Source organism: Culex quinquefasciatus, chromosome 2 (genome assembly GCF_015732765.1).
Source record: "Culex quinquefasciatus strain JHB chromosome 2, VPISU_Cqui_1.0_pri_paternal, whole genome shotgun sequence".
In the NCBI taxonomy this organism is placed as follows: Eukaryota; Metazoa; Arthropoda; class Insecta; order Diptera; family Culicidae; genus Culex; species Culex quinquefasciatus.
Genome location: NC_051862.1, coordinates 8,006,947 through 8,079,035, shown reverse-complemented (window position 1 = coordinate 8,079,035; position 72,089 = coordinate 8,006,947). Strand labels below are relative to the sequence as shown.

At 32.9% G+C, this 72,089-nt stretch overlaps 2 protein-coding genes across 2 annotated transcripts in view; one reads left to right on the top strand and one right to left on the bottom strand.

Moving 5' to 3' along the window:
* Positions 1-4,616, bottom strand: part of LOC6049230 (delta-like protein 1) — a 6,660-nt gene extending 2,044 nt beyond the window's left edge. Inside the window, exon 1 of the mRNA XM_001865992.2 lies at positions 4,326-4,616. Within this exon, the coding sequence (XP_001866027.2) occupies positions 4,326-4,448 (123 nt within the window). The 5' untranslated portion in view covers positions 4,449-4,616. The remainder of the gene's footprint in view (positions 1-4,325) is intronic.
* A 10,173-nt stretch (positions 4,617-14,789) lies between these two features.
* Positions 14,790-46,092, top strand: LOC6049231 (autophagy protein 5). Its single transcript, XM_038256667.1, has 6 exons — positions 14,790-15,259; positions 15,328-15,433; positions 15,492-15,616; positions 15,678-15,775; positions 20,342-20,447; positions 45,719-46,092. The coding sequence occupies exons 1-6, from the start codon at positions 15,010-15,012 to the stop codon at positions 45,829-45,831; spliced, it is 798 nt and encodes a 265-aa protein (XP_038112595.1). The 5' UTR covers positions 14,790-15,009; the 3' UTR covers positions 45,832-46,092.
* The last annotated feature ends 25,997 nt before the right edge of the window (positions 46,093-72,089 follow it).

The window sequence follows — 72,089 nt, the reverse complement described above, 5'->3', positions numbered from 1 at the left end:
TTGAAAAAGCTTTAAAATTGACTCTGTTTAGCTTCTTTTTAAATCTATTTGGCATTTTATTGAATTCCAAACACAAAGGAGATTTAACAGTCTTGTCTAACCATAAGTATTTCTAAAACTTGAATTTTTTAAACCTTTTGAAAATTTTTCAAAATCTATTCCAAGGACAAAATTCATAGAAGAAGAAATAATGTTTGGTAGAAGGGAAACTGCAACTATACCCTTTGTGATAACTTGAAGTTTTCGATTTATTCGACTAAATCTCTTTTACGTCATATAGGTATTCATATCATCAGTTTCTTGGAAAATGTTGCAACATTTTTGTTTAAATGTTTATTTTCCTTCCAATTCTTCAATAAATTTATTTCACGCTTTTCAATTGGGGACCATCCACAAACCACGTGGACACTTTTTTTGGTAATCTCAACCCCCCACCCTCCCCCCTCGTGGACAATTGTCCATAAAAAAAATTGAAAAATATAAACATTGAGCTAGGTTTTAACATTTGGATGAAAAAAGTGTTTTAAAATGCATTTTACAGGTGCAGAGCTGCTTTCCAATCATTAGTTTTGAAAATATCGAGGTATTGACGGATTTTTTTTCCCAAAAATAAAAAAAAATCGTGGGACTGTAGATTGGTATTTCATGAAAATTTAAAATGTGTTCAAAGGAGTTCAAACATGCTAAATATGATTATAAACACGGGAAATGCATTTTAACTGGGTTTCAGTTGATTAAACTTTAATTTTCATTAAAATATTGAAGTTTTTCGAAAAAATATTTTTTTTGCACCCTGATTATTCAGGCCAACTTTGAAGGGCCCCCCCCTTATTATTATCAATTTAAAAAAGAATGTTGGGATAGAAAAATCTATTTTGTAAAATTTTTTTTATTGGCATTTATCTTGTTTAGTTTCTGTTTGTTTTTGGCTATTTAATAACCAATCATTATCTTTACTATTTTTTATGTTTTTCCTGTAATTTTTTCGATTTTTTATATAAAATATAATCATAAGCTTATAAAAGTCAAAACAAAGCGTGTCACTACATTATGTTGAACATAAAAAAAATACAGAATACTTATTTTGAATTCAAACATTAATAATGTTATTCAAAATACAATCAATGTTTCTCCTGTAAAAATGACACTTTTTATAACATTGGCAAAATAAATCAAATTTCTAAATAATAATAGGGTACGTTATCCATTAGTGGACCCCATTCCTATAGTGGACCCTCTGAAGGGTTTTTGATGAAAATTCAATAAAATCACAATTTCAAGCGCGTTTTTGATTACAAATCTTTTATTTGGCATGTTCAGCATAATTTAAAACAATGTTGACTGAAATCGAATTGTTCTTTTCACCAAAATAAGTGTTTTGAGTTCGACATCTGAAATCAGCCATTGCCACTAGCATTTTCACAACAAAACTGCATTTATATTTTATGATTGAATTACCTATCCAATCATTTTTTGACTGATTATTTAACTTCAGCAAGTCGAAATAATGTAAGTTTAAGGAACTTTACTAAAATAAAGCGAAGAACTGCTCATTTTCGAGCAAAAATTAGAGGGTGTTCAATATAGGACAACGAAAACCCAAACTTTTCCAAAAGTGGACCCCTGTTAATTTAACTTTCAAAAATGAAGAAAACTGTGTATTCAAGCAAAAGTTTCTCTTAAACATACAATTAATGCTTGTTGTTATTAACCTAAACGCACATTTTTTTCAATTATGAATATAAATATAGATGTTATCATGTTAAATGTACCAAAAACGCTGAAGCCGTAAGAATTTATAATTAATCAAAACTATAGTTAATTGTACTTAACTGAAGCATCATAATTGTAGTTTGAAATGATATTTTATAATAATAAATCAATAACAAAACTTTTTTTTATGTAAACATGTGTGGTTTTATCAGCAACTGTAAACAAAACTATTGTTTAGTTTCGGTCAACCATTTATGTAATTAATATGGAAAAAATTGCATCAAAATTACTTTTTTTAATATTTTTATGTTTACAGTGGTATTTGAAACGTTTTCTCTGATCTTTTGCGGAATTAAATGTGTTTAAATGTCTTTTAAGTTTTTTTGTTGTTTAAAGCCAAATTTGTGAACAAAACATATTTGTTTATGATGAAAAGTGAGCAGAATCCATCTTTTATTTATTATATCTATCATTAGACCTACACCATGCATCAAAACATCAAATATCGGTTAAATTTGATATAAAAATAACAGTTTGCCAATAGTGGACCCGGGTCCACAATCGGATTATGAACCCGGGTCCACTATAGGAAAAGGGGGTCCATAACAGGCAAAAAAAACTTTTTTTTTCAAATGGCTATTTTTCTGCTCAAAAACAAATAACTGATGAAACAAATAGTCAAAATTGTTCAAAAGACTTCAGATTTCATTGTTTTGTACAAAGGGTTATGAAAAAGTGCTTAAAATATTGAAAATTTGTGAAAAATATGCTTCGGCTCTACTAGGGGGTCCACTAATGGTTAAAATACCCTAGTTCTCCATTCCAAAGCATTTCAAAACCCAAAATTTGCCAAAAATGATTTTTGGCAAATTTTTAAATCGAACCTCGTCGTTGGGTTGTAAAGCGTTTATTTTGGATGATTTGAATATGCTTCGTTGCAAATGATTCCATTTATTTTTGCAGTTTTTAGCCGATTTAATCTACTTGTTTTAATTTGCTTGGAATGAAAGTTTAATTTGTGAGTAAGAAGTAAGAAGAAAAAACATAAATATCTTAAAATTATTAATCTATAGTCTTGATTAAAACATGATTAGATGTTATTCTACATAAAATCCACTTTATGATAACATGAATCGAAGCTTTGGATAATCTAGGTATCGAAAAATAAAAAAAAATTGAATATTAATATTTAAAAATAAATTGAATTGTAACGTAATAATGTTCTATGTTTTGTTTACATTTTCTTTCAAAATTAATTCTAGAGAATAATTTATTGAATATTATTAATTAAACATAAATAATAAAAATATGCTAAATTTATAACAGAACACTAGGAATCAACTTAATTCCTCAAAGTCAGGCTTGAAAAACAATTCATAACATCGGAAATCCCCAATTACAAACTTCCCCGTCGATTTCGGTCTCGAACAGTCGAAACAAAAATTGAATAATGCTTCATAATGTCAGCCAAACAAATGTTATGAAACAGTTTGTGAAGCAAACACAAAAAAAAATAGTGATAGTGAAATCGCACTCCCAGAATGGGTACGCGGCGGGCGTACGGGAGGGGTGGTAACATAAAATTTATAATTATTCAGCGCACACTACGATGATCGCGATCACGAAAGAAAGCGCGACTGCTGCGTTCGACGGAACGTGCAATTTGATTTTGTTGTTAAGAAAGTTTTGATATAAATATTGTTGTTGCAAAAATATTTGTTGAAGATTAATGTGATGAATGTGATAATTGTTTAAAACAATTAACAACTTTTGTCGAATTTGTACTGTTTACAAATAAGAAAGCAGAAGAACCGGTACGGACAGAGTTCAATAAACGAACGAAGGAGAGACCTAAATGGACATCAGTTAGAGGAGATCTAACAGTACATTTTGTATTTGTTTGCTCTCCATCAGAGTTGGAAGAGATTCTTGTCTCAGATGAGGTCCAATAATTGCACCGTCAGCCCTCATCTATCGTTTCACAGACAAATGTCTTTTTATTATGTTTAAAGTTAACTAATGTTTCATAAGTTCAAAGTGTAAGTCAATCTTTCCATGATATTATCCAAAAGCTGTTGATCTTTCAAAATGCATTAACACGATATTTAGCGCAAATAAAAGTCTGATTGCTGGTCCAGTTTAGTTCAGTTGCCAATGGATAATGAATAACTACATAACGGGTTCGTGCCACTGCTGCTGTTGCTGTTCCAGTTCACGGTTTGAGAGGCATTTAAGTCGTTCGTTTTGTGTCCGTACCTTAAGTTGGTCGGAACGAATCCGTGGTGGACCAAAAACGGGGCTTTTGTGTTCTTGTTGGTTTACCACTTTTTTTGAGACCATCACTTGAATCATAAATATGTCGAATTTTCCAACACAGATCATTGGATTTCAAAATATTCGATGTCACTTGGCAGTGCACAGTTGCTTATCCGTTTGTGAATCAAATTTAAATAAATTTTGCACACAAAGTTTCTCCTCATTTTGGACATCGCAGAAGGCGGCGTCGCTGCATCTAGCTCTAGTTTCCAAAAGGGGGGCATGACACTTGCCAAAGGTGAAAAACCGTTGCAGAAAATTGCACACAACCGCTGCTAAAACTTTCCCATTCCCACCTGTTTCTTCCACTTGGGCACGTAGCGGACGGCATCCGTCGGGGCCGGGTACCAGCTCAGCAGGCCGCATCCGATGCCAACCGTGGCCACCACGATGATCTGATAGTAGCAGTTATTGCTCATGATTGGCACTTTTGGAAATCACAAATCGAGGGAAACTGCCGTTCCCAAACTCCTTGGTAAACACCTCTAGCGGACCACCTTCTTGGAAGATCACCACACCAAGAGGAGAAGACACGTTTGACGCGGACGGAATCTGGAACGAGACTGAACCTAAGATTAGAGGCCGACTCGACCCATCGCGGCAACTCTTCAAATTTCACTTATGACTCTTTTTCCGCGGTTTGCGACGTCGGATGCGTTTCCTTTGGCGCGACGCCGTGCGCCAACCGAACTCGACGGAAGGCGGAGAAAGAGCGTGAGAGATGACCACGTGGCCGTAGAGTGGATTAATATTGAAACCGATCGATTGAAACAATATTTTGTCGAAACAATTAAAAACTAAAAACTAAAAACTAAAAACTAAAAACTAAAAACTAAAAACTAAAAACTAAAAACTAAAAACTAAAAACTAAAAACTAAAAACTAAAAACTAAAAACTAAAAACTAAAAACTAAAAACTAAAAACTAAAAACTAAAAACTAAAAACTAAAAACTAAAAACTAAAAACTAAAAACTAAAAACTAAAAACTAAAAACTAAAAACTAAAAACTAAAAACTAAAAACTAAAAACTAAAAACTAAAAACTAAAAACTAAAAACTAAAAACTAAAAACTAAAAACTAAAAACTAAAAACTAAAAACTAAAAACTAAAAACTAAAAACTAAAAACTAAAAACTAAAAACTAAAAACTAAAAACTAAAAACTAAAAACTAAAAACTAAAAACTAAAAACTAAAAACTAAAAACTAAAAACTAAAAACTAAAAACTAAAAACTAAAAACTAAAAACTAAAAACTAAAAACTAAAAACTAAAAACTAAAAACTAAAAACTAAAAACTAAAAACTAAAAACTAAAAACTAAAAACTAAAAACTAAAAACTAAAAACTAAAAACTAAAAACTAAAAACTAAAAACTAAAAACTAAAAACTAAAAACTAAAAACTAAAAACTAAAAACTAAAAACTAAAAACTAAAAACTAAAAACTAAAAACTAAAAACTAAAAACTAAAAACTAAAAACTAAAAACTAAAAACTAAAAACTAAAAACTAAAAACTAAAAACTAAAAACTAAAAACTAAAAACTAAAAACTAAAAACTAAAAACTAAAAACTAAAAACTAAAAACTAAAAACTAAAAACTAAAAACTAAAAACTAAAAACTAAAAACTAAAAACTAAAAACTAAAAACTAAAAACTAAAAACTAAAAACTAAAAACTAAAAACTAAAAACTAAAAACTAAAAACTAAAAACTAAAAACTAAAAACTAAAAACTAAAAACTAAAAACTAAAAACTAAAAACTAAAAACTAAAAACTAAAAACTAAAAACTAAAAACTAAAAACTAAAAACTAAAAACTAAAAACTAAAAACTAAAAACTAAAAACTAAAAACTAAAAACTAAAAACTAAAAACTAAAAACTAAAAACTAAAAACTAAAAACTAAAAACTAAAAACTAAAAACTAAAAACTAAAAACTAAAAACTAAAAACTAAAAACTAAAAACTAAAAACTAAAAACTAAAAACTAAAAACTAAAAACTAAAAACTAAAAACTAAAAACTAAAAACTAAAAACTAAAAACTAAAAACTAAAAACTAAAAACTAAAAACTAAAAACTAAAAACTAAAAACTAAAAACTAAAAACTAAAAACTAAAAACTAAAAACTAAAAACTATAAACTAAAAACTAAAAACTAAAAACTAAAAACTAAAAACTAAAAACTAAAAACTATAAACTATAAACTATAAACTAAAAACTAAAAACTAAAAACTAAAAACTAAAAACTAAAAACTAAAAACTATAAACTATAAACTATAAACTATAAACTATAAACTATAAACTATAAACTATAAACTATAAACTATAAACTATAAACTATAAACTATAAACTATAAACTATAAACTATAAACTATAAACTATAAACTATAAACTATAAACTATAAACTATAAACTATAAACTATAAACTATAAACTATAAACTATAAACTATAAACTATAAACTATAAACTATAAACTATAAACTATAAACTATAAACTATAAACTATAAACTATAAACTATAAACTATAAACTATAAACTATAAACTATAAACTATAAACTATAAACTATAAACTATAAACTATAAACTATAAACTATAAACTATAAACTATAAACTAAAAACTAAAAATTAAAAATTCAAGATATTCAAGAAATTCAAGAAATTCCAGAAATTCAAGAAATTCAAGAAATTCAGCAAATTCAAGAAATTCAGAAATTCAAGAAATTTAATAAATTCAAGAAATTCAAGAAATTCAAGAAATTCAAGAAATTCAAGAAATTCAAGAAATTCAAGAAATTCAAGAAATTCAAGAAATTCAAGAAATTCAAGAAATTCAAGAAATTCAAGAAATTCAAGAAATTCAAGAAATTCAAGAAATTCAAGAAATTCAAGAAATTCAAGAAATTCAAGAAATTCAAGAAATTCAAGAAATTCAAGAAATTCAAGAAATTCAAGAAATTTAATAAATTCAAGAAATTCAAGAAATTCAAGAAATTCAAGAAATTCAAGAAATTCAAGAAATTCAAGAAATTCAAGAAATTCAAGAAATTCAAGAAATTCAAGAATTTCAAGAAATTCAAGAAATTCAAGAAATTCAAGAAATTCAAGAAATTCAAGAAATTCAAGAAATTCAAGAAATTCAAGAAATTCAAGAAATTCCAGAAATTCAAGAAATTCAAGAAATTCAAGAAATTCAAGAAATTCAAGAAATTCAAGAAATTCAAGAAATTCAAGAAATTCAAGAAATTCAAGAAATTCAAGAAATTCAAGAAATTCAAGAAATTCAAGAAATTCAAGAAATTCAAGAAATTCAAGAAATTCAAGAAATTCAAGAAATTCAAGAAATTCAAGAAATTCAAGAAATTCAAGAAATTCAAGAAATTCAAGAAATTCAAGAAATTCAAGAAATTCAAGAAATTCAAGAAATTCAAGAAATTTAATAAATTCAAGAAATTCAAGAAATTCAAGAAATTCAAGAAATTCAAGAAATTCAAGAAATTCAAGAAATTCAAGAAATTCAAGAAATTCAAGAAATTCAAGAAATTCAAGAAATTCAAGAAATTCAAGAAATTCAAGAAATTCAAGAAATTCAAGAAATTCAAGAAATTCAAGAAATTCAAGAAATTCAAGAAATTCAAGAAATTCAAGAAATTCCAGAAATTCAAGAAATTCAAGAAATTCAAGAAATTCAAGAAATTCAAGAAATTCAAGAAATTCAAGAAATTCAAGAAATTCAAGAAATTCAAGAAATTCAAGAAATTCAAGAAATTCAAGAAATTCAAGAAATTCAAGAAATTCAAGAAATTCCAGAAATTCAAGAAATTCAAGAAATTCAAGAAATTCAAGAAATTCAAGAAATTCAAGAAATTCAAGAAATTCCAGAAATTCAAGAAATTCAAGAAATTCAAGAAATTCAAGAAATTCAAGAAATTCAAGAAATTCAAGAAATTCAAGAAATTCAAGAAATTCAAGAAATTCAAGAAATTCAAGAAATTCAAGAAATTCAAGAAATTCAAGAAATTCAAGAAATTCAAGAAATTCAAGAAATTCAAGAAATTCAAGAAATTCAAGAAATTCAAGAAATTCAAGAAATTCAAGAAATTCAAGAAATTCCAGAAATTCAAGAAATTCAAGAAATTCAAGAAATTCAAGAAATTCAAGAAATTCAAGAAATTCAAGAAATTCAAGAAATTCAAGAAATTCAAGAAATTCAAGAAATTCAAGAAATTCAAGAAATTCCAGAAATTCAAGAAATTCAAGAAATTCAAGAAATTCAAGAAATTCAAGAAATTCAAGAAATTCAAGAAATTCCAGAAATTCAAGAAATTCAAGAAATTCAAGAAATTCAAGAAATTCAAGAAATTCAAGAAATTCAAGAAATTCAAGAAATTCAAGAAATTCAAGAAATTCAAGAAATTCAAGAAATTCAAGAAATTCAAGAAATTCAAGAAATTCAAGAAATTCCAGAAATTCAAGAAATTCAAGAAATTCAAGAAATTCAAGAAATTCAAGAAATTCAAGAAATTCAAGAAATTCCAGAAATTCAAGAAATTCAAGAAATTCAGCAAATTCAAGAAATTCAGAAATTCAAGAAATTTAATAAATTCAAGAAATTCAAGAAATTCAAGAAATTCAAGAAATTCAAGAAATTCAAGAAATTCAAGAAATTCAAGAAATTCAAGAAATTCAAGAAATTCAAGAAATTCAAGAAATTCAAGAAATTCAAGAAATTCAAGAAATTCAAGAAATTCAAGAAATTCAAGAAATTCAAGAAATTCAAGAAATTCAAGAAATTCAAGAAATTCAAGAAATTCAAGAAATTCAAGAAATTCAAGAAATTCAAGAAATTCAAGAAATTCAAGAAATTCAAGAAATTCAAGAAATTCAAGAAATTCAAGAAATTCAAGAAATTCAAGAAATTCAAGAAATTCAAGAAATTCAAGAAATTCAAGAAATTCAAGAAATTCAAGAAATTCAAGAAATTCAAGAAATTCAAGAAATTCAAGAAATTCAAGAAATTCAAGAAATTCAAGAAATTCAAGAAATTCAAGAAATTCAAGAAATTCAAGAAATTCAAGAAATTCAAGAAATTCAAGAAATTCAAGAAATTCAAGAAATTCAAGAAATTCAAAAAATTCAAGAAATTTAAGAAATTCAAGAAATTCAAGAAATTCAAGAAATTCAAGAAATTCAAGAAATTCAAGAAATTCAAGAAATTCAAGAAATTCAGCAAATTCAAGAAATTCAGAAATTCAAGAAATTTAATAAATTCAAGAAATTCAAGAAATTCAAGAAATTCAAGAAATTCAAGAAATTCAAGAAATTCAAGAAATTCAAGAAATTCAAGAAATTCAAGAATTTCAAGAAATTCAAGAAATTCAAGAAATTCAAGAAATTCAAGAAATTCAAGAAATTCAAGAAATTCAAGAAATTCAAGAAATTCAAGAAATTCAAGAAATTCAAGAAATTCAAGAAATTCAAGAAATTCAAGAAATTCAAGAAATTCAAGAAATTCAAGAAATTCAAGAAATTCAAGAAATTCAAGAAATTCAAGAAATTCAAGAAATTCAAGAAATTCAAGAAATTCAAGAAATTCAAGAAATTCAAGAAATTCAAGAAATTCAAGAAATTCAAGAAATTCAAGAAATTCAAGAAATTCAAGAAATTCAAGAAATTCAAGAAATTCAAGAAATTCAAGAAATTCAAGAAATTCAAGAAATTCAAGAAATTCAAGAAATTTAATAAATTCAAGAAATTCAAGAAATTCAAGAAATTCAAGAAATTCAAGAAATTCAAGAAATTCAAGAAATTCAAGAAATTCAAGAAATTCAAGAAATTCAAGAAATTCAAGAAATTCAAGAAATTCAAGAAATTCAAGAAATTCAAGAAATTCAAGAAATTCAAGAAATTCAAGAAATTCAAGAAATTCAAGAAATTCAAGAAATTCAAGAAATTCAAGAAATTCAAGAAATTCAAGAAATTCAAGAATTTCTTGAATTTCTTGAATTTCTTGAATTTCTTGAATTTCTTGAATTTCTTGAATTTCTTGAATTTCTTGAATTTCTTGAATTTCTTGAATTTCTTGAATTTCTTGAATTTCTTGAATTTCTTGAATTTCTTGAATTTCTTGAATTTCTTGAATTTCTTGAATTTCTTGAATTTCTTGAATTTCTTGAATTTCTTGAATTCAAGAAATTCAAGAAATTCAAGAAATTCAAGAAATTCAAGAAATTCAAGAAATTCAAGAAATTCAAGAAATTCAAGAAATTCAAGAAATTCAAGAAATTCAAGAAATTCAAGAAATTCAAGAAATTCAAGAAATTCAAGAAATTCAAGAAATTCAAGAAATTCAAGAAATTCAAGAAATTCAAGAAATTCAAGAAATTCAAGAAATTCAAGAAATTCAAGAAATTCAAGAAATTCAAGAAATTCAAGAAATTCAAGAAATTCAAGAAATTCAAGAAATTCAAGAAATTCAAGAAATTCAAGAAATTCAAGAAATTCAAGAAATTCAAGAAATTCAAGAAATTCAAGAAATTCAAGAAATTCAAGAAATTCAAGAAATTCAAGAAATTCAAGAAATTCAAGAAATTCAAGAAATTCAAGAAATTCAAGAAATTCAAGAAATTCAAGAAATTCAAGAAATTCAAGAAATTCAAGAAATTCAAGAAATTCAAGAAATTCAAGAAATTCAAGAAATTCAAGAAATTCAAGAAATTCAAGAAATTCAAGAAATTCAAGAAATTCAAGAAATTCAAGAAATTCAAGAAATTCAAGAAATTCAAGAAATTCAAGAAATTCAAGAAATTCAAGAAATTCAAGAAATTCAAGAAATTCAAGAAATTCAAGAAATTCAAGAAATTCAAGAAATTCAAGAAATTCAAGAAATTCAAGAAATTCAAGAAATTCAAGAAATTCAAGAAATTCAAGAAATTCAAGAAATTCAAGAAATTCAAGAAATTCAAGAAATTCAAGAAATTCAAGAAATTCAAGAAATTCAAGAAATTCAAGAAATTCAAGAAATTCAAGAAATTCAAGAAATTCAAGAAATTCAAGAAATTCAAGAAATTCAAGAAATTCAAGAAATTCAAGAAATTCAAGAAATTCAAGAAATTCAAGAAATTCAAGAAATTCAAGAAATTCAAGAAATTCAAGAAATTCAAGAAATTCAAGAAATTCAAGAAATTCAAGAAATTCAAGAAATTCAAGAAATTCAAGAAATTCAAGAAATTCAAGAAATTCAAGAAATTCAAGAAATTCAAGAAATTCAAGAAATTCAAGAAATTCAAGAAATTCAAGAAATTCAAGAAATTCAAGAAATTCAAGAAATTCAAGAAATTCAAGAAATTCAAGAAATTCAAGAAATTCAAGAAATTCAAGAAATTCAAGAAATTCAAGAAATTCAAGAAATTCAAGAAATTCAAGAAATTCAAGAAATTCAAGAAATTCAAGAAATTCAAGAAATTCAAGAAATTCAAGAAATTCAAGAAATTCAAGAAATTCAAGAAATTCAAGAAATTCAAGAAATTCAAGAAATTCAAGAAATTCAAGAAATTCAAGAAATTCAAGAAATTCAAGAAATTCAAGAAATTCAAGAAATTCAAGAAATTCAAGAAATTCAAGAAATTCAAGAAATTCAAGAAATTCAAGAAATTCAAGAAATTCAAGAAATTCAAGAAATTCAAGAAATTCAAGAAATTCAAGAAATTCAAGAAATTCAAGAAATTCAAGAAATTCAAGAAATTCAAGAAATTCAAGAAATTCAAGAAATTCAAGAAATTCAAGAAATTCAAGAAATTCAAGAAATTCAAGAAATTCAAGAAATTCAAGAAATTCAAGAAATTCAAGAAATTCAAGAAATTCAAGAAATTCAAGAAATTCAAGAAATTCAAGAAATTCAAGAAATTCAAGAAATTCAAGAAATTCAAGAAATTCAAGAAATTCAAGAAATTCAAGAAATTCAAGAAATTCAAGAAATTCAAGAAATTCAAGAAATTCAAGAAATTCAAGAAATTCAAGAAATTCAAGAAATTTAAGAAATTCAAGAAATTTAAGAAATTCAAGAAATTCAAGAAATTCAAGAAATTCAAGAAATTCAAGAAATTCAAGAAATTCAAGAAATTCAAGAAATTCAAGAAATTCAAGAAATTCAAGAAATTCAAGAAATTCAAGAAATTCAAGAAATTCAAGAAATTCAAGAAATTCAAGAAATTCAAGAAATTCAAGAAATTCAAGAAATTCAAGAAATTCAAGAAATTCAAGAAATTCAAGAAATTCAAGAAATTCAAGAAATTCAAGAAATTCAAGAAATTCAAGAAATTCAAGAAATTCAAGAAATTCAAGAAATTCAAGAAATTCAAGAAATTCAAGAAATTCAAGAAATTCAAGAAATTCAAGAAATTCAAGAAATTCAAGAAATTCAAGAAATTCAAGAAATTCAAGAAATTCAAGAAATTCAAGAAATTCAAGAAATTCAAGAAATTCAAGAAATTCAAGAAATTCAAGAAATTCAAGAAATTCAAGAAATTCAAGAAATTCAAGAAATTCAAGAAATTCAAGAAATTCAAGAAATTCAAGAAATTCAAGAAATTCAAGAAATTCAAGAAATTCAAGAAATTCAAGAAATTCAAGAAATTCAAGAAATTCAAGAAATTCAAGAAATTCAAGAAATTCAAGAAATTCAAGAAATTCAAGAAATTCAAGAAATTCAAGAAATTCAAGAAATTCAAGAAATTCAAGAAATTCAAGAAATTCAAGAAATTCAAGAAATTCAAGAAATTCAAGAAATTCAAGAAATTCAAGAAATTCAAGAAATTCAAGAAATTCAAGAAATTCAAGAAATTCAAGAAATTCAAGAAATTCAAGAAATTCAAGAAATTCAAGAAATTCAAGAAATTCAAGAAATTCAAGAAATTCAAGAAATTCAAGAAATTCAAGAAATTCAAGAAATTCAAGAAATTCAAGAAATTCAAGAAATTCAAGAAATTCAAGAAATTCAAGAAATTCAAGAAATTCAAGAAATTCAAGAAATTCAAGAAATTCAAGAAATTCAAGAAATTCAAGAAATTCAAGAAATTCAAGAAATTCAAGAAATTCAAGAAATTCAAGAAATTCAAGAAATTCAAGAAATTCAAGAAATTCAAGAAATTCAAGAAATTCAAGAAATTCAAGAAATTCAAGAAATTCAAGAAATTCAAGAAATTCAAGAAATTCAAGAAATTCAAGAAATTCAAGAAATTCAAGAAATTCAAGAAATTCAAGAAATTCAAGAAATTCAAGAAATTCAAGAAATTCAAGAAATTCAAGAAATTCAAGAAATTCAAGAAATTCAAGAAATTCAAGAAATTCAAGAAATTCAAGAAATTCAAGAAATTCAAGAAATTCAAGAAATTCAAGAAATTCAAGAAATTCAAGAAATTCAAGAAATTCAAGAAATTCAAGAAATTCAAGAAATTCAAGAAATTCAAGAAATTCAAGAAATTCAAGAAATTCAAGAAATTCAAGAAATTCAAGAAATTCAAGAAATTCAAGAAATTCAAGAAATTCAAGAAATTCAAGAAATTCAAGAAATTCAAGAAATTCAAGAAATTCAAGAAATTCAAGAAATTCAAGAAATTCAAGAAATTCAAGAAATTCAAGAAATTCAAGAAATTCAAGAAATTCAAGAAATTCAAGAAATTCAAGAAATTCAAGAAATTCAAGAAATTCAAGAAATTCAAGAAATTCAAGAAATTCAAGAAATTCAAGAAATTCAAGAAATTCAAGAAATTCAAGAAATTCAAGAAATTCAAGAAATTCAAGAAATTCAAGAAATTCAAGAAATTCAAGAAATTCAAGAAATTCAAGAAATTCAAGAAATTCAAGAAATTCAAGAAATTCAAGAAATTCAAGAAATTCAAGAAATTCAAGAAATTCAAGAAATTCAAGAAATTCAAGAAATTCAAGAAATTCAAGAAATTCAAGAAATTCAAGAAATTCAAGAAATTCAAGAAATTCAAGAAATTCAAGAAATTCAAGAAATTCAAGAAATTCAAGAAATTCAAGAAATTCAAGAAATTCAAGAAATTCAAGAAATTCAAGAAATTCAAGAAATTCAAGAAATTCAAGAAATTCAAGAAATTCAAGAAATTCAAGAAATTCAAGAAATTCAAGAAATTCAAGAAATTCAAGAAATTCAAGAAATTCAAGAAATTCAAGAAATTCAAGAAATTCAAGAAATTCAAGAAATTCAAGAAATTCAAGAAATTCAAGAAATTCAAGAAATTCAAGAAATTCAAGAAATTCAAGAAATTCAAGAAATTCAAGAAATTCAAGAAATTCAAGAAATTCAAGAAATTCAAGAAATTCAAGAAATTCAAGAAATTCAAGAAATTCAAGAAATTCAAGAAATTCAAGAAATTCAAGAAATTCAAGAAATTCAAAAAATTCAAGAAATTTAAGAAATTCAAGAAATTTAAGAAATTCAAAAAGCAAAAGGCAAAAAGGAAAAGTGGAAAAACTTATGAGACGGCCTTAGTGTGTAAAAAATCTTTCTCATTCGATATTTTTTTTGTACAATTTTACTTTTAACTGCTTATTTTATATGTTAAAAATGTAGTGGGAGTGAACATTTCTTCCAAATATATGTTTCGTTTAAAACCTGATTTCTTATAAGAATATCGACTATGTTCCTCCATGTCCACCCCTGCAGCTAGTGACGTCGATACTTTTGACAATTTGCGCACGCATCAGCTTATGAGACAATAACAAAAACAAACTTTATCGCATATGAGTCAAGTTCTCGGTCGGCATTAGAAAATTAACAAGTGTTTTACGATAAAAGTGTCACTAAAAAATAAAATATACAATTAAACATTTGCAATAACCTTCGCGCGTGAATGTAGAACCGCTCTACCTCGCTGCGGTTGTCGTCCGGTAGTGTTCCTTCCCGAATAAACCCTTCAATTTGTCCCCAACATACTTAGAACCCCCCTCCCCACAAACGATGGCCAACGATCGTGAAATTCTGCGCGAAATCTGGGAGGGCAAAATTCCGGTCCACTTCCAGCTGGCGTCGGACGAAACGGACGTCGAGCCGGAGGACTTTTTCCTGCTGATCCCCCGGCTGAGCTACTTCCCGCTGGTGACGGAGAAGGTGCGGCGCCACTTTCTGCGGGTCGTTTCGAACGAGCTCCAGGACGGGGAGATGTGGATGGACAGCAACGGGACGCCACTCAAGTGGCACTATCCAATTGGTGAGGCGATGAGTCATGCCGGCGTGGTTCGATTTATTTTGAGAATTCTTTGTTTTATTTGTTTTCAGGAGTGTTGTTTGATCTTCTAGTCGGAAGTGACGCCTGTTTGCCCTGGCGCATCACGGTGCACTTTTCCAAATTCCCCGAGGAGGTTCTGTTTCGGTGTCCGAACAAGTACTTTTTCAAAATATAGACTAATATAAAAAACACATGTTAAACAAGCTCTTTTTAGGGACATTGTGGAGGCACACTTTATGTCTAGTCTGAAGGAAGCTGACGTGCTGAAGCACCGTGGCCAGGTTGTATCGGCCATGCAGAAGAAGGACCACAATCAGCTTTGGTTAGGCTTAGTAAATGGTAAAGAAACATAGAATCCTCTTGAAAAATTAATTACTAACAATTTAATTCTTAATTTAAGACAAATTTGACCAATTTTGGGCGGTCAACCGGCGCCTGATGGAACCCATTCCGGACCAGGATGGTTTCAAACACATTCCAGTTAGATGTTATGCTGAGGTAAGTTTGGTGAAATAGTTAAAAAAAAATGCAGTGTTAATGCTACAAGGATAACCAATGGTTATTAACCATCATGACGAAGAACTTTAGATACTTGAATAGCACGTCCAGAAATGGGGAAGGGTGTTTCATCTTCAGGCGTTTCATTTCGCTTCGCGAAACTTTTGATTGCTACCCGGTATAGAGTCCTAAGACGAAAGTAGATATTAGTGCAGTCGTTATAGTAAATTTTTCAGCAACTGGAAAGAAAATGGTACTCCAAGTTGCACTTTTAACGATTCGATTGTGAATTCTTTTTAAAAGTTTTCTGCAGCTCATAGTGCAGATTGAGCAAAAGTTAGCTTTTTGGCTCAACGCTACGAGCTTCAAGCCCAATCTTCATAGCAAGCTTCGATTAGATGTAACTGGCTGCATAAATCTAGGCGTTTAACATTTTTCCAGTAAGAATTTTGACTAGCCATCTTTGCCGGGTTGCCAGAATATTATTCTCTTCTTTTTCGTATTTATTTGTTAATTTAAAAGTGCCGTCAGCGTCAGTTGGGTCAATGTGTTTTTTTTTTACGGATTTTGCACTTTCTCAGTTTTTTTTTTTCAAAAGCAAAGCAATCCACTTTAACGTCCCCCGGGTCTTTTGTGGTCTCTGTTGCAAGTTTCTGCTCATTTATAGGCGTCCGAAGGTTATGTGTGGTGAGTCACTCAAAACCTCTTTTACGCTAATGGACCGACGTTCCTAGAAAAACATGTGTAATTTTGGCAAATACAAAAAAATCTTGTTAGATTGATAAGGGTGCCGCACCTAAAAATAAAAAAAATCTCGGTAAAACTAAGATTTTTTTTTAAACAATCGATTGCAAAATTAACTGTATTGTATAAAGTAGAGGTTTGTCATTTTATTTTTTAATTATTTTATTGAATTGTGCAATTGGGAATTTTGTTTCTAGTAATTTTTGGTAAATCATTCGGAATTTGAACTATTCTGAGTCAAGACATCAAATCTAAAATCATTTCACAAAAAATATAGCCTTATTATTTATATCACGGTGTATTTTCGGAGACCTTAACGATAATTAAAAATCGGTATGTCTGATATTTGACACCGTGAAAGAAGGACTCTTTCCCGACATTTTGCATTTTTTTCAATTTTTTTTTAACGGTACACATCAACCAGAGCTTTTGCACTCAGATTTTTGTTACAGACATTTTAGTAACTTCAAAAATACAGGAACTATCGATATGGTTTTTTATTCATCCCTTAAATTACTGACTTCAAAGTTATTTACAACAAAGTTTGAATATTTTTACAATCAGATTCTTGCAGGATTGGGTTCGTAAGTTTGACAAATTTGGAATAAGAAGATAACAACTTCCTTGATTGCTGTGCACCCTTAATTAATATTAATTTCTGAAGCATTCAAAACTGGGAATAGATCTTGTTTATTTGTTGAGCAACAAAAATTACGATATTATGGAATGGAAATAAACTATCATAATTTTGGTAAGCTTTTTAAACGAACATTTTTGTTAAATCATTTGAAAAAAAGTACCTCTTCCGCCAAGATCAAAATTGAGCTTTTTTACGTTTTGTTTGCCATGACAAAATTGGAAGAAAATTGAATTGGTATCATTGAATGTCTCGAAGAGGATATTTGCTAGAAGAAATAAGCTAATTTATTCAAAATTGTTTGAAAAATTACAGTTAAAAGTGGAAAATTTAAAGAGCACTAGAGCTTGTTGACAGGATGAGCAGTGGGCAAGAGTAATGCATTTTCTGTGACGGGTACTTTTTCTGACAGTTGATTGGGTTTGACGCAAGTCGAGAACTGAGCTCACTGTGTGTTTACTCTCGCTAAAGAACAGTCGAAATAAAACTTATTTTCCGTCCTATCTACAACAACCCTGGTTTTTTCACTGTTCCGGCTGTGGTGGCCAAGAGGTTATGGGCCCAGGCGACAGGAAGTTGTAGAAGAAGGAGGATTTAGTGTGGAGCTTGGTGACGAAGGAAATTGCTGGAAGTTTACGAAGGAAGTTGCCGGAAGGATGGATGGTGCGAAATTCGGTTTCACGAGGTTGAGTTACGACAACTATGAAACCTGGAAGCGGCGCGCGAGACAGTTTTTGACGCGGGAGGGACTCTGGAGCTATGTTGTCGGCGATGCGAAGGCAGAGGTGAAGAAATCTCCCGAGTGGGCGGCCAAAGACGATCTGGCACTGCAAACCATCGGCTACCTTTTGGATGATGCGCTGCAGAGGGAGATTGAGGAAGCTGCTACGGCGAAGGAAGCTTGGGAAATGCTGCGGAAGTACTTTGTGAAGGATTCTTCGGTCGGGAAGGTGGCGCTGATCAAACGGCTTTCGAAGATGGAGCTAGCTGAAGGAGGTGACGTTCGGGAGTTTTTGCTGAACATGGAGGAGCTTTTCGAGAAAATGGGTAACGTTGGCATTCGAATGGACGAGGATCTCAAGGCTTGTTTTGTGTTGGCAAATTTGCCCGATTCGTTCGACAGCACCGTCTCGTCGATTCATGGTCGGATGGAAGTTCTTTCGATGAATTTTGTAAAGACGAAGCTTATGGAGGAGTACGACCGCCGGAAGAACAAAGTCGAGACGGAGTCGGAGAAGGCCATGGTAGTTCGAAGTGCTGCGAAGGACAAGCGGTACCCTGGACCGAGCCGGCTGTGTTACGCGTGTAGCAGTCCCGACCACCTGATGCGAGATTGTGACTTGCTGAACTTTCTTCGAGCTGAAGACGAACGATCGAAGTCTGGCGGGAAGCAGAACAGAGCATTGTCTGCTACTGTGGAGGAGGAGAGTGGATCTTTTGGAGGAGAGATATGCTTGGCGGCGATACAGGAGGAGACAACGGAGGATTGGTATCTGGATTCAGGAGCTTCTGTGCATATGACTGGTTGTGGAGATCTTTTGGATCAAGCTAAACTAACACCGATTACAAGCGTGAAGTTTGCGGACGGCCAAGTGTTGCAGTCAGCTGGCAAAGGAGAGGTCAATCTACGCACACGGAATGGCAATGGCTACGCAAGAGGAGTAAAGCTGGTGGATGTGCAGTATGTTCCCGGACTTACGGTGAATCTAGTGTCAGTGTCCGCGATTGTAGCTAAAGGATTTGAAGTTGTTTTCCGAAAGAACGATTGTTGTGTAGTGAAAGATGGTAAAGTGATGTTAGTAGCAGAGAAGGTGGGGAAATTGTACAAGCTCAATTGAGTAAAGCCTTAGAGGTTAGGTTGCTGTACTCTTGTGGAGGAGTGTTGACAGGTAGAGCAGTGGGCAAGAGTAATGCATTTTCTGTGACGGGTACTTTTTCTGACAGTTGATTGGGTTTGACGCAAGTCGAGAACTGAGCTCACTGTGTGTTTACTCTCGCTAAAGAACAGTCGAAATAAAACTTATTTTCCGTCCTATCTACAACAACCCTGGTTTTTTCACTGTTCCGGCTGTGGTGGCCAAGAGAGCTACCAAGGGCGTAAGAGGTTTAAATTTGAAACTACTTTTTTGCTATGAAAATTCTTCTAACCGAAGTCATTTATTAGGCCGCATCATTAAAAAATCATTGAAATACTACTTTGTTTATATAATAGGTTCCTAAAAAATGCTAACATATTTCAAATACTCGCTCCAAACATTTGAAAACTTTGAGTAGTGATTACATAAAAATGGTATTTCAGGTGAATAGCAGATTTTTAAGGTAAATTCAATGCTAATCTATTTATTCATGAGCTCGATCCAGTAAGATTTCTAACATATTTATCATGAAAAACATATTTTTTTTAATAATTTATTTCATTTTAGTTTTTTCCATGAAAAACATAATTGCTGTATGGTTTTTTTTATTTCAACTAAATTATCAATTATCATATTCGCTCAATCTGGTCACAGAGACGATTTATTGTGTTGGAGCATAGATTCATTTTACTCACTTTCCAAACAATGTGATTTAAAAAATAATACCTAGCTACTTCTTATAAAAATAAAATACTATTCATTATTTTTTTTATATTTGAGCGAATTTTCTTGAAATTAGGGTGAATTGGGGTTAATTGGGCCCTAGAAGATTATTGCGGTGTGAGTGGTTATTTTTTATTGGATTTCTGGGACATTTTCACATAAGTTAAGTGTATTTTGGATGGCCTTATAAAGCCTCCTTTTTAAATACAGAGCGATTTTAAAGAAAAAAAAATGGACCCTTCGCCGTTTCGTGCGGTGGATGAAACCATCACCAGCCGATCCTCGGATTGTTTTTTACATAAGAGACAATAGTTTGCATACACGGGACCAGCTGAGATTAATTAAGTCCGATGTTGGGTCCGATTTCGCCCACTGTTCAATATGTTCCGCTCCAATTTGCAGGTCCTCTAATTTGCGTTCCACGAAGGGTCTGGCCAAATTAGAGGAACTACTGGAAAGTCCATGTCACTGTTGATCAAGCTGAATTTCTCGTGTTTTTTTTTAAATATGGCATGGAATGTGTTTAAAAAATTAATGATTTAGTTTTAAAAACGCGTAATAAAAAATTGGAAATCAAATCAATATTTTTTTTAAATATTTTTCCAGGATGGCACCTACCAGCAAAAGCTAGTTGCCCCGGGCACCGAATCGGGCCAGAAACGTACCCTCCAGGATCTGCTGGAGGACTTTTCGACACCTGTGCGGAAGGCAGGTAAGTTTCACGGGAAGAGAGAAAAAAAAGGACATTGCCAAATATTTATTTCCCCGACACCTCTCCGTCGACATCTGTGGGCTTCGATGGGAAAAAGGACCCCGCGGCGGCAAAATGTGTTTGCCCAAATGACCTTGTGTTTACTTTCACCTCGGGTCGTCGTCGTAGTTGCCAAATTTGACGCTTCTTGTCGGTTCACACCTTGCCTACTTTGACTGGGGCAGAACGGAAAGGTCGGTAATGAAAACAACAACGGAAAATTTACCGTGCTGTTTAATTTTCTTGGGAAAACAATCGTGTTGTTTCTATGGCTACGAGAAAGGTGAGATTCTGGGAAACCAGCAGTGGAGTAGGAGAGCACCAGGGTTTGCGTTGCTTGTCTCCTTTGATGTTTCTGGGCGGCCAGGCCAAGGCGATGCGATGGTCCGGTCAGGTGGTCACTTACGCTAGCTCGTCTGGTATGCAAAGTTTGAGCAATTCTGGGAAAATCAGTTGGACATCAAAGAACTGAGTGTATTGTCTTTAGGGGAATTGCAGGACATCAATTGTGAGAAAATGTATTTTGAACTCTGAATAATGTAGATTGAAACTGTCAGTTTAAAGAAATTTTTTAACATAAAATATATCAAGACCTTGATTTTTCCCTGCTTGAATTCCAAAAATGTGAAATAGTTGTCCAATTTTGCCTGAAATTCGGAACGAATTTTTAAAAGATGAACTCTTTTTGGTACCGCAAATTCGGATGACATCGATAGCCCGAGATGATATTGTTAGAACTTATTTAAAACTTTTTATGCGTCACGAATTTTCAATGTACGCAGGCTTTTTAAAAAATCTGTGGGAATAATAAATAAGTATTACCGTTACAAATATGATAATGAGATCGTAAATTAACCACGTTGCCTAAATTTTTCACCTCCTCCCACCGTGGTTTTCCTCCATACAAACTTTTAACTTTTTGTTTGGATCGTGTTTTTTCGCCAGTTTACCCTCTTCCTCAAAAGGCCAAGTGGTTGATCGATTAGCCCATTACAATAATGATACTGTCAAATATTTGCAAAATATAAATGAATTTAATTTTATCCAAAGTTCATGTCTTTTACCAAATTAGCAAAAAGCTTTATTTGTTCTATTTGTTTAAAAATAAAAAAATACCGTTTCATAACTATACTCCATAGTTTACAATTGATTCTTCAAGTTGTCCAATGTCCAATTTTCCAGCTTTTTTAATATTTAATTTTAAAATGAATTCAACGGTTGAAACATTATTTGAAAAAAAAATCAGAAATTTTTATTTTTTATATGGCTTTACGCGCAAACGGTGCCTTTTATCAAAAAATCACAAGTGACTTTTTGTCTCAAAATTAAATTTTATATCCAAAAAATATTTTTTGAAGCTATTTTGGGTTCCCAAAATTCACTATTTAAAAAAATCATCAAATGTCGAAAAAACTAAATGCAGTTTTAGTTCACTAAAACAAAACAAAAGTGGTCAAGTTTGTCAAAATTTAGTATTTGCGATGTCCGTGTACTTTTTTTTTATTGGTCCTAATCATAATCCACAACTTTGTCGAAGACACCGAAACGATCAGAAAATCCCTTATCAAATTTGAAGAAATTCATTATGCAAAATGGTTTTATTGGACCTCAGGAATCGATGGACGAATTTTCATCCAATTTAAAAAATATATAAAAAACTGATTTGTATCGAAACTTTACAGAATTGCTCAAAGGGAAGACACTTTATCGTACCAAAATGTTTGTCATCGAGCTTCGATCTAAGAATTGGACAGTGTTGAATTTGCAAAAAAAAAACTTTTGAATGTTTTGAAAACACTTGTGTTTATGCAACAAGTTGCAAAATGAAGATTTTTTCAGCACGAGTCATACATTTATTTACAAATACGACGAGTGCTGAAAAAATGTAGTTTTACAATAAGTCTCTTACAACATTTTGTGCAATTCAGAAAAATGCTTTTTGAATGGAATTTTATGTCATGCATCCATGTGTTAAGTAAATTCACCGTGCAAAACAAACATATATTGAAAAATGTTACTGGAAAAATGGGTGGCCACTCAAGTCGGGAAAAAGTCGGGAATTCGCCAAAATCCGCCATAAATCGGGAAAAGTCGGGAATTTGTCAAAAAGTCGGGAAAAGTCGGGAAGCCTCAGAATACTTATTAGAAAATTATTTTCAATCTTCAAATTACGACGAAGTTGACTTTATAGCTGTCGGCCACCATTGCTAGTACCAACTACTAGTGTCTTCCTTTTTATCTACAAGGACTTCGCCGCCCTGGGCTCCTAAGTGTATGAAAGTATGGCACGGAGCGACGGCGCCGAATACCCATATTTACACAAAGAATTTTAGAGCGCCCGCCGCGGGATTCGAACCGGCGACCTCTGGATTGTGAGTCCAGTGCGCGGTCCGATTGATCCACACGGGCGGGACAACCTATTATCTTCAAATTAAATCTACTAAATTCTTATTTAGTAACTTACTTTGAATTTAAGGTTCCAATCACTATTACAATCTTTTTGAGAATGAATGGAATATTAAAGACATTAAAGCTCCTCATAAATATTGGATGCATTTGACACAGATTTTCATAATATTTTCATATGAATCAAAAGATTATTATTAATTTTTGTTTATCGAACATATAGCATCTAAAATAAAACAACGATTAACAATTATGGGCAGCGTAGAGTTTTTTTTTTGAAAAGTACCCATAAGCTATTTTCTTTCATATGTTTAGAGGATCTTATAAAAAAAACTTGGATTTGAAAAAAAATCCAACTTGAATTTGGGAATGTTTTTATGTGGTAAATATTTTCAAATTGATTAATAAACTCATTATGCCATTTCAATTATTTTTTTTCCAAATGTTTCCCTTGATTTTTTTTGTGAGTATGTGTAAATCGGAAAAACCTAAATTAAAAAAAAAATGCAGTCGCTGTTCGTTCCGTAAAATAGAAAAAGTTAGTTTAAACCATTTTTGAAGCCATATCATTGATATTTTTCTAAATTTTTCGAAGAATGATAGCAATAATAACAGTAATATACAATTTTAAATTAATTTCCATTCCATTTCCAATTCAAACGAAGTATCAAAAACTATACCAATTTTAAAAATAGGCATTGAAATTGAAGTATTAGGCTTTCGGTTATTTTCAATATGTTTATTTTTCTACTCTGAATCAAAATAATTTGTGCTTCAATTTATTTAGTATTTTTTTTTATTTGAATTTTTTGTTTAGTTTCTGTTTTTACGAGAATTGTCAAAAGTGTGACTTTATAAATTTCATTTATATTTTTTTTTCGATATTGACTTTTTTATTAAATGTTTTTTGGTTGAAATCATTCTTTACATAAAAAATGCCTATTATTTGAGTATCTGGAAAAGTCGGGAATTTGAAAATGGGATTTGAGTGGTCACCCTGTTTTCAGCACTGGTATTGAAAGGTATGAATTTTCCATTCGGTTCTTTTTTAGACAAAAGTAGATCATGACTAAAATTATGAAAAACAGGAAAAATTTGATCAAAATTTCTTCCTGGGTAGAGAAAAATAAATAATTTTAAAAAATATTTGAGCTATAGAGGGTAAAAAATGTTAGATTTGATTTTCTGATTGTACCGAATCTACTTGGTAAAATTCGAATTCGAAGCACATGTTTTTCTAGTTGTTTCAACTTGGCTCTTTTACCTGCACTATTTTTTCACGTTCAGGACTTAATAGCACTTATTTAGTGAGTGTGAAGTAAATTAATACCCCAATAAATGCTCACCAACGGCTTTCAATGAAAAAGCGCGTGAAAATTCCTGCCTACCTTTATGATCTCCACTAAAACTCGAGCTGCTTTCCGATAAGGTCTAAGGACTTGTGCACCAAAACGTAAACGCCCATCCAAGCTCAAAAATTTAAAGCCCCCGAAAAACGTCCGATCGTAAACCGTTCCCACACTGCTGCTGCTGCTGAGAGTGCTGGCTCGAAGAGCACATGTTTCATAATTTATGCAAATATTTTATTATCTCTCTCTCCTCAACCCGAAATGCGGCACCAAATGCGCACTCACGATCGAGCTTCCAAGGGTCAGGTATCGTTCTAAGATCCCCCCGAAAATTAGCATTTTTTATGCATTAATCCATCACACGCACTTGCAGTTTTTCGGTGGTTCAGTGCAACACATCTACAAGGTGCGCCTTTTTCCCCGGAGAACCTGCCTAACCTTAAGACGAAATAAGAAGCAACCAAAAAAAAAGGATCTCAAATAACAATTATAGTCTGGGTACCTCCCCCTGGGATCCCTTCAAATTACACCTCACTGTCATAAAGGCGAACTCTCCGTCCTCGGTGCAACAACGAGAGTCAGCCAAATCCTCTTTTCACAAATTCGACCTATTATTGTTGATGCCTGAGACTCCGTCCTGGGTCGCCCGCCTCGCACAAAACTAAGCAAATGGGACCCTTCTTCGACCTCTTCTCTTGCTCAAAAAGTTTCGTCCCTTTGTTAGGACGGTGCTCATTTTTCGGTTCGGTAATTTATTCATTTATGATGGCAATAAAATATTCACACCTTTTTGAATAAACATCCGAGCAGGCCCGGCCGATGGTGGCAGGGAGAAGAAGCAGGCAACAGCAAACAGGGGGAAAAGGGACATCTTAGCAGGCCAGCCAGCAGGTCTCTAAGCGGCGCAGGTCCTTTTTGCAGGTTGGGAATTTTTGCGCCGGATTGCTGCGCCTGCTATGATTTTGGGTAGGATCGGCAATATTCATAACAATTATGTTAGCTCAGAAAAAAAAAATTAAGACATGATTCTGACGAGTCACAAATAAATTTAGACCTGTTGAAATCGATTGTAATAATGATGTTGACTAATCGTTCAAATTATCTAAAATTCCAAAGCAAACCTCATCAACCTTGCCAGAATCGTAAACAAGGTCGTGTAGATATCGCCGACAAACCCGCAACCGCAAACCAATTCAAAGCTCCAAAGTTCACCCGCAAACTCGTCCCCCTCTCGCAGTGTCACTCTCATCGTGACGCAATTTATTGCTGGACTACGTTCCCGCAAAACTTCATCAAATGTCGAACGTGACTCGAGCCACAGCTAAACGCCACAAACTTTGCGCAAGGTCGCTGCCCAAAGTCCGAATTCCGCACCCGCGCTCAAAACGCACAAAAGGCCACTCAATCATCGCGCACCTTGCTCCGAGCTGTCAACCCTTCGGAATCGTTCTCGTCGCCACCGGGTCTAATTGGATCGAGCACCGGGACCGCCGTCGAGGGCGCGCATGTGGAATTCGTCAGCGTATGAAAAATTGGCACCGACCTTGCCAACGGTCAGGGACGGAACGCGCGCGGCATTAGATCATCAGCGGTTTTGAGGGATTGCATCAACGAACTGAGCGAGCTTAATCCGAGGTCGGAAATAGAACGCCACGGCTTATCGCCGCAGTTTTTTGTTTTCGCACAAAAACAAAGTCATGCTATCAGCACTGTCTTCTGTGGCTTATCGCGTTCGACGCATGACGCATCATCGCATCACCCCAGCGCGAAAAGAGTACTCGATTCAGCGCAGGCTAAGCCGGGGACTTAGGCCAATGGCGGCGCCTCCACATCAATCATCGCTCGCACTTGACACCTTCTTGGCTGTGGCAGCAGAGCGCGAAGCGATGCAGTTGCGGTGCGCGGTGAAGAATTGGTCGCGAGGGTTAAATTTGACGCGCAGCTGAGTTGTTCTCTGGGAAAGTGACAGTACCATAACTAGTATTTTTTTTTGAATTTATTCCTTTTCACCCATTGAGGATAGTGACAGATTTTGCATAAAAAATATGGTAAGATAATTAAGAAACGTGAGCAGTTCTCCACCAAACCCGGGAATAGATTTTACTTATATTTTTTTTATTTGACTCAATCTTTTTGGGGGCCTTTCCTATGCCCAAAGAAGTATTTTTGTGTCATTGGTTCACCCAAAAAAGTCTCCATACAATTTTGGTAGCTGTTCATACAAAAATGATACGTAAATATTAGAAAATCTGCAAGGATTTTTTGATTGATAAGGTGTCTTCGGTAATGTTGAGAGCGAGTTGTGGCGCTATAACCACGGCAAATAGTGTCCAGGGCATTCGTGGAAATACAATGTCCCATCCCAGAGGGTCCCGGAGTACCAAACCTTCTTAGCATGGTGCTCCCAACGAATACAACCAAATCTCGGAGCGTATGGTGGTGTGTCTCCACGCTTCTTCCTCCCCTGTCGATTCAGAATTGTGTTGTTGTTCGAACACTCAGTGCTCAAACTCAACCCAATTACGAGTCATCTCTGCGATACGGCTTTACGCAGTAGGCCTGGCCGCTTTAACGCTTGTGATGTTTCAATGCATTCCGATGCAATGGCGCACTACAAATGTTAATAAATGACAAGAAGAGTGCTAGGCGTCATCTAACCTAAGGCACTCTCCAGGATCCCTTCGAAAGATTGGCTGCGCTTGGGTCTTATTAGAGATTAGATTAGATAAGGTGTCTTCGGTAATGTTGAAGGACTATTCAGAAAAAAGGTACACGGAAAAAATGAGAATTTTTACACAAGAAATCAATTTTCCAAACTTTTAACATTACGCCCTTTTGTAATGTTGCTCTTGATTTTAAAAAATTTCAATATATTGTTTTCGGATAGATCGGAAAATTTCACGACTGTTTCATATTTTAACATTGAAAATGGGACATTAGTTGCTGAGATATCGACATTAGAAAATGGAGTGTTGTTTGGGTGAGACTTAAAAAATCATTTTTTCTGTTTCTTTTTCTTTTATCCGCTGTATCTCAGCAACAAGTGGTCCAATCTTTAATGTTTCTTAGACAAAATTTGAGGAAATTTTTTGAACTTTTCGAAAAAAATATGTCCAGGAATAGACAATCGTGAACACTATTTTAAAAAGTAAAAAAAACCGGAATTTGTCGGACAAAGTTTAACTTTGAACGGCTTAAAAAAAAAACACGTTATAAAAAAAATGCAAGGTACTTTTTTACAATAAAAAATTTGGTCAAAAAATTTAAGTAAAAGATTTAAATTTTTACAAAAATCACTATTTAAAATAAAGAAAAAACATAACTCGTCGGCATCACTTTGAGTCTACCTCCTTATTCCCATTCTTTACCTTGGTATGTAATCATCATTAGTCAATGATCGTCGATGATTTCGTCCTAAAATTATATAAATTTTTAGTCACATTAATTTTTGGGAAAATAAAATCCTTGCGATCTTTTTGAAGGGTTCAATAGACACACACGGAAAGGAGTTCCATCTAAAATTTAACAATTCAAATTAGCTGGCTTCAAATTGGTGAAACAGTGATTTTTTTGGTTGAATCAGCTAAAATTTCAGCTAAATTTACCAATCTGGGATTGGTGAAATAGCTAACCCTGATTGCTGATTTGCTTTCCAAAACTGACAGCCCAAACCAAAATGACAGGAGAGATTTTACCAAAAATAATGGTGTTTCAGCACAATTTTGCGTAAAATTACCAAAAAAACTAGCTGGAACCGGCAGCATGGATTTTTGACAGATCATCAGTTCGAGAACAAAACAAAGCAACGTCCTGTGTCGTGTTCGATCCTGTTTGAGCCGCTCAGTTCGTGAAGTTTTTTTTTTTGATGATTATGTGTGTTGTTTGAGTGCAAGTGCAAAAGGTGATAGAATGTGTTGTGTGAGTGAATAAATTAAAAGCCAGGAAGATTTTCTGCGGATCGGCACCTGAAGGAATGTTTCAGTTGATAAGGTGAGAAGTTTTTTGTGTTGAGGGAAAGTGGTTAGAAGTTGAGCCTCTCGTTACTGTTTGGAGGATGCGTAGGTAAAAACATGTACTTAACATAAAGTGGGGGCATCCCTAAACCACGTGAACACTTTGGCAGGGGAAAGGAGAGACTGGCAATTGTCCACACTCTAATTTTTTGTATGGACATCTGTCCACCTGGAGGGGCGGCTGGTACAGAATGTCTAGACATAGATTGGCCGATGTTTGACAAATCCGAACAAATAGGGCATCTAACGCCTTTAAAGCACATCAAAAAATAGTGTTAAATATTGTTAGAAACGAAGTTAAATGAAGTTCAATTATGTTAAATAAAGTGAAATTAAGTTTAATCAATTTAAGTTTTATTAAATTAGTTAATTTTAGTTAAATTAAGAAGAGTTTATAAAAATAAGTTAAATTAAGCCAAAATTTAGTTTAATTCAGATAAATTTAGTTCAAAATAGTTATTTTTAGTGTAATTTATTTGAATTTGCCCAAATTTAGTTAAATTAAGTTGTGTTAAGTTAAATTTAGTAAAATTAATAAAATTAAGCAAAATTAAGAAAAATTAAGCAAAATTAAGTAAATTTAAGCAAAATTATGTAAAATTATGTAAAATTAACTAAAATTAATTAAATTAAGTCAAATTAAGTCAAATTAAGTAAAATTAAGTAAAATTAAGTAAAATTAAGTTAAATTAAGTAAAATTAAGTAAAATTAAGTAAAATTAAGTAAAATTAAGTAAAATTAAGTAAAATTAAGTAAAATTAAGTAAAATTAAGTAAAATTAAGTAAAATTAAGTAAAATTAAGTAAAATTAAGTAAAATTAAGTAAAATTAAGTAAAATTAAGTAAAATTAAGTAAAATTAAGTAAAATTAAGTAAAATTAAGTAAAATTAAGTAAAATTAAGTAAAATTAAGTAAAATTAAGTAAAATTAAGTAAAATTAAGTAAAATTAAGTAAAATTAAGTAAAGTTAAGAAAAATTAAGTAAAATTTAGTAAAATTAAGTAAAATTAAGTCAAATTAAGTAAAATTAAGTAAAATTAAGTAGAATTATGTAAAATTTAGTAAAATTAAGTAAAATTAGGTAAAATCAGGTAAAGTTAAGTAAAATTAAATAAAATTAAGTAAAATTAAGTAAAATTCAGTAAAATTAAGTAAAATTCAGTAAAATTAAGTAAAATTAATTTGTATTTTTGTATTTTTGTATTTTTGTATTTTTGTATTTTTGTATTTTTGTATTTTTGTATTTTTGTATTTTTGTATTTTTGTATTTTTGTATTTTTGTATTTTTGTATTTTTGTATTTTTGTATTTTTGTATTTTTGTATTTTGTATTTTTGTATTTTTGTATTTTTGTATTTTTGTATTTTTGTATTTTTGTATTTTTGTATTTTTGTATTTTTGTATTTTTGTATTTTTGTATTTTTGTATTTTTGTATTTTTGTATTTTGTATTTTTGTATTTTTGTATTTTTGTATTTTTGTATTTTTGTATTTTTGTATTTTTGTATTTTTGTATTTTTGTATTTTTGTATTTTTGTATTTTTGTATTTTTGTATTTTTGTATTTTTGTATTTTTGTATTTTTGTATTTTTGTATTTTTGTATTTTGTATTTTGTATTTTTGTATTTTTGTATTTTTGTATTTTTGTATTTTTGTATTTTTGTATTTTTGTATTTTTGTATTTTTGTATTTTTGTATTTTTGTATTTTTGTATTTTTGTATTTTTGTATTTTTGTATTTTTGTATTTTTGTATTTTTGTATTTTTGTATTTTTGTATTTTTGTATTTTTGTATTTTTGTATTTTTGTATTTTTGTATTTTTGGATTTTTGTATTACTGTATTTAATTTTTTTTTATTTGTCAATAGAATATCGCAACACAGCCGTACTATTAGGATGATCAACTATAACGTAGTTTAAAAAGCCTGGAAACTATTGAAACATCCAAAGAACTTACTCTACCAAAAAACGTACCAAGAATAGCGGGAAATCATGCTACACCAGCAAAAAGTGTTTTTGAAAATTAAAAAACAACTTTACAGGCAGCAAGGGATTTTTAAAATGATTTCGAAATTACCAGTTAAAACAGTCGAAAAATAAGCTGGACTTACCGAAAAACGAAGCAAGAACAAAAAAGAAACGAGCTAAATCAGCCAAAAGGCTGGGTGAATAATGCGCGCTTTGCAGGCAGCAACGGAGGCTTTTGAAAGAAAACTTGTAGAAATAGTGGAAAAATTAGCTATTTCAACCAAAACAACTACCAAGAATAGTGGCAAAGTTAGCTAAACTAGCTAAAAAGATGTGTGAAAATACCTGGCTTCGCAGTCATCAATGGAAAATTTTGAGAATGATTCCAAAAAAAACTAGTTGAAACAGCCTAAAAACACGCTGGGCTAACTATAAAACTTCCTAGAATACCATAAAATCTAGCTAAAATAGCTAACAGACCTTCTCAAAACATACAGCTTTTGAGACTGACAGCATTTTTCCAGCTTGCAAATTAGTAAAATTTACTAAAAATTTAGCTAGATATATAATTTTCAGGACCTGGATCACGCTGTCAAATCCAGGATTTATTTTTAGGATTTCCAGCTAAAAAAATTGGTGGTTGAAAAAACAACCAATTTTTTTAGGATTTTTAACCGAAATTTAGTAAGATTCACGATAAACCTTCTTTCCGTGCATGCTTAACCATTTTGGTCCAGAAATTAGTTATATTTAAATCATTTTTTGTTGTTCATTAGTGATCGTTAAAAATTACGGATGGCTTCACCACAAGAAACTATCTCGATCTCGAACTCTTAATAAAGATCATATGAAAAATTTTCTGAACTTTTAAAGAAAAAACTAGATAGCTCATTCTGTAAAAAGTAAAATCACCAATTTTTCCATTAAATACAAAACAGAAAAATAAATTTTGAATTTGAAAATCGAAATTCTTAAATCGAAAGACGTTTGTTTCCGTTCAAAATATTGCATCAAATTGGAGCACTTTTTAGAGATTTTTTTTTGCTTAGGAATTAAAACATTCTATTTCAAAAATTAATATTTTGGACATAAAATTTTTATCATTGCGTAAATCCCTGAGACTTCGGACAACGATTATTTTTTGCTTTTTTTGAATTTGACGAACCATTGTATGGACTTAATATTTTTTTTTGCATTTTTTATGCTGAATCAAATTGGAGATCGAAAAGTACTTTACGTAAATTTCAATATCGTGCACCGGTATCCACCGATTTTTTGGTTGATCACGAGACTTTGCTACCTGTTACAATCATCCTTAAACATCTTTGAAAATATTATTTGTTCAAAACATAACAAAAAATCCTATAAATTGTTTTTAAAATATAGCAGATTGGACCAATGGTTGCAGAGTTACAGCGTGTGAAAGAAAAGCAAGCAGGAAAAACTAGTTTTTTTGTACATCCTCAAAAAAAATAGTGGCCATTTTTTAACAGACGATAACTCAGAAGATATGCCTACAGTTTCATTCTGTTGACGTTGAAAATCTGCCGCTGCAATGGCTTTGAAGAACATTTATTGGCAATTTTCTTATCTCTAAAAAAATATCACGTTTTCAACCAAAAACATAATTTTAGGTGGCAATAACTTGCAAATTGTATTCGATATCGAAATTTATGTAACGCCGTTTCCAATATTTTTCAAACTCTGGCCAAAGTCGAGGGGCCATGGTTTCAATATTTTAAACAAAAAGTGTTGTAAAATGAATTGTACATAAGTACAGTTTTAGTACCATATTCCAAAAATGAAAAATTTGACAATTTTTTTTAAATGTCACAAAACTTAAAAATATTTTTAATTGTTTTAATCATGCTCACAATGTTTATCAACGCAAGGATTTTTTTTAATTGTTTTTAGTTCACTGCACGTCTGATTTCATTGAAATTTTGTTTTTTGTTTTTGTTTTTTTTGAAAAAAATTGCGCTGGAATTAATTTTTCGAGCCATATTGAAGAGGAAGGGGAGGAGGCGAGGAGCGACATAAACTTTGAAAAATGTTTGCAATGGCCTAATGTACTGAAAGTAACAAAAAAAAATTATAAAAGTAGTTATGTCACAGACATAACCGGAATGGCGTAGACTTACGTAAAATTTAGATATGTGGACATATGGGTTTTCCATATATTAATTTGAAGAATTAGCTATATATATTGGAAGGAACACCCATTCGAACGGCAAAGAGAGGAAAGAAAGAGACGAAGGAATTTTAGCGAGCCGAATGGGGGGAGGGGAGAGGGGCATAGGGGTTGGGGGCGAGAGCAGCCTCAGAAAGCTGTGCAATCTGTCGCCCCGAAGACCAAAATTTGTTCCCGAAATTTAAATTCAAATTAGCTCGCTGCCTCGTCCCGGGTGGGACGAGGGCAACTCTTTCAACACTAGAATTTGATGAGACGTAAATCTTTCAGAAGCGCTCGCCGCGAATGCGACGAGCTAGTTGGATGTCCCGATTGTTTAACAACCAAGGCTTGACCCACGAGAGGCTTTTCGGCGGAAGGCAGCAGGCGCGCGCCTCATCTTGTTGATGCCTCGTCCCGGGTGGGACGAGGGATGGGGATTGAAGCACCTCCGAACCACAGCAACCACGAAAGATCCAAACGGTCCGGCCATCGAGAGGCAACTGGCTGACGGTGACGACGAGAAGGCGATGCGCACTTCTTTTCCAGTTCTGGTCCCTCTCTCCTGCTGCTGCTGCTCTGGGCTGAGCTTTCCTGCTGCTGCTGCTGCTGCTGCCGGTCCGACGTCTGAGACGTGAATGATGGAATGGGCTCTGGCGCACGTTCTTATGTATGATTTCGGCCCGCTACTTCCTCCTTTTTCGCGACCGACACTCGGTCGCGTTGCTCAGATGATTTTCCCCTCAAAATAGGTACTTGACATTCCCGTTCGTGAGTGGGAAGCGCTCATTTTGCTTGCAAAATCTCTGCATTTTGAAAACATTTTAAAACATTCAATTGTTTCAATAGTTAAACTATTTTGCCAACAATGAAAGTTTTATAGAAAATTGCTGAATAATTTTCGAATCGAATGGCACATAAATCGTGTCGATTCGATTAGAGGGAAGGAAGATATAAGCGTTTGACGGATGACGCAGTAATCCAGGGCCTTCGGCCCGGGTTTTTTGGAATGACACCCCAGTACCTTCGACAAAGACGTAAGTCTACGTCAAAAGTGTTTCGACCCATTTATTTTTTTTTTTCATCTATGACCGATAAAATCAGGAAATGTCATGCAAAATAATCAAATTGATAGTTCAGTTTTATATTATTTTCCTCAATCAAGCACTCAGATTTTTCTGCAGAACTTCGGCAGATGTGTGTAATTTTAGCAACAAAAGAACTAATATCTAATAGTTTGGATAAATTTGTAGATTTTGAATTTGATGTTTAATGGATGTTTTATATCAAACAATTCATAGTTAACCGTAGGTAGATATCTTGATAAACTTTTATTTAATTTATCCCAGAGAACCAACGCTTGCTGCTGTGCTAATTTCTGCAATTTGCCTTGCGTTTGTGATTGCGAGGTGCGGTGTGTGTTATTTGCCCAAAAGCTTTTTTGTGCTCAAGCGCGGCTGTCAAGCGGCAAATATTTGCAGACTCGGAATGAGTTGGATCGTGTACAACAAATTTCTGTGTGCGCGCGCGAGAGTCACTTTGACTAGGCGCTAAACTAGGCCGAAAAGTGTTTGCTTGAGTCGGCTTGGGCGGCTCTATACGCATCCGATTGGAATTTGGCGGTGACCTGGTCCTTTGGCTAAAAATAAGCCCGGCAAAATGTTAAAAGTAGCTGGTTGAAGCTTAAAATAAGACAACGACAAACAAAAAAAGGTCTGCGACACTAATCGAAGGCGATGAGTGAGATGTGAGCTGGGCCGGTATTTGGCGCTAAACAGTTGCTGCAGTTGCTGGGTTGGCGTTGAAAAACTGGAATTTGTTGGTTCTTGCTTGAAAAAGGGATTAGTCAGCATCAAAGTTGCTCAAAAATGTAAAATTTTACAAAGAACACGAACCACATAATTTGCTGGGTTGAAGAGAAATTATTTTTTTTCTGAAAATTATTTTTCTCCTAAAACTAGCCCAATTTTCTACGAAATAAATAGCATTTAATAACAAATAATTTTTGATTTGACAATGCATGCACATTTTTGATGTTTTTGTTGAAGTATAAAGTATATAAAGTTTTCTCCCAACCAGTAGCAAGCCCCAAAAAATGATTAAAAATACTTTTCCTTATGTGCCGTAGCAAATTACCACCCCCCTCATATGTTTGCAAACCGAGTTGTTTTTTTTTGCCGAAGACCCCGCCCAAAATATTGACCACAACCCCGAAAAAAGAGAGCTTCTTCGCACGCGTCGTCGTGTGTGTTTCACTATTTGCATACAATTTGGCCGGATTCCGTTTCGTCCAATCGCGCGCGCAAATTTGTTTATGGCTTAAGCTCTGTTCCCCCCACCTAGAGAAAGATCCCCACCCCGGACGCACACACACACACACACATGGTCGTGCACAAATTTACACACTAATTGATGGGTGGTGGTAAACTTTTGCCTCTTCTCTGCCTATTGTTGACAGTAAATCACCTCACGTAGAGAAACTCATTAATTAAAGCGTATTTTTTGGGGTGTTCCTTTTCGCTTTATTTGACAACGCCAATTTATTTAAAGGGGAGTGAGGCCTTGGGGGGTATCGATTAATTTATTGTATTGTTGTCTTTGTGGATTAAGGTTAACCACAACCCTGATGGCTACTGTAAAATGTTCAAATTTATGGGATTGTTTTCGTATGAAAATGCCTTCAGCATCAAAATATTTGAGAAATTCGTTCTTTCGAGATCGATTCTTCTAGTACATCCAAGTAACCATACCGTTGACGTGCGCGCGATGACACTTCTTAGTACCTACCACTAAAAATAACGCCCTCCCCCGCCTCCTGTGACCAACGTCAAACAAGCGCGCGCGCTAGAAGTCACATTGACTACCGTAGTGTGCAAGTCATCCCGGCCTGCTACTTTTGGTATTTTTCCCCTGCTGAAGATTCTGTCAGTCAAGGGTTTTTTCCGCTTTTGGCGCTCTGGCAACAACCGCCGGTGCAGCGCCGCCGTGTTTGGGGGCACGTCTTCTTCAAAGAGCTGCAACAGGCCTTAAAAATAGACCAAAGTCTGCAGTTTACATCAGGTGCCTCACAAGTTGGCACTCTCGTGGCAGCGGTGCATCTGACTCGAGGTTGTTATGTGTGTGATGTTGTCATGGCAATTTTTGGGGAGGGGCGGTGCTTTTGTTCTGGTCGTCGCGCATCCCTGGGCTGCAGCGCTAGGTTACTAGGTTATGTAAAAGTGGGTGAGTCAGTAACCTTGCCTGATAGAACACGGTTGAGCAATAGGTCTGATTAATTTCAAGAGTAACTTTTCATTTTCAGGGAATAACTAATATAGCCAATGTATAATTTCCAAGTATCGGGATTTTTGCAATATGATAAACAACGACTCAAAACAACAAATTAAACTTGTTTTATTTTTTTTTAATTTTAAAGTCAATAGTCTGCAGTTATCTGGAAACCCCGAATGTTCACAAAAAACTAGATTATGAGGATTGCTATGCTCGAAAGAAGATATGGAAATTGAACTTAACTTGAAAAAGCATTCCCCTCTTAGAAATAACTAAAAAATAATATTAGAAAATAAACATTAGATTTCATGTCTGGAGTGTAACTGCTAAGTATGTTTTAAGGTAAATTGAGGGGTCCACATTTTTTTTTGGCTTCCCTCAACTATAGATATTGGAATTTTTACAGGTTAAAACTTACACTTTCTAAATAAGAAGATTAGAGAAGCATTGGATTATTCGAACTTGAATTTCGGACATTAAACATTCAATGTTCTAAACAATTTTGAATTTTTCAAATGTTTTTCTAATTAGTTTATAAAATTTTGCTTCAATATTTATAAGTTAAAAATTTCCCGGGAGTCTCGACTGAATTTCCCGGGAATCGAGAGGAAATGGTCGATTTCGCGGGAAATTTTTCCCGGGAATTCCCGCTCGTCACCCTCTATATCACAAAAAACAAACTGGACCAAAACTTTTAAACTTTTCGGAAACAGCTATTAAATTGGCAGCGTGGCTTAATGGTAGCGGCTTCTGCCTCACAAGCGAAAGTTTGAGGGATCAAATCCCGGTCGGTTCACTTGAAGTTGAAGGGCAATGAAAAAACTATATATCAAATTTTAAGCCAAACTTTTAGAATTTTTTAGCAAAAAGTATCACAAGATGCTTTATACAGTAATGGTACTACCGAAAAGTGGAAAAATATCAATGAATTTGAAAATAATTTTATCCGTTTTATGCCTTTTTTCCGATCTTTAAAATGTCTAAAAGTGTCCTTTTTGAATAAAAATACAAAATAGTATATTGTGGCAAGATTTTTTTTATTTTTCTTTCTCTTGTTAGTGCTTTTGTTAAAAAAATTGTTCCAAAATAGATTATGATGCAACACACAGCTGAAAAGAACTCCAAAACTCTGTTATGTATTGCAAAATAACTTATTGTATCTTGATTATTCACCAACAAAAACTAACTGATTTGTGATTGAATTAAATTAAACTATTTCAGTTTTTTTCAGTGAATATTTTAATTTTCAGCAATAATTATTGTTTATACACCCTGTTTTTTGGGTATTTTTGAAGGGGTAAGAACTTGAAACTTGAAATAAAATTTGCAATTACCTTACACATATTTCGAAATTTTAGAATCGAGATTAATCGGCTGAAAAAGCTGAAACACTCATTTTGGACATTTACAATTGTTAGGCCTGATTTAAGAATTTTGATATTAGTTTTATTTAAAAGAGCAGATATAATCATGTTTAATAAAAAAGCATAAAATTGTACAAAACTTTTGAAATTATTTGTTTGCCGTTGCAAATATTTTTCAATGTTTATGTTTATCAGGGGGCAAAACAAATATTTTTTCGAAAAACTTCAAAATTTTAATGAAAACGAAAGTTTAATCAACTGAAAACCAGTTAAAATCCATTTTCCCGCGTTGAACTCCTTTGAAAACATTTTAAATTTTCATGAAATATCAATGTACAGTCCCACGAAAGTTTTTTTTTTTTGCGAAAAAAAAAAAATCCGTCAATACCTCGATATTTTCAAAACCAATGATTGGAAAGCAACTGTACGCCTGTAAAATGCATTTTAAAACACCTTTTTCATTAAAATGTTGAAACCAAGGCTTGTAATTTCAATTTTTTGCGAATTTTATTATTCATTTGAGAATGTTTATGATATTTTGTTTGGCAATATATTCGAATTTATCGAAAATCTTTTTTTTTATATATAATTTTTGACTCCGGTACCAGATTTTGCACTTTCCCAGACTATTTTTTTCCGTGTACCTGTTCTTTTCTTTAAAATTCCCTAAAATAACCTACAACTTGTCCGACGTCACCTAATCGATCGTAAAATCACTTCACTGGATACAGAATGCCAGAAATGCAGAATATTTTGTATGACCAGCTCGTAAAGTTAAATTCAAATAAAAAAAAATCAAAAAAAATATGAGAAACGGCAAACTAGGTAGATGGAAATATTACCGTTTTTTTTGTTTTTTCCGCATTTATTTTTCAATAGGGCGTTGCATTGACTATTTTAGCCGAAAATTATACACTATTGAAAAAATATTGAGTATGATACATAATGTAACATTTTTAGCATTAAAATAAGACGATTGAAACTTTTTTGATCAGGAATTTTTCAAAAAGATTACCAGTATACAGTATTACAACTCTTCAAACTAAATTAAGTTTCATTGATAAGTCCAGACTTGATTTCCAAAGTTCCCGGGAAGGCACTTTTTTTCTGTTTGAGTATTAAGACACGGAATCCTGATTACAAGGACTATTGTATCGTAAGGGAAGGCACTTAAAGGTTATTTGTCTTATTTGTTTATATACAATTTACATTATTTCAAGGCAATTAAACTTCAATGTGATCAATCCTTTTTTCTTATAACTACTTTGTTGCACGTCCCTTCTCAAATAAATTCAACATTCCAAAAAAAAAAAAAACAAAAGCTAAAATTGCATTCCGCAAGTGATCCCCGCGAAAAGATTGGCAACTTCCTTTTCAATCATGAAACGCTAACCCTCTTTTTTTGCAAGAAGACCAACACTACCTCCGCTAATCGCCCTTGCAAAAACCACTGAATTTCGGCTTAAGAATCCACCGAGCACCGATCTCAAGCCATCAAAACAAACCGTCAAAATAAACTATAATAAAAACGGATTTCTTGGGGCCGATGGCGGCGGTTTCCCGAATCTCCTTCCCGCCCCGTCGAGGCCGCGATTTGACACCATCCGAAAAAATAAAGAACCCGAAAACGCCGACCACGAAATAACTAATTAGGAATTTCGTGGAACCCATTTTGTTCTTTCGAGCTCTTGTCAGAAAGTGATCATCTCGCTCGTCGTTTCGTTTTCTGGTTAAAGAAAAAAATCTTGAATTTTATGTTCATTCTTTCGCGCGCGCTCGTCCGCTTTAGGGTCACGGGTAATATGGGATAACGCCGGTCGTCGTGGCCTGGACCCCCGGATCCCGCGACCCATTTTGGTTGAGGTTATGGTTTTCTGAAGTGAAGGTTACGCCGAGCTATTTTGATGGTTCTTCGGAAATTCCTCGCGTTCTTGAAACCAGAAACAATCTTGATCGTTTTGGCCCTTCAGCGGAGTTTTATTTTTGGGAATGGCAAGGAATTTGATATGTTCTGATCAGTTTTCGAAACTGATGATTCACAATTATTGTTCGGAATCAAACATGAAACCGCAATAAAAGCTGTTAAAAAAATCTTAAAAAAGCGTTAACCTCAACCACGAAATTTCTACACAAAAGTTACCAAGTCATTCAGTAAGTTAGTCAGTCAGTCAATCAGTCATAGACCAATCCGTTGGCAACTGACTTTTTTTTTAACTTTTTTTTGGAAACTGACAACGGTCTCATTCTGAGAAAGTAATCTTCCCACCTTTCCAAACATGTTACTTTACCCGTGTGCACTAGTTGACATCCATCCCGGTCGAAAAAGTACCACCTCAATGGTTAAACTTTTTTTGTTGTTCCTTTCATCCTCACAAGTTTGGTGACTCAATGTCTGAAAATATCGTACCAAAAACAGAAGCTACACTACACTACTCATAGCTACCAGAAAGGAGAAGAGGACACGAAATTCAATCAACGTTCGGTCAGCCGAGCAGCGAGATTCTGGGAAAAACGCCACCATCTTCGCGTGCGAAATGCGGACCGGACTGAAACGGGGCAGGATTTTTGAGTGAAAATTGGGTTTGCAATACCGGTTGTTCTAACTGAAAAATTAAATCATGGATTGGTTCAGTATTTTGTTTGCAATTAAACAAATTAAGTTGACGGTATTTTAGATAATAGAAAATAGCTAGGTCTCAAATGTCTACTGTCTGAATTTGGCTGGGGAAACAAATAAACAATAAAACTATGATTTAAATTTCGAACCAAATTTTCTAGATTTTTAAGCAAAAAATATCAAGAAATGTTGTAACAGTCATGCTGCTACGAAAAATTTGAGATACATTGAAAAAACTTTGAAAATACTTTTGAAAATACTTTTTTCCAAAAGTTTTAAAGTCATGCCTCGGTTTAGCACCGCATATGGGGGATGCAAAACCGAGGCATGCATAACTGAGACACAGAGCTTATGGGATTTTGGCTATATGGGAGACATTGGCCATAATCCTGTGAAAAATCATCCAAATTACAGTGTTCAGCTATCCATCAATACATGAAAATTTTCACAAAAATACGTATTTTTACTGTATTTTGAAAATGCATTTTTTTCGAAAAAAAACTGAAAATTATTGTTTTTTCTTTATGGGTATCAAATGATCGGGATTTTTGCATACATTCGAAAGCAATTATTTTTTAAAACTTAAAATTGTCTCAAAATCTCAAAAATTCAAAATTTCTGAATTTTACAATATGGGTATCAAATGATCGGGTATTTTACATTCATTTCGTAATAATATTTTTAAACGAAATATTCAATATTTTCACAAAAGTACATCTCTCGTTAAAAATACTAAAATATTGTTTTTTTTTCAAAACGGGTATAAAATGATAGAGAATTTTTCATACATTTGGTCAGTTTTTTCAAAAAACTTTTTTTTTACAGAACTATACACTTTTGTAACATACAAAAAATTTCAGTGTTAATATATGGGTAACAAATAATCGTTTTTTTTTTTTGTAAAAAACAGATTTTTTTGTATTTTTTCTAAAAATGCGTAGTTTTGTGAAAATTTCGAATGTTTAAAAAACTGCGTTTGTTTACTTTTGAAATGTATGAACAAATCTCGATCATTTGATATTCATATTATGAAAAACCTGAATTTTTAGTATTTTTTCGAAATAACATAGGTTTAAGTTTTTTTTTTTACTATTTTCAAAAAAATGTGTGATTACTTTCAAAATGTATGAACAAATCCCGATCATTTGAAACCCATATAGCAAAAACAATAATTCTGCAAAAACTATAATTTTTTCGAGAAATATTGTATTTTCAAAATACAGGAAAAATATGCATTTTCTGAAAACATGTATTTAATTATAACACCGACCAGTAAAATTTCTGCGCAGGCTCAACTCGAGGGGAAGCATGAGGGTCCCCAAAAACACGTGCACTTTTAATTTTTAATAAATATTCAGACAGGGCCGAATGGTTTTTCTCCAAAGTTGATATGAAGATCTTTGTAAAGTTTTGTGATTTATCAAACAATAATATTTTCAAATTCTAAAAATAAAACATCTCAAAAAGAGCAAAAATGTATGTTCTAGCCCTTTTTAAATGTGATGATTTCAATGTGAAAAAAAGGAATCTATTTTATATTCGGAATAGAATGTTTCCATGGTTTCAAAATCAAGCATAACATTTCAAATGGCTAAACAGTAGAAAATTTCATTTTCTCAATTTCAATACTTTGCTATGCAACAATTAGTTCAAATTTCAAAATATAAATGTATTTTCCAGATTAAAATATTAAAGATATTTATTTTTTCTATCGAAATCTCTTATTTTTACTTGAAATTTGCCCTGGCTATAAATTTTTAACGGTATATTTCGTCGTGAAATGTTGAAAGCTTTAGAAATGCAAATTTAATTCAACCATAAAAATACATTTTTTTTATTTTGTGGGGTAATTTACAGAAATAAAAAAAGAAACAAATGATGTTTTTCAAAATTTTATTTATTTTGAAAAAAGTTAATTTGAAAACAGATGATTTTTTCAGCGCAACTATTTTTTCAAAATTTTCCTCATCATAATCAACAACTTTTCTATAGACATTGAATAAATCAAATACTATTTCTTCTCAAGGTACAGATTTTGAACATTTACATACCGTATCGGTAGCGGAACCGAAATTTCAGCAAATTAAATGTCAGTTTGTTTTGGTAAAAATTCAATAAGAATCTTTTTTTTTCTGTTTGACAGATCATTTGCTGAAAATTCAGCAATCATTGTTAGATTTTTCAGCTCATTTAATTTGTTTTCTCATCAGAAAAAAAAAACTCATGAATGTTTGGAAAATTTTTAAAAGCGAAGCAAGGTATTTTCACCTTGTTTTAACAAATCAAGCTTCATCTAAAGCTGATAATTATAAATGCCGAAACTTTAAACGATTTTTTTTTGACAAAGTAAAAAGCAGGATGAAAACTTAACAATTGATTTACATCGGATTTAATGGATTTCTATGTTTTTTTTTTCCAGAATTTTATAACTTTATACCGTTGCATATATTGCTCGACATAAGCCTGAAATTAAAAAAAATCAAAAATTTGCCAAAAGATGTCCCAAAAACCCTACCTAATTCCCAAACATCAAACACATCGCTTCGACTCGAAAACGGGGTGTCGCTCTTTTAGTCGCTTCTTTCATACGTGAAATTATGAATAATTATCTTTCGCCAGTCAGTAGCGCTCTTGCTTGCTCGAGCCAAATCGCGTCCATCATCATCTTTGGTCTTCTTCGAGCGTCAGAAGCCGAACACTTTTCTCGAAAGTCGTCGCCGTGTTGCCACGCAGTCTGGTCCGATCCGGGGGTTTGGTCAGGAAGGTGAATGTGACTGAAGGGGAGGGGAAGCGAAAAGGGAGAAAATCGGACAAGTTAACGACCTCGGTCGGGACGACGACGACGGCAGCAGATCTTGGGACCAAGATTATGAACTACACGACGGCCATTACGATCTAGCGAGAGCGAGAGCAAGAAATGATTGATTTCGACAAAACGCGACACACCGCCGCGTGACGCGACTGATTTGCTGTTAATTGTAGCAATTTTCGAGATTCTTCGAACCGCTCTGATTTTTACGACATTTTAATGCTCGAGGTATTTATCATCAGGGGGTCGTTATTTTTGGTCTTTCCTTTAGATGTCAAACACTTCTTAAGTCTCAAGCTTAAGTTAATGTCATTTTCTCACACCTTGTCACCTTCTCCCCTCAAGTAGAAAAAAAACGACCAAAGCAGGCCGTTGCCGTGGTCAGATCAAAAGTGTGCGGAACGAATTAATTAACGACAGCCCGGCGTGTGTTTTGACATGACACCACACATCCAGTAGGCTGTGTAGCTCTTACGACCCAACTAAAAGTCTTTTTTCATAATCTCATTAAAGTCGTGCTACCGAACTGCTGCAACCTTGCACATTTGACCAATTGACTCAATTATCGAGGCGCGAGTAACCCACCACCACCGCGGGCTGAACAATCTCACCGCAGGGAACCTTAAAAATAAATTCGCGAAACCCCTGATCGAAGGAGGCTCGTCGTCGGCGTGGTCACCTGGGCACCAATTACGTACGTTCATCTAGTAGCCGAATCTGAGCTAGTTGGGACCAGATTAAAAGGGGGGGAGGACAACAACAAAATAGTTACGTCCACGTGCTTAAAATACAGCATCTTTTGGTTAAGCTAGGTTGAATCGCGTCAATTAATCTCCAACAAAAGTTGGCAGGAGGTAATTCGACAATCATTGCACTTTTTGGTTGTCTTAAATTATTACATTAGGCAATGAAATGCTCACATTATCTTAACAAATTGAAACTGTTGTTGTTACTTTCTTCGTAATGATAAATTATTTTAAGTTTCTGTTTAAAACAAGCCTCGAGTTTTTTTTAAACAAAATTATTATTTTTTTGCTTTTTTGATGTTTTTGAATACCGTTACTCAAGGCGGTTTTTCATCTGTTGTTTTTTGATCAGTTTAATGTTTTTGGCAAAGTGATAGGATTTAATGAGGATTGTTTAGAAAAAAATACTCTTTTACATAAATTCTATAAAAAAATTGTACTCTTTAATTGTTTGGAAGAACGGGAAATCATTTATATATTCGGAAAACGCGCTTTAGAAGCTTTATTCTTACTTCAATGTGTTATGGCAACATTAGATGCCCGATAAAAATGCATTTAGATAAATTTTATTTGATTGAATTCAATGATTTCTTTACTTTTCATTACGCTGGCTTTTAAAGCTTTTTCGAATATTATTTGGAGATTTCAGATTTTTCTTCCGATCTTCTGATTTTTTCATGTTCAAAAATCAAGCTGGTAAATGCAAAATGATCAAAATATTTCAATAAAAATTCGGATAATAGTAGGGTTGCAATTGACGGCGCGGATAGAGTCGATTTGGAGCGGATTTGTTTGCTTATTTTGTTCAGGCAGAGAATTCGCACATCAACAATAATTTCAAAATGGGGGGATGAAATAAAAATGTTAAAAACGATAAAAATTTCAAAGTTCAATCAATCAAAGAATTGTGAAATTTCCAGATGAAAGTTAAACATGACTCGAATGATTTTGTTGATTTTTTTCTGTTCGCTGAAAACAAATATCAAAACTGATTTTTTATTTTAACAGAAATGTTATAAATTTTCCCTTAGTTTTTCTAATAGGTTATTAGAAAACTGTTGAAAATTGTTTTTTTTATTTTTTTAAAAATCTTGCTATTATTTTCAAATTAATATATCGCCAGGTAAAATAAAGGTTCTCCATTTGCCCAGAATTATTATTTTTTGTTTTATTGATGGTATTTTTTTGATTTATGATTTTTGGTGTACATTTTATGGATTAACCCTCTACTGCCCTATTTTTTTCGTTTTTTTTTATTTTTCCCGTGTTTAGGAGATCATTTTGAGCAACTTTTGTTCTACGAAAAACTTTACTTGTCTTGTTTTATGTTTTTCTTGTTTTATTTTTAGTATTTTAATCTGCATTTATCTTGTTTAGTTTATGTTTGTTTTTGGTAGTATTTGGCCTATTTTACCACCACCTATCATTACATTTTGCCTATCTAATTTTTTCACGGATTTACAGGCACTTTTTCAATTTTTTGCTTGTTTTTCACATTTTCTGCTATAGACCGGCACCATCATCATTTGAATTGTAAAAAAATGCGTAGAGGCATAGGCTGGGACACTACAAAAATTACTGCATACTTCTTTTTACTGAAAATATAGGAAATGTTTGTAAAAAACATAGCCAAAGTTGACCCCTAAATGACATTTTTAAAAACATTGCTAAAGTCACATAAAACAAGTTAAACTTCCAACCCTAAAATTTTCTAAAATTTTAAGAGTTCTTCTTTCCAATGCTTTTTAAAGATCAAAAATTGGTTGAAAAATTGATTTTTGGCGATTTTTTAGATCGAAGCCCGTCTAAAGGCGGGGTTAGGTTGTAGAGGGTTAAAAAGCGACGATATAGTGAAATTGTAAATAAACTGTTTTTTTTTAATTTGTGAAACAAATATAATAATGATGTTTCAAGAAATTTCAAGTCTAGGAAGGAAAAGTTGGACTTTCGACTTATTTTTGCGAGTTTGATAGTTCGCGGGATAATTTGATATTGGGAGTTCAAGTACTACCCGAGCAGACGAAAATAACTTGGGAATAACATTTTTTGATATTTGAAAATACTAGGTTAATATCATTTTATGTTATTTATAACAAGATTTGTTATTCGTCGTTATGATTTTTTGTTATTGGATTGTTATTTTAATAACAGACTTATATCATTTTTAGTTATTCTTCGAACAAATCTTTGTTATTATTTTTTGTTATTTTAACAACTAATCCGATCATCCCAATAACAGTTGGAGGTATTCTTCCATAAAAAAATGTTATTCAAAAGTTGTTTTGGCTTTCAACTAATATCAGAACAATAACAAATTTTGTTATGATAACATAAACTGTTATTAAACCCTTAGGCAAAAATGGATTTTTCAAGAAGATTCCATAACACTTTCTGTTATTTTAACAGTATTTGTTATTGAAATGGCATGAATTTTGTTATTACCGTCTGCCCGGGTATAGAATGCCCATCAATAATTACATTTAAATAAAATGTGTTTTTTTCTTTACTAATTTATTTGCAGTATCGGCCCGATCACACGGCATCTGCGTCCCAGAGAGCACCCCGCTGCAGTGGCTCTCGGAACACCTCAGCTATCCGGACAATTTCCTCCATCTGTGTCTAGTGTACGCCTAGAGGATGCGGTCGGTCGGTGGCGATTCTGTGACTTTCCTTTCTTGGAGCAGCCCCACTTGGCAAAGCCCCATGATGACGATGATGAACGAGGAGTGCAACATCGATCTTCGAATAGTGTTCTCTAGTTGGTTTTTTTTGTTTCGGAACTATTTTCTTTGTTTTACACAGTCGCTCGCCTGAAATCATTTATGGTGTCGTGCACTCGCTCCTTAAGAACGAGTTTGACATTACAAACACACACCAATCACTGAGTTATGGACATTAATTCACATACGTATATGGGAATATAAAAGCATCTGAAGAATAAAAGGAAGCATAAAAAGTGTACACATATTTAATATATTTAAACCTAATTAATACCGCTAAGAAGAAAAGCATTCAAGTCACATAAATTGTCGCTTCTCTTGTCGTCTCAGTTTAGTTGCCCTGAAATGTAAAACAAAATCAACCTAATAAAGACCATGTAGCATCAAAAACAACAACTTTCGATCTGGTCCGTTTTTCTGGTTTGTCCCAAAAGGTTAAGGCTGGTGATGAGATTCTAATCGCGAGAACGAATGAACTTAAAAGAAAATGTCCTCGCAGCGCTTGGGGCTGGCGCTCAACGGCTACACTTTCGACGACCGTCAGGCTGTGGGATGTGATTAAAATCTTGAAATTAGTGGACCACCCATTCATCGAATAAGAGAGAGAGAGATGGAAATTCGTTGAAACTAGTTTGGTTAGTATTCTAATAATGAAATGATAATTTTAGGAGCTTATCGGGGTTGGTATTTTTGTTGGGATACTGAGAAATTAAAATAATTAAAATTAAACTAGTTCTTTTCTTTGCTCTAATATTGAGATAACATTTGAAAACTCTACTAGTGCAATTTCTCTAAGCAATGCTCTAAGTTTTCATAAATCGTCTTTTCATTGTAATTTTTATTTTTTTATTTTCCATAAAAACTTGGCAGCTGTCCACACTTAAGTCCTATGAAAACGTTCCAAAACCAGTAATTAGAAAAAAAAATTCTGATCGATTTGGTAGTTCGATAAGGTAGAAGGTAATTTATCAATACAAAAACTCGTTTTTGACAAACTGTACCCCGCCTTATTTTTTATATATTATAAATTTTAGTGGACTAAAAGTGCCAACTTTGGTACATATAGTCGTGATTGTGAAATTCAATTTTTTTTTAAGATGGTAAAATTTTACTATGGTTTGATCCGAATCGAAATATTTGTGATTGAAAAATTGCGTAGGCCTAATTTATTACAAAGAAATATCTCTCTTCCCCAAATAGCAATCTTTCAAAAGTCGTAAATCAGTAAGCAAAGGTCGAATCAAAAATGAGCAATTCTCTGAGATTTCGGTAATTCGATATTTTTTGCATTTTTTAATCCGACTGAAACTTTTTTGGTGCCTTCGATATGCCCAAATTTGCATCATTAGTTTTGTCCATATATTTTTCCATACAAATTTTGCAGCTGTCCATACAAAAATGATTTACAGTAAAACCTGTTTTTACGCGATGGCGTTACGCTTTTTATTTCGTCGATTTCTCTCAGACCATACAATATTTTTGTATGGTTCGAAAAGCGTTTTGTAGATCTGAACAAAACCTACAAACTGCTTTTAAATGATAAAAAGCGTAACGCCATCGCGTAAAAAGTGGTTTTACTGTATGAAAATTCAAAAATCTGTACCTTTTGAAGGGATTTTTTATCGATTCGGTATCTTCGGCAAAGTTGTAGGTATTTTTTTGTGATTTTTTATTTCACTTTTTGTCATTAAAACTTGATTTGATAAAAAATACTATTTTTATTTTTTTATTCTCTAATATGTTTTAGAGGGCATCAAATGCCAACTTTTCAGAAATTTCCAGAATGTGCAAAAAAGCTTTGACCGAGTTATGCATTTTTGAATCAAAACTTTGAAATTGTTTAGAAAAAAAAATCAAAATATTGATCGCAAAAAAAATTTCAACTTCATTTTTCGATGTAAAATTGAATTTGCAATCAAAAAGTACTCTAGTGAAATTTTCTTAAAGTGCACAGTTTTTAGGTTATAGCCATTTTTAGGTAACATTTTTGAAAATAGTCGCAGTCATTTTTTTTTAAATTAGAAGCTGAGAAAATATTAATTAATATCTCTATATTTTGCTTTTTTGAACTTAGTTGATACGACCTTTAATTGCTGAGATATCGACATTAGAAAATGGTGGGTTTTTTGGGTGAGACTTAGAAAACATTTTCGTTTTTTTGCCAAATTTGTATGGAAAATTATATGGACAAACTAATCATGCAAAATGGCTTCTTTTTGGCATACCGAAGGCACCAAAAAAGTTTCAGCCTCATTGAAAAAAAAATTAAAAAGGGCGATTTCGTAGAGAATTGCTCAAATGTCGAAAAAAAGAAAAATATACTTAAGATGCTAATGGCTTGTTAGGACATTAGGAATCGATGAACAGATACAATATTAAAAATTTAAAAGCATTTTTTTGTTATGCAGTAAGTTAAAAAAAGAAATTGAAAAATCTTTGAAGCTGTTTTCAATTTCAATTTTAATTTTGCATTCAAAACTAAAGTAAAAAAAATCGAGTCAAATTTCTATTTTTCCAAAAATCTTAACTCAGCGGCTAAATTTGATTCCATATTTTAAAAGGCTGCGATTTTTACAAATGAAAAAAATCTAAAATCAAAAAATTTAGATTTTGGGAAGCCAAAAATTACCAAAAATTTAAATGCACGAAATCAGCCGATTTTATAGCGAAATGCCCAGTACAATCGATATTTTCGATCATTCGTTTAAAAAAATCCTAGTTTTAAAGAAAAAATAAATTATATTTAGAAAATAAAAATGTTGCGGTAGGTACAAGAAAAAAAACTTGATCCAAAAATCTGTGAAAAAAAAAATCAAAAACATACCATTTGAACACTTTGTTCGTGGGTTCCATTTTTATGAAAGTTTGTTCACGTTTTTGTGAACTCTTATTTCTCCGTGTATTGCACATTAAAATTTCACAAAAATTAAAATATTTTCTATGTGATTTAATCATGCTAAAAAGAGTTATCATTTCAGAAAAATGTAATTTAATAAAGTTTTGTGTAGATTTCACGTCCATTTGGTTACATTTGAAATTTGGATAAAAAACTTCCTTTTTTCCTTATTACTTCCTGTCTTTTCAAGCCGATTTTGCATACTTGCAACGACCTTAAATGAAAATTTACAAATAGGCGATGCAAAGTAATTTTGTATAATTTTCACTCGATAAAAAAAATATTTCTCAGGTTTTAGTCTCAATTATATTTTTCAAATGATCAAAAGGACTTGAACATTTTTCACATTTCTTCTGTTGAAAAAAAAAGAAGCAAATATAATTCAAATATATTTCTTTTTTTCTCTCTGTAATTTTGGAGTTTTTGATAATTTGTTATAACCCATTCACATTACTTTACACATTCCATTTTGCATAGCCAAATAAATTCCCTAGCCCATCATGAATGAATGACGCAAACCTCTCCAAATCCCCCACTTAAACCCTCAAATGCTAATCGCTTGGTCACGGTGTGGTGTAAACACGTAAATCTTCAAAAACCTCTTCTTTCAACTATTTTTATTTCCATTTTTTTTATTGCTTGGTCCCGAGACTTGACTCACGCTGGAATGCTAACGATCGATCGTCCAGAATGATGATTTTAGCTTCTTTTGGATCGCTTTTTTTCTCCACTTATTTTGCATTCAGGCCGAACCCTTCCTAAACCTCTCTGGAAACGATCAAATAGCACAGGAGAGCCTGCATAAACCAGGCGAAAAGGTGAAGCCACTAAACCTGCCCAAACATGGGATCTTCCCGCGTGTTTTAGTTGCAGGGTAGGTTGAAAGTGTTGAAACTGTTGTCCAAGGCATCCGTTTATTCTAAAACTTTTAAACTTTCTTCAGTGAGATGCCTGAACAAATTGAGCCAAGCATTTTTCCGCGTACGGCTTAAGCTTGGTTTCGCGCGCGCGCTTAAAACAGGCGGCTACTTTGCGCTTGTTTTCCTTTGAAAAAAAAAAAGCAAACTCTCGTAGAATATGACTATTACGAATTTTACTGTCTGTCGTAAATTATCGTTTTGCTCGTCGTTTGGTCGGTCTTCTCATCCTTGCCTTTTTCCCTGCAAACCGTAGCATTGTGCCCAGTAAAGTGCGGTAGATATTATGGTCATCAGCCTGTCCGACTACCGACTGACTAGTGGGGGCTGCTAACAAAATTAGCATAACTTTGATGTTGCTGGCTCTTTTCGATTGCCTTGCAGCGACGAGTTGAGCTTAGCGCCAAGAGGCGACCATTTCGATGCTAAATCGCGTTAAATGTGGTAGTTTATTGGGGTCCGAATCGAGTCACGAAATTTAGCAGCAAATTATTTAGATTCAAGGGAGTTAATGAATTTGAGATTGAATTTACGGAATTTGAAAAAAAAAAATCATATTCGCAATATTGTACGGAAACTTGCATAAAACTTAATTGTTATTCTTTGAAAAAAAGTTTCAAAAAAGTCGATTTCCAGAGAGTTATTTAAATCTGATATTTATCATCAACGATTCCGTCCATTCAACTTCCTGCCCGACCTCGAATTAGAATTTGCTCGGCCTCGGTCACGTTTTCAAGAAAGATTTCAAATCACAAATCGAATGATCACCCTCTTTTTGTTTTATTTATGATCACCCCACACAAACACTCAACAAACACACACATTGTCACACACATTAGTTAGTATGATTTATTCGCACATCAATCGCGCCTTCATCAACAATCAACAATGGCAAGAGTCAGGCAAAGCAAACACAAAGCAAAAAAGTGTGTGAGAATAAAAGTTCGACCTGATGTCGTGTCGTGATAGGTTGTGAATGTGATTTGATACTTGGAACTGGAGGAATCGTTGTTTTTTCCCTGCTTCTTCTTCTTTTTCTTCTCACACACGACATCACACGAGTCGCTTGACAACAACCGTATCGCATATCAAACGCCAGCCCAGTCAGGCTGTCAGTGGAGAAGATGATGATGATATTCATTTAGCAGTTGGAGAAGGTGGAAGAACATTGTTTGTTTCTAAATCAACATGAAATTCAAACTCGACAACAAATGTAACTCTTTTTTTATTTGTCATCAAAGCAATCCAGCTGGGAAGTGTGGTGCAGCGTCATCAAGAGCTGAGATTGGGATAGATTGACATGCCTCCTACGATCAATGAATCAAACATCAATTAAGTGGCGGTAAACACAAAAGATGCTCATTAGGATGTAAGGAAATTAGTAATTTTAGCTGGACTAAATAGCCATCTTCTGTTTAATTCCCAAAATAAAATAAAATCGAAAAAGTGGTCAAAAAAATGTGAAACACAATTTTTTAAAGCAAAATCAAATTTGCAATCAAAAAGTTATTCAATACATTTTTTGATAAAATGTACCGCTCTGCTTTTTGTTTTTATGCATTCTAAAAATACTTCTTGAAAGAAAGTATTCCTGAAAAAAATATTCGACACGCTGCATACAATTTTCTTTCTAAAACTTTAAAAATCGGGCAATTCGTTTCAGAGAAACAACTTCACAAAGAATTCGAATCGATGAAAATAATTTATTTAAATACCCAATAAATCAGTAATTTTCAACTGACGATATCTCGGAAACTATTGGTCACATTTTCAAAGTTAAAAATTAAAACTTTAGTGAAATTTTCTAATCTTATCAATACAAATATTTGATTTTTTTTTAAATTTGGTCTAAACTATGAAATAAGGATAATTATTAATCTATAGACTTTTTTTTAAAGTAAAGCCTGATTTTATACTTTAAAAATTATATTTATTGAAAAGATCCGAAAATTTACAAAAGTTTCATTTCCAACATTGAAAATCGGACTAATAGTTTCCGTCAGTTCAAAATTACAGACTCATTAGGTGACATTGAAAACAATCATTTTCATTGATTCGAATTCTTTGTTAAGCTGTAACTCAGAAACGAATTGCCCGATTTTCAAAGTTCAAAGAGAAATGTATAAAGCAATTCTCTAAGATTTCGGTCATTCGTTTTTTTTTGTCTTTTTTAATCTGGCTGAAACTTTTTTGGTGCCTTTGGTATGCCCAAAGAAGCCATTTTGCATCATTAGTTTGTCCATATAATTTTCCATACAAATTTGGCAGCTGTCCAAACAAAAATGATATGTGGAAATTCAAAAATCTGTATCTTTTGAAGGAATTTTTTGATCGATTTGGTGTCTTCGGCAAAATTGTATGTTTGGATATGGACTGCACTGAAAAAAATGACACACTAATAAAAAATTGGTGATTTTAATTTCACTTTTTTGTCACTAAAACTTGATTTGCAAAAAAACTTTTTTTTTATTTTTTTTTTATTTTCTGGTATGTTTTAAAGGACATCAAATTCCAACTTTTCAGAAATTTCCAGAATGGGCAAAAAATCTTTGACCGAGTTATGATTTTTTGAATCAATAATTTTTTTTTTTCAAAGGATCGAAATATTGGTCGCAAAATTTTTTTCAATTAAATTTTACGATGTAAAATCGAATTTGCGATCAAAAAGTACTTCAGTGAAATTTTGATATAGTGCACCGTTTTCAAGTTATAGTCATTTTTAGGTAACTTTTTTCAAAATAGTCGCAGTTATTCATTTTTTTAAAAATAGTGCCCATGTTTGTCCACCGTTGAATATTTTTGAAAAGTTGAGAAACTTCTCTATATTTTTCTTATTTGAACTTTGTTGACACGACCCCTAGTTGCTGAGATATTGCCATACAAGTGTTTAAAAACAGGAAAATTGATGTTTTCTAAGTCTCACCCAAACAATCCACCATTTTCTAACGTCGATATCTCAGCAACTAATGGTCCGATCTTGCGACCAAAATTTAAATTTTTTGAAAAAATCTGTATTGATTCAAAAAATCATAACTCGGTCAAAGATTTTTTGCCCATTCTGGAAATTTCTGAAAAGTTGGCATTTGATATCCTCTAAAACATATCAGAAAAAAAATTATAAATAGTGTTTTTTTGCAAATCAAGTTTTAGTGACAAAAAGTGAAATTAAAAATCACCAAATTTTTGTTTGCGCTGTATCATTTTTTTCCAGTGTAGTCCATATTCATACCTACAACTTTGCCGAAGACACCAAATCGATCAAAAAATTCCTTCAAAATATACAGATTTTTGAATTTTCACATATCATTTTTGTATGGACAGCTGCCAAATTTGTAAGGACAATTATGTAAACGAACTAAACGAAACTATAAACGAACTAAAAATAGCATCACTTTTTTTAGAGACGATTACTCAGCAATTATGCGTCCGGCTTTCAAAGTCAAAAACTGAATGTTATTGTGAAATTTTCAGATTTTTTCAAATAAAAATATTTTTAAATTTTTCAAGTCAGCCGTTTTCTTTGATATGGTCAAAAATCAGTGTTTTTTGGCGTTTTTAAATTTTGAGGATGATTTGTTGTTTTTTTTTCAAGATACATATTTTAAAATATTTTATTGCCAACATATGCATTTATGTTGATTATATATAATTAATCAAAGAAAAGCTGTTCTCAACAACATTACAAATCAAATAGATTCTGATGTACAATCCAGACTCAATTATCCGAAGGCCTTGGCAAAATTTCACTTTGGATAATCAAAACTTCGGATAATCGAATCACGAAAAACAAAATTGTTTCGTTGTCTTAATTTAGATTGTTGAGCTTCAGTGTGACCCCTAAACTACTCTCAAGACATTTAGAATTGTTAAATCCGAAAGGGCAGCCAAAATGGCGGGGATGAAAATTGAAAAATATTTGGATATTTTATTTTGAAAAAAATTTGACTGAAACGCGGTCGCAGAACACATTTTATGTAAAAATAAAAAAAAATAAAAAAAAAAATTCTATCGTGATTTGATTCGCAAAGTCCCATAAAAACCTTCGGATAATCGAGGCTTCGGATATTCGAGTCTGTACTGTAAAAAAATATAATTACTTTAAAATTCTTTTCTTCGTAATGGCGCTTACGCCACATAGTATAATCAATATAAATGATTGATTTAGCATGACAATTGCTAAAATATAAAATAATCAGAAAGTTTGGAAACCACAGACAACTAATTGCTAAAACTAACTGTTCAGCAAGAAAATTTCTAGAAGATGATGGTTTTGATTTTGACGGCACAATTTCCCCGCTGATTTTAAGAGAGAAATTCGTACAAATGTCGTACAAACTTTGTCCCACATGTTAGATTGACTGTAATGATTTAACTTTCAGACTTGAATGATGTTGAAATATTTTGGCTGGCTTTTCAGCTTCTGATAGTTTTTGAACCTTCGATTCAAACTACATTTGGAATTTTTATTTTATGTCAAAGCATCTTTACGGCCTGCTGAATCTTTGTTTAGCATGCCATTAAATTAAACAGCCTAACGATCAGCTTAAACGATCACTGAGGAATACCCTCTGCCACAAAATGCGTCAACATCATCGACATTGTCAACCTTTATAGACTCAATTTGGACTCGATGGCAAATTTACGGCTCATTATCATGAAATCACGCAACTTTCCGCGCGAGCTTTGTTTTTCTTTCTTTTTTCGAGATTTATTTTTTATTTTGAGAGTTTATTAAATGGATCAAGCAAGTTTCTTCAGGTGCAGCCGGAAAACTGGAAAACGAGAGGTGAGGTGAGGTATTCGGCTTCAAATGGCTTCAAATTAACAATCTATTTTCGGGGCCTCGGCCAACAGATGGATGATTTGCCGGAGGAGTTTCGGGACAACGACGGGGCGAAACGGTTTTCTCCTAACGAACACTTCCTTCATCATGCTCATCATCGCCGAGTGATCGTGCGCTCGCGATCAAGAAGAAGAAGAAGCGGGGTTTGATGAGCTGTTCATCACGCGAGGATGCCGAGAACTATCAAATGTGGGTTGTTGCGTGATGATCGGGAGGAGGAAGGGAGTTGCGTATCAAATTAAAATCACTGGTGGTCCAGATCGAGCCAGACTGCTTGTTGCCAGCATCGTCGTGGGCCCAGACAGCGAGGAGGAGGAAGAAGAAGAAGAAGTCGATCTAAACAAGATCTCCCGGCGTGGATGCTGGATTCTGGAAGAGGTGGTCCGCCAGGGAGTGTGTGAGTGTGTTTGTGTGTGGGGCAGGGCAGGAAGAGCTAGGAATGCTAACCAGAACGAAATTCTAATAATATCTCAAGCGTGTAATTTCGAGGACCATGATCGCGTCACACACACACAAGAAATCACGGGGAAGAAGGGGGGACAACATCCAACAGAAAGTCAGTAAATAAACATCAAAAAGTCCAATAAGGCAGTCTCGCAAGCTGAAGGAGTTGGCGATGATAAAACAGAAGAGAACGCGCGCGCGACATACGAGATTTCCTTTGGAGCACAAACACACCAAGAAATATATGCTGCTGCCTCTCAGTACACAGAAGGGAAAACAGAACAACAAGAAAGAAGAAGAAGTAGACATCGTAGCAGGCAGCGTCAAGAAGTCTGGGCTGGTCGCGCCACCACGATCGAGTCGAGTTGGCTGTTGGCTGCCGGAAAAGGCATGAAGGCATGTGCGAGCAACACAGACTGTGTGTGTGTGAGTTTGTACATTTTGAAGAGTGAATGTGCATTTGCGCGCCGGGACCGGGATTGGCAGCGTCGTTGGGGGTTGAGAACGTGGGATGGTGAAGTTGGAATGTAGTAGGGGGAGGCAAAAAAGGAGGAGGTTAGCAAATATTGGCTTTTTAAGAGTAGTTAAGAATGGAATAGTGAAAAAATGAAATTTTTAGCCATGGTTTCAACATTTGAATGACAAATTCGTTTGTAAATGCATTTTACACAAGAGTGAAAATAATATTTAATAAGTAAACAATGAAAATTTGATATGTTCAGATCAAAAGTAAAATAAGTTTCAGAGGTCGCAATGGCATATATGACGTATTGCAAATTAATTAGAAAAATTCAAATATTTTGTAATAGAGCCCACCCCCAAACATCATCGCAGAAAAATGCATTTCAAATTGTTTTCAGTTGATTTGGCCATTGCAAATGTCATTTCACGGTCCAAAATTTCCTCAAAATAATAAGGGGAAGATTAACGTGTTTTTAAGTATTTTCAATCAATTTAACTCTTTTTGATTTTTTAAATTAAATTTCCGTATTTTGGAACCACAAATGAGTAGAAAACGTAAAAAGTCAATTTTTTCATAAACAGGTAAATTGTTGTTTCCATTTTTTTTAGTAGCATAACTATAATGATGAATAAAACACTTTATTATACTTTTTCTTTCGATATTGTGAAAATCAAGCTGAAATTTGAGATTTTGTTTTTTTATATTTAAAAAAAAGTACGAAATTTCTTTATTCTATTAATTTTGCCTCCTTTTCTTATTTAGTAATTGGTTTCAATAGTAACAAGAACATTTAAAACATTTAACCATATATAATTTGCAAAATATTTAAGTGTATATTTTTCAAATCCAAATGTATATCTTGATGTGAATTTCGGTCCAGAATATAAATTTTAAAGGTAATGTTTAGTTTAATTTGCTTATTTGACTTGACAAAATTTCACTTCGGATAATCGAATCAATTTTTTTTTCGTTGTCATATTTTTGATTGTTGAGCTTTTGTATGACCCCTAAGCTGCCCATGATCGCATAAATGTCCCATATGCATTTTCGTCACTTTTGAGTTTTTGATGCAGTTTGGTTCAAAATCGTGTGCTCTTTCAAAAGAGCCTATAACACCCAGTACTTTGTTCTAGAAATCAGGAAGAAATCCAGTTTTTTCGTGAAAACTTAACACGTAGCCTTATGTATGGGACAAACTTGTTTAGCGTTTTTCTCAGCTTGCTGTTTATGCATATGGGACATTTATGCGAACATGGGCAGTAAGCTTCTCTAAAGTGATTAAGAATTTTTAAATTCAAGATGGGGGCCAAAATAGTGGTGGTAAAATACTTAAAAATATTTTTTGTAATAAATAGCCAATCAACCATTCAAATTTGACTAAAATGGAGTCGTTGAACTTAAATTTAATTTTAAAAGTAAGAAAATAAAAAAGAGAAAAAAAACTTGTGTTCGTGATTCAATTATCCGAAATTTAAGTTTGCGATACATTTTTCTAATGAAAAACCTCTCAGTATAGAAATGAAAAAAAAATAATAACTGAGTCAACATTATTTGTCGATTTACATTAGGATTATCAACCGTAAGAAAACGATTTCGTGTGACTTAAATTGAAAATCTAACAATTTTCAGGTAATAATAGAAGTAACAGGGACCGTTTGTTGGAATACTTGTTCTACAATTGGAAAGATGAAAATTTATGCAAATTCGTTAGCAATCTCCACTGTAATTTAATAATGTTTTGTTGCTGTTTAGTTGAACATTTTCATTAAAACATGATACTTTTTAAGGGTGCAAGCAACGAAGGATGTTGTTGTCTTCTTATTCCAAAATTGTCAAACTTACGGACCCAATTCTGCAACTACGGGATTGTAAAATTTGTGAAACTTTTTTGTAAATTACTTTGTGGACAGTATTTTAGGGGAAGAATTAAAAAATATTTCGATAGTACCCGTAGTTTTAAAGATACTAAAATGTCTGCAACAAAAATCTGGGTGCAAAAGTTCTGGTTGCTGTGCACCGTTAAACCATATTAATACTATTTGTTTTAAAATGCTTCTTGATTTAAAAATGATAAAAGTTTCCTTTTTAGTAATAGAGTAAATCTTAACGTTTTCGCCAAAAAAAACTTTAGCTGTATATTTTTTTTTAATTTTGAATAAACTTTGCATCTTTTCAAAAAAAGCCATTTTCCATGATAAGTTTTTTCATAAAATTTTGAGGCTGGTCATACAAAATGGTCTTGTAAACATTCGAAAAGGCCCTAAACATTTTTCTTGATATGGAAGGGTTGATTTACTGGAAATATTTTTATTCGAAAGAATGTAATTTTATTTCTTTTCGGTCGCACATTTGCTTAGTTAAAGTCACTTAAAATCGAAGCTATTTTATTGATGCACTTCAAAACGGTGCACGATATCTTATTTTATATAGAGTTTTGATAGCAAACTTAATTGTACATTTTTATTTAAAAAATCAATGTAATGTTTTACACAGTTCTGAAGGCTTGATTTTTTTAATCGACTTTTTGCAATTATTTTTTTCTGAGAAAAGTCTGAAATAAATAAATAAATAAAACATAAAAAATACAGAAAAAGAAAATGGAAAGTATTACATCTTAAACCAGAATATCAGTTTGATAAAATGTTTATTGATTCGATAAACACACGCAAAAAAATCAGGCCTGTTTGAATCAACAAAATATTTTTTTGATTTAACTCTACGATTTTTTGTTGAAATTAGTCTCAAATCCAATTGAAACAAATCAAAATTTTGCGTTGAATTAACACCCTTGATTTTGTCACCACTCTTTTGGAAAATAACAAAATTAATGGGTTGATTCTACACACAAATCAATTAAATCAACTCTACCATGTTTTTTGATTTCAATAAAAGTAATTGTCATTTACACGTGCTCTTTTTCTGTCAAAATAATCTGTTTTCGGCAGTCGGCAAGTGGCAAATATATTTATTGCATCTTCGGGGTCCGTTTTTTTGGGTCCATGCCTCGGTTCCGTTGACCATTCACGTGGTTTGTTCAATTTTTGACCTGTCGCCAGCCGTGAAGAACAAAAATGTGCGGGACGGGACAAGTAAAGCAAAAGCTATGACCACTTTGCTCGATCCGACTGCCTTCAACTTATCTTCAACGGAGCCAGCAACAAGAAGGATCAACCTCCAACACCGTAGCCAAGTTCCGGCACAAGAAATGTGGTAGGCGACTTAGTATTAGCGATGCCTCAAGTGATCTTATTTCAATGTTTTTTTTTACACTTTCAGGCGACCGCTGAGGAGCATGACCGATTCAATGCGCGGTGGTAGCCTGACCAACACGTTGTTGATGTCCTCATCGGAAAGCAGCAGCACCACCAGGTGCCGTTCAAGCGGAGTAAAACCCCACAAGGGAAAAATGTGATGCAAACCGGAAGAAGCAGTCTGAAATTATTTTTATTTTATAAATAAACTCATGAAAAATACAAATTTCAAAAAATAATGCAAATAATTATTTCAATATATTTTTTGTTGTTGTTTCAACTAGATCACTTGTCTTAAATTGAAAAAAAAATCGAAATTATTTCAACAAAAAAACATCGTTATTCCAACAAAAATCGGATTCGAACGCACTTTCTGTCAAAATTTAATCTACAAAAATGAGAGTAGACTCAACAAAAATACCGCTTTAATGCAACAAAATGTACCGATTTGAAAAGTTTTTGTTGATTATATTCAACAAAATATTTTGTTGAATCAAACCTTGTACAGGCTGATTCTACAAAACATTTTTCTGCGTGCATGTTTGTTGGACCATCTCTCATCGAAAATGTCATTTTGGGGCCATAACAAACGTTTTGACGATGGATCCATTTGGTTTCTTTGTTCTGTAGCTTGAGATTAAACAAAGAAACCCCAAAATGTCGTTCTTAGCCAAATATTTTTTTGCTAAGCAAAACGTTCAGAAAACTTAAATTGAAAATATACTTGAATTATCATTGGTTGCCAAAAAAGTTGATTATATTTTGCATTTTCACTCTCCATTTTTTTTTCTAGAAATGACTGGCTCACTGCCTCGTGGTGACCATGCCAGACATCGTGGCAGCAGCAGTGGGCGCGCTTTTCTCCAGACCTGGATGGGCGCGAAGAAGGCAAAGGTGGCAAAATTCCGGGAAAATCGTACGAACCCAACGTGTCAGCCTGCACACCAGTAGTCAGTAGTCACCTCCTCAGTGCACTGCAATGCATATTCGATGTCGTGGCGCATTGTGTATCAAAGACAAAAAAACACTTTTAAGACTTCTGTGTGTGGACTTTTTATTTTTCTTTGTAATTTTAGTCCTAGCGCCTTGTACTAGGAAAACTTGTTGAAGTGCAACACCGGGAAGCCACACTGAGTAGGGTAACGGGCTTACATTTCGACAGCTTCGATTTTTTGGAGGGGTTTGCTGGCTATTCTTCAACGTGAAAAGAGCCAATAAATTATCCGAGACAATTCGACGCTGCTTTCGTGAAGATTGCTTTCGAATCTTCAAATTGATACCCGAAAAAGGTTCTTCAACGTGCTCACAAAAGACTCCTAGGGCCCATCGGGCAGGTCAAATCTTGGCCACCTTCCAAAAAAACACACGAGGCCCAGCACTTTTGGGATTCGAGCCCCGGAAAGATCATTATATTCCTGATGTATGCTTCTTCGAAAAACCGGCCGAGAGAAAGACCGGGATTCTTCACCTTACCGTTGGCACCGTTTTCCTCTTGTTCCCGTTCATAACTTGGTTCGTTTTACCCCGCCACTTGCCACCTCCCTGCCCCTGCCCCTGCCCCTGCCCCTGACCAGTTTTGTGGTCTCTTTGCCTCCGGGGTTCCTCGGAGGTGTCCGGCGCGCACATGTGGAGATATCTGTACATAGCCGGCAGCGGTGAACCGGCAGCAGAGTGAAAGAGAAGGCAAGTGTGTGCTGCGCGCTACAAAACACAGAACATGCCAGACAACCAGTCGCCAGGGAAGTCGACTTTGGGCCCCGATCATGGCGCGGCCGGCCGATCAGGTCAGACAACAAGACTACGGCTGCGAGAGGCCAACAAGAAGAAGCGGTTGACGACGACGACGCGGAGTTCGTTGGAACGTTGTATAATAGCGGATTAGGCCGAGGTTTGAATTGATTTTCGGTGAAATTTCACGGTTGATCGATAAGACTGGCTGATCTTGTTTTCTGGAATATAAATGAACTCTTTTGGAGCGGGGTCGTTACGAGGCGATCGAAGCAACCACGGCGACTCGTGCGTCAAACTTGGTGGGCTGCTGCGATTGAAGACGGCTTGAGCAATTTCAAAACGTTTTCTCGAGGACACCCGAAGGACTACAATTAGTACCGTATTCAACCCCGTCTGAACCTCTAATCTGACCCGATTCGCTCCAAATCCCGCCATTCTAAAAAAAAAAACCTCTAGCATCATCAAGAGTGATCCCAACTCAAAAGCCCCCTTGTTTTGATGTGGCACTCTCGAGTTCTTTTCTTCTAGGTTCGTTCGACGCTTTTCAGCCGAAAGAAACCCAACTTATCCTTCTTCTTAATCAGATTATTGTGTTTGATTTCCTCGAAACCTTGCTCCGCTGCAAGTCCGTCGTCGTTAGAGAGGGTTCCTCGAGGTTCTTTTTTTTCTCTTTCGGTTCTTGTTGTTGTTCAATTCTGTGTTAATGCTGCTGACTCTCGTGCAGGGAAGACCTATGCCTCCTGCGGACGACACCTTTTGTTTTGGGGACGAAAGCTTGAAGTTTCTCACAAATTGGTCCGCGCGAGGGATTTCTAGGGAAAACAATCAGATGAATCCATCGGAGACTGTTTCTTTGTTGTGCTAGAATGGCCTGCTCGCAGTGTAAACAATCAAACTGATTTTGAATTTATTCACTTTTAAGGAACAATCAATGGACATTTGGTATACATTTTTGAAATATTCATACCAGTTCAAAAACGTTTTTGGTTTTTTTTTTCGTTCAAAAACTTGAAAGCCTTGAATTGATTGATCTAGACGCAAATATCCGACGTTTTTATTATCCAAACTCCGATTATCAGAAGTTTTTCAGAGATTTTTGTATTACTTGATTCATTAAACAATCGTATTTTCATTTCTGTTATACTGCCCACCATTGAAAAAACGGCTAATATCAACTTTTGGCAAAAACGAGATAGTAGCACCAGGTGGTAGAGGATGTTCCAGCGCATCTTCTGGAATTTGAATTTTACTGAAATAGTGCTTAGACTTGGCTGCCGATGCGAAAAACCAAACGGCTAATATGCCACTCTTATGGGAAATTGCCTTGACGGAGATTTTGTCACAAACACTAAAACACGTTTTTCTCGGAATACCTGATTTGGCATAATAGCCGAATTTTCAATTATGGGCAGTATAGTGAAGGTTAAATTCGAATTCAGCCACTCCAAATTAGTAAAATTTTAGTGTTTGATTGTCTGTTACAGTCTCAAATAGTTATTGTATACAGTTCAGACTCGATTATCACAAGCCTCGATTATCCGAAGTTTCGATTGACCCAAGGTTTTTGGGACTTCAGATATATGAATAAAAAAAAAATCTGACTTTTAACATCAAATTTGAGTTCTTCTACCCTATTTTAGTCCCTATTTTTTGCATTTTCTCAATATTTTATCATCGGAATTTTGACCGCCATCTCGGATCAAAAATTTTTATCAATCAATATGTATTCATTTTTAATTTTTTTCTGAACGTTTTTTAAAAGTTTTAATGGCTTTTTAAATGTTTTTAGATAACTCTGACTAAAGGCGGTTTCAAAAACACTTAAAAAGCAAAACATGGATTTTTTGTTTATTGTACCCTTTTTTTCAAAAAAAGAAAAGCAAACTCTAGATTGTTCATGCTCATCATTTGATTCTTTGACAAAAAATGTCCGATGATCATAATTTGATCAAAATTCAAGCACAGTAACACTTTTGGAATAATCGTTTCAGTCCGAAAAAAAATGCAATTTTATTCTAAAAAACTTTCTCTGATTAATCCGTAGTTTTCTTGAATCAACGAAAATTCTATTAGATTATCAGAAGTTTAACTTTGACGATGAGCAATTCTCCACTAAATAGGAAGATTTCAAAGAATTTAGTTTGTTTTATTTGATAAATAAATAAAATAACATGAGCACTGGCCTTATGAATTTTTGAAAAAAAAATTGGAATGCTTATTAAAAATAAACGAATTCACAGCTATTTTTTTTGTTAACACCTAAACGCTCAATTTCGAGAAAAAGGGGGGTTTTTCCATACAAATTCCCCTTTTTTCTCGAGCTTGGGAGTTTAGTTGTTAACTTAACTTAATATAACATCGAATCAGCAATCGAAAAGAACCTTATTTTTTTAACATTGCGAAAGGGGTTTCAATTTAAAAATTAATTTTTTAAATGTTAGTCTCAATTTTGTGTACTTTTCGTACAGATCATAAAATATCACAAATGATTTTCATTTTGACGTTGAAAATTTGATCATAAGAATCTGAGATTTCGTCAAATGAAATTTGAGTATTGTTTATTTGACCAAGGGACCATCCATAAACCACGTGGACACTTTAGGGGGGAGGGGGAGTATGGCGATTGTCCACGATCCATACAAAAAAGTTTTTTTTTGTATGGACAATTGTCCACGAGGGGGGGGGGGGGGGTTGAGATTTCCAAAAAAGTGTCCACGTGGTTTATGGATGGTCCCCAAATAAAAACATACATTTTAATGTTATTTGAGGGGCTGTATCTCCGGAACGAAAAGCACATTTTTCAAGACGATTTTATGGGAATTTTTCCCAGCTCGCTGAAGACTACAGAAACGGGCTTTTTTGAAATCGAAAAATTGTTTTTTTTTCTTCAAATTGAAATGGAAGAGGATATAAATTTAAAATGACGCACCTTTAAAAAAAGTGTAAACAATTAAGGGAACAGCATCTAACTCCATCGTGCCACTAGTGTTGCAAAATTAGCACTGTGACGTTCAATTGCAGCTCATGAAAAGCGTTTTCAACTTAAGCCTTTCAGGCCTGATGGGTCATATATGACAAAAATATCAAAGCTTTTTTGAAAAATTCAGGCCCGAAAGGGTTAAAACGAGTGATAAATAGCTCATTAGGAAGTGAGCAAGCAAGTTTCTATCAACAGTTTTATGAAATAAGTTGTTTAATTAGTGAAAATCTGAAAATTGGATAGAGTTAGAAGCGAGTGCTTAACCTGCAAAACATACTAGAATTTAACCTATGTTCGCTTTAAATTCGACTTTTTCTCAAAATTATTTAGTTTTTTAATTCATGATTTGGCTGCAACATTTTTGCCCATACTTCTCTGTGGCTCGAAAATTTGCTTTTTTTGTTTCGAAAATTTTAAAAATACAGATTCTGGGATTTCTACTTTTAAAAATTAAAAGTCAATTAAAAAATGGTTAACCTTTTTAGAGTGAAACTAGTTTTTCAAATAGTCCTAACCAAAAATAGCTACCGTAAACTGGGGTGACTTTGATAGCCCGGGGTGACATTGATAGAAATTTGATCTGTCCAGTAATTTTGATACATCCAACGGAACAGTCACATTTTTGCATGTATGTTCGATAATAAGTTATCCTTTAATGCTTACATACTCAAAATTTTCTAAAATGTTGAGATTTTAATTTGATGGGCATTTCAAAAACCTATCAAAGTCACCCCGGGCTATCAAAGTCACCCCAGTTTACGGTACTACTTTGCCCAAGACACCAAATCGATCAGAATTGTTTTTCCCATCTACTGATTTTCGATTACTTATAGTTGTTTCTAGAATTAGTGATTATTTATTTTTGGCTTTACAATTTTTGTATAAATAACAGCCAAAATTTTATTACGATTTATTTAGGAAAACTTGTTTGGTCATAGGGAAGCCTCCTGGAAAGTTTTAGTCATATTGAAAAATTCAAATGAAATAAATTTTCGGTTTTGTTGAACTTGAACAAGAACCAATCAAAAATGATCCAAAGTGGTTTAAAAACATGAAAAAATACGGCCAAAAAAATGTATTTTATGCTGATTTAAGCTTTAGTGACAAATTTGAGGAAAATTTCTTTTTTTGCAATCCTAATAATTTTTTAAGAAAAAATTGTAGGAAAGATAGAATGCAAAGTGGTTATCAAATACATTAAAATTAGTTAATTCTTCTAAATCCAAATATTTTTTAAATTTTCAACTCAAGAAGTTGAATTTCTGAGCAATCTCAATCCAGAGATTTTCATCCTAAAGTTGACTTCTTTCAGAAAAATAAACCATGAAAAAAGTAAACTTCAAACCAAACGACGACACTCTGTCTGGCTCGGCCACTTACATGTTTGGCCCTGCCGTTGATCTGGACGGCCAGATTAAACTCTGTGTCGTGAAGTTTTGTTTTTATTCCGGTTCGTTCTGAGTTTGCATGCTTGTTGTTTTTTGCCGGCTTTTCATTGCCAAAAAGTTCAAGCCCTTAACTTTTGCCACGCCACTTTCGCGGTTCGAGATGATGGCGGGTAGATTAGCTGGTATAACCCTTGGCTTGCTAAAGTTCAAATAATTGTTTTTCAATATTTGAATTTTGATCTGAAAAGAAACGATTTTGAAAAAAAGGTCACGAACAGCAAGAATAGTATTGCATTCAAACGAATTTGGTTGAGGATTGTTATTTTTTTTCAGCGGTAAAAAGTTGATTTAATTTTGCCTCCAGTTAAACTAATGTGAGAGAAATTTTGAAAAGCTGATATGAACATGAGGATTCTGACTACCAATGGCTCTGAACACGAGATGTATTTTATTTGCTATTTTTATTAGAGTGACTACGATCACGTACATATTGCCATAACTGAGAACATATGCGGTTTCGAATATCAAAGTTGGATAATTTTTTATGCATGTGGTTTGTTGAAATTACAGTTAGCTTGAAAAAATAATAATTATGAAAAATAAACCGCAGAAAACGTTTCGCGATTGAAGTTGTCGATTTTGAACATTCGAAACCTTATTCAAAACAATCAATTTTAAACTTTTTGTATGAAACATCCTGTTAAGACAGTAAAATTGAATTATATATTTCTTTTATGTCACAATCTTAAATATTTCATTGCTAAATTTTGAAAAGATTTCTTTCCAAAATTAAACAAAAATAGCATGCTTGATATCATCAAGTTTTTTGAAGTCCTTTCGAGACTTCCTCTTAAAATCCCCTCAAAAAGTCGTCCGAAAATCCGCTCACTTCGCGTTATCTTCGATCAGCCGCTAAAGTGCCACCTTTTTGGCCAACCAACCTCCCTTTCCCCCTCCTTTCTGTTTTGGAAGGGAAGTCGAGCTGCGCACGTACGTCACTTTTTGTCCGGCGTTTTTTCCTGGAACCTCGACTAGACTCGGCTTGCTTGGACGGGCCAAAGCAGACCGACCGACGCCGAAGTCGCGCCACTCCCGATGCCAAAGCCGACTTGGATTCGAAAAGTTATTTCTCGTGTTTCTTCTTATGCGCCGTCCCTTTTTGAGCCGGCTTCGAGTCGTGCCCAAGAGTCCTTTCCCTCCTTCTCGCCTTCCCACGATTTCCACCCGCTTTCCTGCACCTTGCACCTTTTCTTGTTTCTTTACATTTTGCTTCTCCGTCTTTTTCTTCTTATTTTTCTTCTTATTTTTCTTTCTTCTTTCTGCATGCAATTCGAGAAAATGACGACGCACTTGCAACTTGAAAGCGAACCGGGCAATGTTTTTCCCTTCCTTTCTTCCTCTTTTTCTTTCCTCTCTGTTTTCCTGCATATTTCTAAAGATGCAAAAGTTCTTCTCCATAAAGTGCCCTCTCGTGTGTGTGTTTGGTTTCTGTTTCTTATTATGTTGGCTCTTTTTTGCTTTATTTTTGCTGCTTCTTGGTTTTGCGCCAGGCCAGCCAGTCAGTAATGGCACAGTGAGCGAAAGATTGTTCTTTTGCGATTGTGCCAGCTCATGGTTGTGGAGTTTGGTGCATCTTTTTGGGGTAAAGCCGAAAAAAAAATATCGTGCCAAGTGACTTCCCTAAGGGCATTTGCGGGAAAGCGCATGGTAGTACAGTGGGAATTTTCTAGAATTTGCATTAAATATAATTTAAAGAAGAAATTCAACCAACAGGACAAGGAAAAATACACGAATGAGCAATTCTCCCCGAGTACCGGTAACATCGTTTTTGTCTATAGAAAAAAGGTGACTTTAAACGAAAAGTGGTTTTTCTGATCGGTTTAACGTCTTCGGCAAATTTTTAGGTATTGATGAAGAATGTTCAAAAAAATTGGTACATGCAAAAAATAATCCAGACTCGAATATCCGAAGTTCGATTATCCGAAAGTTTTTAATAAGACTTTGGATAATCAAATCAAGAAAAAAGATGTTTTTTTTTTTATTTTCTTACTTTTAACAACAAATTCGAGTTCTGCGAACCCACTTTAGTCAAACTTGAATAACACACATAATGCATCAGATATTTTTTTCAATATTTCATCACCGCCGTTTTGGCCGCCATCTTTTACTTGGATTAAAAAATTCTAAATCAGTAGTATCAGTAGTTTGGGTTAAGTAGGACTCGGCAATAAAAAAAGACAGCAGAAAAAAAAATGTTTATTTTCGTGATATGACTATCGAAAGTGATTTTTTTTTTCAAGGCATTCAGAAAATCGAGTCTGGACTGCAGCCGGTTTTGAAATTGACTTGTTTCACAAAAAAAATCAATGTCTCAAAAACAGCATTTTTAAATTTTTTTTACTATTTTTTAGAGGACAATCACGCAACTTTTGAGCCATAGAGTAGTACAGGCAAAATATTGTGCTTTACAGAATATTTTATTAAGTGCACCGTTTTCAACGTATGGCCAATTGAAGTAAAATTTTAACTGGAAATTTGCAGTTTTTTTTATTTCATCTAAGATGAGACCTTTAGTTGCAGAAATATAGCGGATAAAAGAAAAAACAAACTGGAATACTGAAGTATTCAAAGTCTCACATTAACTGCTCCCGTTTTTTAATATCTGATCTTTTTGAGAAAAAATTGGAAAATATTGGTATCACGAATATCATTTCAAAAGGGTGGAATATTAATTATTTTGCCAACCTGAATCCAATGTGGCAGATAAATCAGGGAATGCCAGATTTTTGTGCTAGAAATTGACAGATTTTATATTTTTTTGTCAGTTTCGAACATCTTTTTAACCGAGTTTTATTGAATATAGAAAAGTTTAGTAAACATTTATCATAATGAATATGCAAATTCAACCATTGTGAGACCAAAAACCAATTAAACCATCCAAATTTTACATGCTTTTAAATTAATTCATAACCCTTCCTTCCTTTTCCCATTCATAATGGAAAGATTTTCGCCTGCCAGCAGATACCCAGTTTTTTGTACTTGGCCAGTTTCATAATTTTTAAAATATGTTTTTTGAAAAAAAAAGGAAAAAGGGACACAAATGGTTCATTATGTAACATTGCAAAACAAAGCATCATCGTTGTGAACAAAACACAATAATTTGACCATACTTTGAGGACCGAATCATTCATATAAATTTTATTAGCTATGAACAATCGAAAAACACTCTACCTTCCTTTTGATTTAAGTAATTGTTTTCATGTTTTAAAAAATCACATCAAATATTAGTTTGTAAATCAATATAATTTAAAAATAATTTAATTTTTTTTTCAATTTGTTACTGTTTTAATCTGTTTTAACTGTTACTGTTTTAATCTAATTTAATATTGAAATTTTTTATTAACCATTCAAACTATAATAGAAAAACAAATTAAATAATGTTTCAATTTGGAGAAAAACAAAAATAAGTTCCGGAGGTCACGGTGGCTCTTACGGCTTTTTGAAAACTCATCCGAGTATTGTTTTTTTAAATTATGTAATTAAGTTGGTGAAAATTTTTTACAAACCAAACTTATACATTATTTATGTTTATTTTTACAAAAATTATTAAACAAATCTGTTAACCAATTCACATTTGAAAAATAAAACGAAAAATGAAAGAAAAAAAAATCATAACAAACATGAGAATAAAATTGAAACATTAAAGATATTTTAAAAATAAAGGAATTTAACAAAAAAACATTCTATTTAATTGATTGGATGAAAAATAAACTTTCCTCGTTTCTTTTTTAGTTGGGTCTCGTGGCGCAGGGGTAGCGGCTTCGGCTGCCGATCCCGATGATGCTATGAGACGCGGGTTCGATTCCCGCCTTATGCACTGAGCTTCTATCGGATGGTGAAGTAAAACGTCGGTCCCGGTTTCTCCTGTCTCGTCAGAGGCGCTGGAGCAGAAATCCCACGTTAGAGGAAGGCCATGCCCCGGGGGGCGTAGTGCCAATAGTTTCGTTTTCGTTTTTTCGTTTCATTTAATTCAAATTATTATTGACAAAGTTTTGGACATTGGAAAATGGTAAATGTTTGTTTTTTTCTGGCTCAAACTTCGCATACACGTTGCTATGCCCAAGAAGTTTTTGACAACCCATTATTCAATACAAGTTTACATTTAAAAAATCAAGTTCTAATACAAAAATTGTATGCAAATGTTCAAGAAAACTGTAACCTGAAAAATAATTTTCTGAACGATTTAATGTCTTCTTAAATTTGTAGGTTAAAATAAATCACTCATTTTAAAGTTTTACAGAAAATTTTAAATATAAAAATAGTACAAAAAAATATATAATCAGGCAAAACTATCATTTAAGTAATGTTCAGGTTATATGGATATGTTTCAGATGACTATTTTGAGTAATTTTCACCAAGCAATGATTTTTTTATGTCGATATCATGGTCAACAATTTATTCTTATTTATTATTTATGTAAAATCTTATTTGTAATTGAAAAACACTTAACGAAATAAAGAATTATTGATACAAATTAGTTTTAATATGTGTTAAGGTTGAAAAGGTGATTTTTAGTCATCAAAAACTTATCTAAAATGAAAATGATTTGTAAACAGTGAAATCAGTTTTTTTAGATTTTATCTTATTTTTCCTAAACTTTACATTTACACAACATTTTTGAATGACCGCTCTTCAATTTTGTATAAAATCTTGTTTTTTTTTGCATCCAAATGTTTGGGACGAAATAAAAAAAAAACTCCTATACAAATCCATAATTGACCGTCCCATTCCCAGCCCACACTTTTGCACTAAAAGAAAACTCTGCTTCATCCAATTTTTTAGTTGATGCAATCAATCAATTCTTAAGCAGAGAATCGAATTCAAGATACTATATAAACATGAAATACTTTTTAACATTACTTTTTTCTTCAATCGTTTACTTTTCATAAGTCTGGTACAAATATTTTTGAATGTTTTTATCTCCCCCCCTCTTTGAAATCGGCTGGAAAAATCAGGGGACATCATTTTTAGTATGTTTTGGTTTATTCAAAAAGCTTTTGAATAAAAAAAAACATTTCAATGTATTTACAGTCCACGACTTTTTTTGTGAAATTTTTGTATTCGTTAGATCTTACATTTTTTGAAAACTTATGTTTGCAAAATAACTGAACAGTGTAAAATTAATTTTTAAACATTTTTTTCATTCGAATGTTGAGACTATGGTTTATTATTTGTATGTTTATATTTTTTGAAGGAATTTAAGGGATTTACTCCTTCAAACTATTGGAAAGGGTTGATTTGGTGACCATAATCTTGAAAATAAAAGTCATAAAAATGTTTCAAAATTCGGACAAACGAACTGAAAATTTATTTTGTTTGGAGCTATTTGATTCAAAAGACCATTCTTTCTGACCACTCCGTCCCACTGTCCAGCCGACCTGACCGTGCCAGCCAGCAAGTCTCCATCGGCCTGCGCCTTCACCGTCGTCGTCGTCGTCTTCAACTCTATGATTTTAATTTCTCTGCCTTCAACTCCTGCTTCTTGGCCATTTGGTGTTGTTGCTCTTCCTTTTCCTTCTCCCCTTCCCTCCCCCAGGATCCTCCTCCTCCTGGCTCCCATGAAGCGCTTTCAGGTCGACCTGCGTTATGTGTTTTCTCGAACTGTTGGCTTAAATTTATGTTTTTATGCGCAACGCATACATCCTCACAGAGTGGCTGAGCTCCGAACTCTTCTTTTTCTTCTTCTTCTCCTTCCTCCTCCTGACTTTGCAACGTTTTCGTGCTCTTGGTTTCTTATTATGGACGCTTCCTTTTTCGGCTTTGGGTTGCTTGGCGTTTGCCACCTCTCTTTTCTTCCCTTCTTCGTTGCAAACCCCGCCAAGCCTCCTTCGATTCTCGATTCGAGCCGGACCGGACAGACTTGCTGGCGGCAGCTAGTGCATTCCTCCTCCTCCTACTCCTCTCAGCCAGCCGTCCACTTGGATTCGAAACGCACCCAGCCTCCAGCAAAAATCCGAAAGGCTCAAGTGTTATGTTACAGTTATGTTGTTTCTTCTTCCTCCTCCTCCTCTCGAAAGTCTTCGTCTTTGGTCACCCCGAAAAAAATCTCAACTTTCTCGGCTTCCCCTGAGGCGGTTAACATTCGGTCCGCGGGCCCGCGTTTCGTTCCGCCGCGGCGCGGCCACTCAGGGATAACATCTTTAAGGCCACGCCACACCGCAACAGTCCCGGGACCCGGTTTGCATTGTTGCCGTGGAGTTGCGAGAATTGCGTCGTAAAAATCGGACACCATCGATCGACAGCAAACTGAAAGTTGGCAGTAGCAACAGCAGCAGCAACAGGCACTAAGGTTTTCCCCGCCAGTTGACCCAAGGATCGCGGGAGCGGTGGTAGAAAATGACTCAAGCAGGCGTTTTCGGCTTCCTGTCGGCTTCGAGTAGGCCTTGACGGAAGGCTGTGCTGTAACTGGAGATGATGACTTGGAGAGCTGATGGATGAAATGTTCCGCAACTGAGTATGTCATGAGATGTTAGAACAATGTTATTTTGACATAAAATATTAGTTTTGAGGAATACATAATAAATCAACCAAACTCAAACCAAATTATTTTATCTGGTGGTAAAAAACACTCCTGACTTTGAATTCATCAAAATAGTTTCAGAGATTCACAATTAAATATAAAAATCTTACGTAAACCATTTTAAAAACATAGCACTGGGGTCAATGAAATAGAGTAGTTCTCTAGAATACAGGATTTTTTTCTTTAGATTTTAAATTTTGATTTTTTTGTAGGGATGAAACTTTTTCCATGCGTTTCCTTTTTCAAACGAAGCCATTTTGCATCATTAGTTTCTCTAAACAAGCAGGGTTGCCAGGTTAACAGATAATTTTGGAAATATGAGTTTTTTCAAGGATCAAACAGATTTAAGATTAACTTTCCTCTGTTCTAGATTTGACAGATTTTTTTCAGATTTTTATTTTATTTTTTTGAGAAGGGATTTTCTGATCGCATTGGTGTCTTCGGCAAAGTTTTAGGTTATGATTAACACCAGGCACACGAAAAAAAAAGTTAAACGATATTTTATTTGACTTTTTTCTAACTTTAAACATTTCTTTTTAAAATGCACCGATTCATGTTCTAGGCACGCTAGAGTGTTGACAAATGACAAAGTTTTTTCATTACAATATTTTTAATACAGATTTTGAAGATCGAACACAATCTTCAACCCGTGATTTTTCGGAAACAAAATAATTTTGAA

Coding starts and splice junctions, on each gene's coding strand:
- LOC6049231 (XM_038256667.1), top strand. CDS start 15,010: ATGGCCAACGATCGTGAAATTCTGCGCGAAATCTGGGAGGGCAAAATT. Junction 15,434..15,491: donor CTGTTTCGGTGTCCGAACAA/GTACTTTTTCAA, acceptor AGCTCTTTTTAG/GGACATTGTGGAGGCACACT. Junction 20,448..45,718: donor GACACCTGTGCGGAAGGCAG/GTAAGTTTCACG, acceptor ATTTATTTGCAG/TATCGGCCCGATCACACGGC.